General features: G+C 36.1%; 3 protein-coding genes, 1 long non-coding RNA gene and 1 pseudogene across 4 annotated transcripts; 4 read left to right on the top strand and 1 right to left on the bottom strand.

The window, feature by feature from the left end:
- Positions 1 to 13,663: 13,663 nt before the first annotated feature.
- Positions 13,664 to 14,611, bottom strand: LOC140006287 (uncharacterized). The gene is made up of 2 exons (XR_011813932.1): positions 14,536 to 14,611; positions 13,664 to 13,901 (listed from the first exon to the last, which is right to left on the bottom strand). It is a non-coding gene; the product is annotated as an uncharacterized lncRNA (long non-coding RNA).
- A 22,218-nt stretch (positions 14,612 to 36,829) lies between these two features.
- LOC140038933 (uncharacterized) lies at positions 36,830 to 37,408 on the top strand. Its single transcript, XM_072084600.1, has one exon. It carries the CDS (start codon positions 36,830 to 36,832, stop codon positions 37,406 to 37,408), a length of 579 nt encoding a protein of 192 aa, XP_071940701.1.
- A 2,065-nt stretch (positions 37,409 to 39,473) lies between these two features.
- On the top strand, positions 39,474 to 41,929 carry LOC140038932 (uncharacterized). The gene is made up of 6 exons (XM_072084597.1): positions 39,474 to 39,644; positions 39,720 to 40,544; positions 40,692 to 40,791; positions 41,146 to 41,246; positions 41,376 to 41,798; positions 41,840 to 41,929. Exons 1-6 carry the CDS (start codon positions 39,474 to 39,476, stop codon positions 41,927 to 41,929), a joined length of 1,710 nt encoding a protein of 569 aa, XP_071940698.1.
- Positions 41,930 to 44,605: 2,676 nt separating this feature from the next.
- On the top strand, positions 44,606 to 50,065 carry LOC140038930 (beta-glucosidase 12-like; annotated as a pseudogene).
- Positions 50,066 to 56,412: 6,347 nt separating this feature from the next.
- LOC113691697 (beta-glucosidase 12-like) lies at positions 56,413 to 63,486 on the top strand. Its single transcript, XM_072056763.1, has 12 exons — positions 56,413 to 57,076; positions 57,197 to 57,266; positions 57,549 to 57,607; positions 57,851 to 57,926; positions 58,116 to 58,193; positions 58,447 to 58,534; positions 59,035 to 59,290; positions 59,382 to 59,497; positions 59,851 to 60,071; positions 60,167 to 60,301; positions 62,476 to 62,581; positions 63,182 to 63,486. Exons 1-12 carry the CDS (start codon positions 56,909 to 56,911, stop codon positions 63,348 to 63,350), a joined length of 1,542 nt encoding a protein of 513 aa, XP_071912864.1. The 5' UTR covers positions 56,413 to 56,908; the 3' UTR covers positions 63,351 to 63,486.
- Positions 63,487 to 72,089: the final 8,603 nt, after the last annotated feature.

Genomic DNA, 72,089 nt, shown 5'->3' with positions numbered 1-72,089 from the left:
CAAGTTCTAGGTGCAAAATAAGTAAACTTAACCCAAGGTCAATAAACCCATGATTTAATTACCACAAACTCTACAACTACATACTTAACCCATAACTTAATTCTAGCAATTATAATAACATCAAAGTTCCAGGAGAAATGTCAACACATAAGAGATAAATTATTCCAACCAAATCAAGAATCAATGCAATCTATTATAACAATAATGCATAAAGAATCAAACCAAATAGTTCATCTATAACTAACTCAAGTCAACTTCCAACTCTTCACTCTAACCAAACCGTAAATAAAGCTCAAAGTATTAAAACTTACATTAATAAAATGGTTCAATAAGATCTCCATGCTCCTGCCAACTCAATTGACTTTGATTCCTCAAAGTTAAACTTAATCAGAAAGAAAGAAGAAAGGAGGTAGAGCTTCGGTTGAGAGAAGGAAAGAAACAATTGGGAAAGTACCTTAATAGTGAAAGTGTGAGGACCCGAATTTTTATTTATTTATATTTATTTATTTACTTCGATGGTTTATCTAATTAATTATTTATTCAATTGCCCCAATTAATTTATTTCATTCATTTTAATTACATTTGCATGGTATATTGTCTCAATTTATATTTTAGCACATTTGTCTTTAAAGTTAATTTTTCTACCGCTCGATTAATGAGAATTAGTGAAAACACATTTTTTGAGGTAATATTTGGTCCGAGAGTGTAGTAGTCTTGGAGAATTAAGAATGATTAATTGTAGACTAAGAAAAGTTAATTGAAAAATTAGAGGTGAGTGAGTTAATTAAGCTTAATTAGGAGCACTAATGGGCCACTATTCTTTTGTTGACTTTTTGCACCAAAAGTAACTTTATGTCACTTTTTCCTTTTCAATCAATCACTTCACCCAAAAGCTCAGCAAACCCTCTCTTTCTCCTTCTTCTTGGCCGGCCACTCTCTTCACCCTTTAGCCAAAATTTTCAGCTATCATCTTCTCCATTTTTGCTCCAAACACTTGCTCCAACCTTGCTCATCTTCTTGGATCATCACTCAAGCTTAGAAGGAGACTTGGAGGAGGAAGATTATTGGTGGTTTAGAGCTTGTTTCTTTGTATTTTTGCTCACTACTCTTGGAAGAAGGTAAACCCCCTCAAAGCTCTCTTTTTTCTTTCACCTTTTAGTTAGTTTAGTTAGTTATTAACTAGATAAGCTTGGCTTGTTGATGGGTTCCATGAACCTTGACTTTAGGTAGATGTCTTGAGGAAGCTTCTTAGGTAGTAGCTTTGAGGATTTCTTGCTTGTTTGGTTGTTTTTAGTGATTTGTAACTTGGTTTTGGGTGTAAAAGTTGAAGAGAAAACTTGAAGAGAAAGAAGAGCAAACTGTCCGAATTTTGCTGGTTTCTTTCCCTTATTTTAATTTCGAATTTTGTGCTTATATGGATGCCAAAATGCTTGTTATATGTTGGGTTATATGTGTGTAAATTATCTCCCAGAAATCAATTCATTTGGTTGAGTTAAAGTTGAGTTAAAGAGAGGAAAGGAAACCTGGAAATCTTTGATCAGTGTAGCCGTCCAGTGTACACTCAACAGGCCATAATTTTTTGTACAGGAGTCAAAATGAAGTGCCATTTGCATCATATAAAACTAGACTCCTGGGGCTTTCTAACCCTATAAAATAAACCTGCTAGTTCGTTTTCTATGAGCCGTAGTGAACCGGCAAAGTTGACTATTTTTCTTCACTGTTTTAACCGAGAAAAATCCACAGCTGCAGATTGTAGCTCGATTTCACTCATCTTACAAAACGAATTTGAAGACAGTTTCTTCTAGTGATTTTTAACATTTTGAATCTAGTTTTCAACTCCATAAACTATGCTAATTTTAGGCTTGTGTAGCCTTAGATATGACCTGATTTCCAAACTGTGTCAAGTGTTCCAAAACTGGAATTTTGTGAACCAAGTTTCAAAAATCAGCTTTCCTAAAGCTATTGTATCTTGGTGTATAAAAACCCAAATTGAGTTCCATTTATTGCGTTTGAAACTAAACTTGGATTTCTTTTAGTGGTATAAATTTCAAGGGCTGGTTAGATTCCTATCAATTTTACCAAATTTTCAAAATTCACTAAAATTCAAGACTGTTTTTGCTCTGTTCTTACTGAAGCAGTGAGTTGGAGCTAAGATTTGATTGATTTCAGATTTGAATCTGGAAAAAGTGTCTTCTAGAGAGTTTTAGTTCATTGAGTCTATTTTCCAATTGTATAAGATTTGCAAATTTAGGACTTATGAAACTCAAGTTATGATTTTTCGAAAAAGTTGCCAAAACTGAATTTTTCCTTGTAAAGTGACAACACTCCAAAGTCACTTGAAAACATTTTCTCGGTTACAAGCATAACTTTTTTGGTTATTTGCATCTCATTTCATGCTTGGGAAAGGGATTTCAACCCTAGTCTTATGCCCTTGATTTTCATGAAATTGAACCATAAAATGGAGCGTTTTAACTAGAGTAACTCTTGAGGAGTTACACTAGTTTTCTATTGGAAACTTTGAACTTTTGATTTTGGTATTTACTATGAAAATAAGTAGCGTTTTGTTGGGTTTTGATTCCATAAGTTTAGAAAACGTGAACGCTCCTTTATATTCTAAAACTTGGGTATAGGATTAGAAGTTTTGAGATATGAAAACCATCTTTCCTTTCCTCGAGTTTCGTGCCAAAAAAATTGAGTATGGTACTTTCTTTTGGGATTGAGATTCTTGTCACGACTCGACTCAAAAGCAACTTTTGAGTTTTACTTTTTTTTTTTTTCACAAACACATCTTTTTATTCAATCCAAAAAACAGTTACAAGCGATTTCGAGCCTCCTATCCCTTACTCAAGTACTAATCTAAAAGCCGGGACTTGGGCAGCATCCATAGCAATATGTCCCCGAACCTCCCGCGGTAACAGCTGAGGAGAGTTAAAAACCGTACTCGGACATCCCTGCAGAGCAGCTAACCCATCTGCAACCCCGTTTGCCTCTCGGAATATATGCCTAAACGACATCGCAAGCTGATCCAACAGACGACGAATCCGCCTTATGACATTGCAATGCAACCAACCCCCCAGTGCCGAGGATTTGACTAAAGACACAAGAACCGCCGAGTCCACCTCCACTAGAATCCCAGATAACCCCCTTGTCCCACAGAGTAAGAGCCCCTCTAAAACCGCCAAAGCCTCAGCCTGCAGAACGCCTTTTTCCCCAAACTCCTTATAGAATGCAAAGATAACTCTACCATGCGAATCCCGTAACACCCTTCCTCCACTAGCCTTACCGTTGACCACACTCGCATCCGTGTTCAGCTTGTAACACAGCGACGGGGGAAACTCCCATATTACCACCACTGGTCGCCGTTTTCGTGCCATACCCACTGCTAACCTTGCCCACTCGCAATCCCGGTCACCACGAAACTGTACCTTATCCAACATATTTGCTCTTCCCAGGTCGTGCAAGTAGTTACTAACCTCAATGATAACCCCGCGGGCCGAAAATGCCTGCCCTTCAAACCTTGCCTTGTTACGGCCCCGCCATAAGAACCATGAAACCACTAACGGCAGCAAACACCGAATATGATGCGGAGGGATGTGAGTCAGCGAAGTGGCCCACCTCCTCCACAGCAGCTGAATATCTTCAGGAGGCCCTTGAAGTATGCCGAACATACTGGCAAAATGCCCCCAAACTTCCCTCGCCACTGGACCAGTAACGAAAAGATGTGACAATGATTCCGCCTCCTCCAGACAGCAGGAGCACCTGGAAACCAAGGGCAGCCCTCTTCTCCGCATCACCGAGTCCAAAGGTACAAAATTACCCAGCAACCTCCAAGCAAATAATGAAATTTTCAACGGTGTACCCTTGTTCCAAACCATTTTAGTCAGTGGCCAGCTGCCCCGACGTTTTCGGCACAGCTCCCACGCAGCAGTTACAGAAAATTGCCTCGTCGCCGACTTTGCCCACAGGATCTGATCCTGACCCTCAAGGTCGAACGGCACCTCCACGATCCAATCCACCAGATTGGCTGGTAGCCAGTGGAGAAGCCGGCCCCGGTTCCATCCTCCCCTACCAAGGAATTCCGCCACCAAAAAGTGTGGTCTATCGCTCTCTGCCGGTACCAAAGCACTTAAGGGGCCCAGCTCGCACCAGGTGTCTAACCAGAAATCCACCATGCCCGGTCCCAGACTCCACGAAATCTGCGCCTCCGCCCCCTCCCTTATGCCAATCAAACGCTTCCATGTTCCAGACGGCCTTGATACCTCCACTTGCAACGGGTGCTGGTCCTTAATATACTTAGAGAACATAAAATCCGACCATAAGGACCCCCTTTGGCGTAACCTCCACCACAGTTTGAAAGATAAGGCTTTGACCATGTCACCCAGCAGCCGAACCCCTAACCCCCCTTCCTCTGTGGGAAAACACAACTTCTCCCAAGACGCCCAGTGCGTTCGTTTATCCTCCCTGGATTTATCCCATAAGAAAGCATTGAATAATCTGCCCAGGGCCACTAAAACTGCCTTGGGGGGCTTGAGCACCTGTAAGAGGTATATCGGCATCGAATTCAAGACATGCTTTATAAGAATTAATTTGCCCCCCATGGACAACAGCTTCCCACTCCAATGACAGATCCGTGCCCGCACTTTTGCAAGGATCCCATCAAAGGCCATAGATGAACAACGACCACGGGAAATGGGGACACCAAGATATACCATCGGCAAGAACTGCCTCTGAAAGCCCAGAATGCTAGACACCAGCTCCAACTGCGTCTCTGAAACCCCAGATGAGCAGACAAACCCGCTCTTCGCCACATTGATCTTTTGTCCTGAGTACCGTTGGTACTGTGAGAAGAAATCCCTAACCACCTCTAAAGTCTCCCTGTCAAGCCTGGTAAAAATGATGACATCATCCGCGAATGCCAGATATGGTATCGTAATTCCCCCAGCCTGAAAAAACCTGTGTCTATCTTGTTGAAACAAGGAATGAAGCCCTTTGCCAAAAAATTCGGCCACTAGAATAAAGAGCCCTGGAGAGATTGGATCTCCTTGCCTGACCCCTCTCGTTGACCTGAAGAAGCCAGCTGGCCACCAACCGGAAGATCAAATCTACCCATTGACTAATACTGAGAACCAATTATTGGCCACCAACCGGAAGATCAAATCTACCGCAGGTTCCTGGAAGCCAAACGATCGGAGCATGAACAAGAGGAAGGACCACTCCACCCGATCATATGCCTTTTCCATATCGAGCTTGAGCATGAGATTCGGAACCTCCAAGCGCCGGTCCAGCTCCTTTGCATGTTCTTGCGTCAGGAGAATGCTATCCATTATTTGACGACCCGGGACGAAGCCCGACTGGCAAGGAGAGATCAGTTGAGGGAGGAGCTGATTCAACCTGTTGGACACCAGCTTAGATATAATCTTGGAGCTAACATTACATAAACTGATGGGCCGGAATTCCTGCCACCGAGAAGCCCCCTCAATTTTGGGGATCAACACGATTAGAGTACTGGTTACACCTTTGGGGAGCCATCCCCCTTTAAAAAAATCCTGAATAGCAGCCACCAAACCATCCTTGATGATCTCCCAACAAACCTGGTAAAATCCTGACCCAAAGCCATCTGGTTCAGGGGCACTATCTGGGCTTATCGAGAAGACCACTTCGCGCACCTCCGACATTGTTGGCACTGCCAACAAATTGGCATTATCCCCCAGAGACACCTGTGGGAGATCGAAGGGCAGAACAGGTTGCCGATCAGTACCCCTATCCGAATTAAAAAGCGACTCAAAAAATGAAGCTGCCGAACCCTTAATGTCCGCATCCTCAGTCAGCCACTGCCCAGTTTCACTCCGAATACCAGAGATGTAGTTTGCTGCCCGCCTTTGCCGAACCACAGCCTGAAAGAAAGCCGTGTTCGCATCCCCCTCCTGAATCCATTTAATCCTTGATTTTTGACGCCAAAAACCACACTCAACAGCCAAGATTATACTTGTGGGGATGCCTCAACCCATTGGCTAATCTCGTAACTCGAGCTGGCAAGGGCTTGGTCTAGAAGCTTGGTGAACCTTGAAAAATTTTATAACTTGATCTTTTGAGATCTCGCTTGGCATACTCGAATAGTATCGCCATCTCACGAATGTTTGGTTCCGGATCCGAATGGGTGTTATGTTGAATAGAGGAAGTAAGTGGAGCGCTATAGTCATGTTACTACTTGAGTTGATAGACAGTCAATCTCAGATGTCTTGAATCGATCGAGACGTGGAAATAAATCCTCAGAGCTCCTGTATCTTTCCACTTGTATTATTTTCTACTTGTGTATTTAAATGAAATCTCATGTTAAAGTCACTTTCAAGTATGATATTTCATTTAATTGGTGCTACTTGATTGCTTGCTTGAACTTCTTGGCCTCACTGAGCGTTAACTCATCCCTTTAAGTTTATTTTCATTAACAGACTTTAGAGATAGAAGTTGGAGATTCTAGATTAGCGGCTTTTGGTTGAAGCTAGTATATATTTTGCATGATATTGGACACTTTTGAAGTGCAAATTTTGTTATACTTAGGTATTTTGGATTGTAATTGTAAATGGATTGTAATTGAAGTTTTGGACTGTATATTTGAAGTATTTTTCAATTATAATTCAATGGTTGACTTGTGGTTTTTTTTTTAAACTAGATTGAGTGCGTGAGTCCTGACGAAAGTTGGGCAGGCGTCCCGTTGATACCCTAGGGTTCGCCCTAAGGAGAGGTGGGGGCGTCACAGAAAGTCCATTTCACTAATATATTCTTTAATTTAATCCTTATTTACATAATGGTCCCTCAATTTTCTATGTCTTCAAGTTTCATCCTTAATTTCTTCGGTCTTCTCTTAAAACTCCCAACTCAGAACTTGGGTATCACACATGTCTTCCATTTAAGTTCTCTTTCTCCGTTTGGAGGTTATTGCCCAAATTTCTTCTATTGGATGGTAATCTTCAGCATAGAGGAGTGGCGTTGGTTTCTCGATACCGTTGCTATCATAATGAAAGAGAACTATTAAATCATCTATTCATTAATGGGGAGGTTGCATTGAAGTTTGGCACCATTAGCTTTTGGTATTCAATAGACCCCTCCTTCTTGTGTTTTGGATAGACACTAAACTTTTTTAATAGGCAAAATTTGGCCAATCAATTATTAATAATATGTTTTTACCTTGAACTATTAAAAGTATGAATTTTACACCATTCTATCTGATTCTACCATTAACTCTATCAAATCTAAGGGATTGCATGATTCATGAGACATACTATTAATAGTTAAATCTGACAGAGTTGACGGTAAAATCAGACGAAATAACCTAAAATTTACATTTTAATAGTTTAGTGAGGAAAAAATACTATTAATAGTTGAATGGCCAGAACTTGATTATTTAAAAGAGTTTTATGGCTACCTTGATAATTTGCTCTTGACAATATAAAGTTTATTAACAAAAGAAGATAACATCAATATATCCTTCAAAATAGAGGCTATAGTTGAAGGAGCACCAGATATATTAGCTAGATATTTCAAAAGCAGAAGATAGTCTGTGGCAATGGTGGATTTAGAGTCGAAACGGTAGTCAGGTCAACCATCCCTGACTAGTGTAACTCTCCCTATACAAACTAGAACTCTTTCTTAATTGCTTGTAGATATTTACAAAAGAGATATGATATTCTGTTACGGATTCTATGCATAATAATTATGTGTCTGTTAAGAGGTTTTACAAGTAGTTCACTCAAAGTTACAATTGCTTAAAGAGAGTTACACAGTTCAAGAATGGTTGATCTAACAACCGTCCCTGTCCCATGTCCGATAGTGGTAATGATTGACGAGGCAAATTGATGCATCCTCTAAATGCATTGAGACATGCCTAAGCTTCTGTCTGTAATGGCAAAAGAGCATTAGTTCTCTGAGTATGTTAGAGAAAAACATGACCTTTCATGTCATAAGCAATCCAGGCAAAAGCAGCTCGAGAATAAGATCAAAAGCACCATCTATAATCACCCGCAGTTGAGTATCAGAGGGAGCATTATTATTTAACTCAAATAGCAGATGTATATTTTTATTAGTTCCAATAACGCACGGCCCCATGGAGATGCTTCTTGCAGAGATATTTTCACTATCCAGAGAAGGATAGGAACACGCTATTTGATATGAAAAAAATAGACTGGTGTTACCATCCCACTGATGACCTTCCCAAATGAGATTGTTACTAGCCATCTAGATATTCCATAGAATATAGGCGATAAAATAAATGGTTGAATTGGTGCTACTTCTCCCCACTGAGCAAGCCGTTGCTTAAAAGGTGTAGGTTCCCCAAGGTCAAAATTAAACCCTAACATAGATGCCCGTTAAATGTGTTTAGATGAATCACATGGGAGAAACAAGTGATCAGCCATTTTCACATGAATACCACATTTAGGACAAAGAGGACCAACACAACTCCTGCATTTAAACAAGGAAAATTTGGTAGGACACGCATCACGTATGAGACGCAAAATAAAGAATTGGATTTTGGCCGGTAGAGGAGTGGCCCAAACTCTTTCCTAGATATTCTCCATTTCCATTCGTCCCACTGTCGGAGTTATAGCCTGAGGCTGATGAGATAGTTTCATGTTTACCATTGCATGATAACCAGATTTAACTGTATAGCAACTAGATGTCCCCAAATACCCTACATGGAAGCGGTCCAAGTTATTGGACCTCTTTTAGTACTGTATTAGCCCGATCTCGGCCTAACTGGCCTTATAATTAATGAGTTGGGCTAGTATTGTATAAGGGACAAGTATGGGCTGATATGCGCCCAGCCCATATTTCTATATGTTTAATGTAAAGAATTATATATAAATTTTTATTAACAAATATTAATATTTGTAAATAATTGATCATTATCTAAAAATTTACTACTATTTCAGAAATGTGTACTAGTAACTTTGATTAACCTTGTTCTTAATATATTAAACTTTGATTTTATTTAATTAATTTTTTATAAGTTTATGAAAAATATAATTTTTTAATGCAAAGTTTGTGAATTTCAGCCAGCTAGTTTAGAAGCCCAAGCCCAATGAAATACATCATGGGCCATAGGATTTGAATTCTTAAAAGACTAGGCCCAAAATCAAATTTTTATTTTTTTAACTAGGCATGAAATCGAGCATTGCATAATCTAGCCCGTTAGACCTAATTGACAAGCCTAACAAAGTGCATTTTTTTTTGTCAAGAGCCTAACAACATTCATACATTCGTTAAACATTGTTGGAAGATAAAAGATAGCAATGAAAATTATGCAAAGTAGAGAATGTGTGACGGGTATTTTAATATACGTACAAGTTGAAAAATCGAATTACACTCGTTCACTGCAAGTATACAGGTCAACTAATAGTTTAGGGTATATATCGGGTCGATCCCACAGGGAAGAGTTAACAATTACCGGTATTACTAAAACTTCTTTATTATTTAGACTATCAATGAATTATAACAAATTTAACCCACTGAAATTATATAAAATAACAAATAAAAGCTCCTTAGGTTGTGGTATCCCCAACTACTCATGCAATTGCCATTTTTTGATCATTGAGTACTACTATCTAGGCTAGTTATGGTATAATTTCCTTAAACATGTGAAACTTACTTTCGTAGTGAATCAACTATACTCATAACTAATCCATACCTATTTTCATGGTTATGAAATTAGCTACAAGTTCATTTCTTCAATGAAATTACATGAAATGAATCACTAAAAACCACATAGGTGCACCTCTTTTTTCGTAAGTGTGCTCCCTATGTTTAGCACTTCTTGAACTAATGTTAAATCTCAATTTTCATTCCAGAAACAACACCTTATATAATCACAATCAATGGTACCAGATTATCATGATTTAAATAGCCAAAGTGCTAAATAACTTGCTCAAATCATAGCAATCAAATAACCAAATAATAAACACTAACAATTATAGAAAGTTTAACCAAACCCAAGGCATAAACTTTAGAAACACATAAATAACATAAAATCCAGACTTATATATTAACCAACAATAGAATCAAGGTCAAAAGATAAAAAGTTTGGAAGGAATGTAACCCTTGTCACATGAGTTCATCTCCTTGCCTTCTTCATCCTTCATCTTCATCCTAATCTAACTAATATAAAAGAAGGATGAACTAACTAGCTAAAACTATCCTACACTAAGGAAATGGAAGAACTACATTTCTGCCAATTTCAAGCTTCTCTCGTATGTCTCTCCATTCCCCTTTTCAATATTTGCTAACTAGAGAGAATTTGCTATCAGAAAATCTGGCTACGTATGGATGTTCAAATCTCTCCCAATGTCTCTGCATAAAAACTGCTCAAGAGCTTCATTTTTCCAAGTCAAATTCCACCTTTTGATTTCCAAATCTCAACTTTGTTAGGATAGTCACTAACCAATGTTTTTTACTTGAAAATAAGCCACCTTTCTTGCCCTTTTGTCTTCTGAAGCATGTGCACCGAATTCCCTTGCAACTTATAGCTAGAAAGTAGTCTGAACACAAGAGAAATGGCTGAGTGAAATTGTAGAATTTCGGCTACAAAATGCGGCTACACAAAACGCAGCATCAACTCGCATTTTCAACTTGTCCTTGATTCAACTGCGATTTTCTCTATGATGAAGGCCGAACTAGCTTTTGTACAAACACAAAAGTTGTAGCTCTTTGTGTTAGCTTTCCAATGCTTCAAGAATCATCCAAATGGGAGCTTTGTAGCCTAAGATATGATCGAAATACTATCATCTGGTCAAACCTCTGTTTCGATTTTCGACCACATAATGCAGCTTCTGTATTCCGACTTTTTGTCCATGAAAACAGCAGAATTGGATTTCAATGTCTTCACAACAATTGTAGGTCTCTTTCTTGCTTTAAAATGGTATAAAAATCATCTCAATCAGATAAGTGTAGCTCTAGATATAGTCGAAATACCGAAGAGTGTCAAAACTGTCTTGAACCGCACTTCTTCACTTAAACGTTTTTCACTTCATTTCTCTTTTTTACCACTTGAATTCATCACTAATATCTACTTTTCACCTCATTTGATATCCTTTGGTGATTGGATCATTAACCTGCAAGAAAATGAAGTTTTTACCATTAAAATTAATAGAAATGCCATATTGGCCACTTTTACAAAAGTTGTATATTTTTACCAAAACCTAATTATTTTAGTTATAAAACTAAATAATCAAACCAAAATTAACTAATAAAATGTACTTAAAAATACGTAAAATAAACTCTTATCAAATACCCCCACACTTAAACCATTGCTTGTTCTCAAGCAATAAGAAATACAAACCAACAATGATCCAAAATTTGAAAATAAATATATGTGCACAATCAACTTCATATTCTCAAAACAAGGTAACTAACAATTATGCAATCTTTCATTAATCCTCAAGTACTCATAATATCAAGTAAAGAAGAGCCAGTTATACCACCATTATAACAAATTCAAGCCAATTTCTCATCCTTACCCAATTTCATACACAAGTAACTCATATGGTCAATAATATGCTTCCTAAACTCATGATCAACTTCTTATTTTTCTTAAAAAGGGCTTTATTTATTTATTTTTTTTTCTTTTTCCTCTTTTTCTCTTTTTTTTTTTGTTTTATATATTTTATGAGTTAAATACTACTTAAGTTGTGAAAAATGCCTTTTGACGCAAAGATCGATATTTTTAAATGAAGATCACCGGTTACTCAATATTTCACATACTCAAGTTGCTTTTCATACTCTTAATTCAAGTATCGTTTTACGCGAAAGTCGACATTTGTAGATGAAAACTCCTGGTTACTAAGTACAAGAACCATTGGAGTAGAATAATTCTTTCTTTTTTAAATATACATATATATAAATATCTGTATAGAGAAATAATAAAATTCCCTCTAAAGAATAATCATGAAAAAAGTATGGCACGTATTGACCATATTAATTTCTTAACTTATAAAATCAGATAAAAAGAAGAATTTTCATCAAAAATGCAAAATGTAGGCATAATTTTCTCTACTTTACTAGATATACTTTCCTATAGATGTAAAACAAAATTATAATCACATAATAGCCATTTCCAAATTAAATGAGAAAAGAAGTTTCAAAACCACATATATTAATTTCAAAAGGATAAGTGACAAAATTTTATTTATTTATTTATTTATTATTGTATATATATATATATGTATAAGGTTTTGGAAAAATTTTGACAGAGTCTACCCTTAAAAGTGGACTAAACTCCCTGCCAGCAACCCATAAGAAACAAAATCGAAGCACAAGAAATATTTCAAATAACATAACCAACCTTAAACACAACTAAAACCACAAGTACCACACATATTCCTACCAGACATATTTCTCCCCCACACTTAAAATACACATTGTCCTCAATGTGTAGGGAGGGGAAGAAACAAAAGAAGAAAAGAAAAGAAAAGAAATAAAAGTAGGAACAAGTTATTCCCCAATTGAGATGGATGCGGTCCAGTTTATCCTTGAGTCACGAACCAGTGACCGATCAACCATCTACAAGCAACTAGCTACAAGTAACTGCCACAAGTTCCAATATTCAAAATAGACACTTAAGTTAAACACCCTACAAATAAAAGATGAACAATAAAAAAAACAAACAAGGAACATTCAAAGGGGCGGTCTCAATCATCCTCGTCATTGTCATCTTCATCATCATCCACGGGAGGTGGGCGTGCGCCTAAATGATCTTCAATTCGGTCCAGGCGAGTATCCAGTTGGTTTGTGGCGGAGGAGGGGGAGGTGCCGCAGTGGAAGTTCTAGCTTCATCACGACCATGTCTAGCCTTCTGTCTCCACTATTGAATGGGTTGTGGAATATCTCCCGTGCCAATACCAAGCCGACGAAGAGTAGTGATAGATAATTCAGCTCTTGGTGGGACATTCTCCCGCCTTATGCCTTTCAACCAAACCTCAAAACGATGAAAGATTAAAGTCAGTAGACAAGGAAATGATAGTTTGAAGGAAGTTGTCTTACGCCTCGCCGTAGACCGAATGTGGCTAATGATGATGTTAGGCAATGAAATTCGAGCATACGGTGAAGTCCGGTTGTGGAACATGTAATCAAGGAAGTAGATATCGCTCTTACGAACCTCTGTGTGCCCTGTCTTTTTAAGAATAATATTGTGGGCCATCATACAAATGATAAGACGATGACGAGATTCGAAAGCATTCACCAATATGGTCTCCTTCCTAGTAGAGCGAAAATGTTGGTACTCAAGGCCAAATCTGGCCATGGCCAATGATGGATCCCACCTCCTATTTGGAGGAACAAACTCCTTCAAATCTACTAGACGTCCGTCATCCATACACCCCAATATAGCAGCCAAATCTTGATGTGACAAGACGATTCGTCTTACACGCACCCAGGACTCAACCATTTCTCCACTGTGGCACGCCTTACTCTCAATGTTGGCGTAAAACTCGTGCACCAAGTCGGGGTAGTAATGGTTTGGTAAGGTGAGATCGGAGCCCATCCAAGCTAAGCAAAAGCCTCCGAGATGTTGTATGTGACGACCCCACTTCTCCCAAGGGCGAACCCAAGGGTATCGGCGGGCCGCCTGCCTAGCTCGCGCCAGGACTCAAAACTTAAAGCAATAAAAGCCAGAAAATCCAAAAGAGTACTATACATACTATATACAATCCCAAAAGAGTTATAATTACATTCTCCAAAAGTACCTGCTCTTACTATTACATCCGTATAATTACAACCAAAACCAAAAGGGAGACCCTAAGAAGGGTCCTAATACAAACCACCAGAATAAAAACAGACATCCTAAAAGTTCAACTATTACAAGCCAATCTACTAAACTAGTGTATGAGCCCCAAACGTACCCGCGTCGGCCCCTGCTAAGGAAAACAAACGGAATGGGGTAAGCTAAAAGCTTAGTAAGTAAACAGGGGCAAAAGCGTAAATTTCACGTAGCAACATTTACACAGTAAGAGTAAAGCAAAAGCAGAAAAGTAACATCACATAATAAGGATACGGGTGGCTCCAAAGCCAATTCATTTGCCATGCTTGATCTCCTGTCGACACTCCGTCGACCATAAATAAGGTCCGTAGAACTTCACTTGTACACCCACCGACACCTTATCACCCTCACTGGCCAGTCACCTCACAAACTTGCCCAGGCGAACGAAATCACAAACTTGAGCTTTAATCATAAGCTCGGGTCACAAACTTGGTGACCTCAAACCAAGTTGGACTGACTTCGACCAAGCCCTAACCGGCTCGAATAGTCCATCTAGGTATTGAGTTCAACCGCAAACTCACAAAATTCACAAAATTATTCAAAAGTCACCCCGAGCCACAAGCTCAAGGGTTTTTGTTCCAAAATTTCTCACATACATATGTCATGTACAAATTGGTGCGTAAGTTAGGGTCTAGATCGAGTGCGATAAAGTACACCCTCGCCTAGGTACCCTTTTTACACATAACGAAACACATAAACAACTAACACATAAGAGCGGCCTGAATACTTACTCAAAATACCAAAAGTAGTATAAAGGCGGAATTCACTTTGTGTGTTGGCTAGTAGTGGGCCCCACCGGCACCGCCTAACTCACCACTGTCTGAAATCGAAGATTATGTCACAATATATCATAAACGGCAACTAACGTACTTAAAACAAGCAAAACGGCAAAATTGGCACGCGCAAGTGCGGAAACGGCAAAACGGCCGCACACGTCCGCGCGGAACGGCAAACGGAAATGGCCAAGTCGGCCATCTCAAACCGTTTTGGTCAAAAATTAGGCTAGGAGTGTCGGATCAAAGTGTGTGAGACACCGTTTCGAAGCTAAGAGAAAGGGCTACAATTTTCGTGAAGACATTTCAACCCAGATCTCACTAGGTATAGGTCGAAAATGCACGAAATAGTGCCAGCTGTTTCCTTGCGGGTTACCAAACAGGCCCTGTTTGCAAGGCCGTAACTTACGGCACAGAAATCGAAATTCAGAAATTCCAAAGGCATTAGAAAGCTGAAACATAAGGATAAAACTTTCATGTTTTGGCCAAGACCTGAATCTATTCAGAACAGAACAAAATTCGAGTGCCAAAGTACCCGTCAGAACTGTCCAAATACCGGGCAGTTCTGACGATCGATATTGTTTCGATCATAACCGGAGCTACGGAACTCGGTTTTCGACGTACTTTATACCATTTCGAAGCTGAGACCAAGATCTAAATTTCTTATGAAGGAGTCGACACCCAGATCGAATGGGATCAAAACCGAAAAATCACGGCAGAAGCTAAACTAGAAAAACGCGCAGAATCAAAGGGTCAAAACAGGCTTGAGCATTTCGTCGATAACTCAGGCTACGCTAATCTGATGGACCTGAAATTTTGCAGGCATACTCAGGACCTACAAGGCTACAACTTTCATGTTTTGAGGAATTCCTAAATCCATACATAGCATTAAGAAAAATGAAGCCGAAGTTCAGTTTCTGGGTTGCCCTGTTTACCCATTTTGCCGGTTTCAAATGTCGCAAACATATGGTTCGTTTTCATGGTTCTTATGCAGGTTTTTCAACCACTTTTGTACCAAATAAACACACATATACTAACATCTAAATGGCCTACAAATGGTCCGAAATTCCCCTCCCAAGTCAATACCAAAATACCAAATACTAACCATAACACCTAACCTAACTTCATATGCACCCATCAACTTACCCTAACATCCAACTAACCAAATCCTAACTCTAAAGCCATAAGTTCAACTAAACTAACCTCATGGAGTCTAGGGTTTCTTAACCCTAATCAGAATTTTGCTAGAAACCAACCAATCAAGTGAGGCAATTTATCAAACACAACCACTTCAAGGCAATTTCCCAATCAAACCAACTAAGGAAGCATTAAAACAAGAAACCCAAATTTTCTCTCTCTTGACCGAAATTTCCAGCAGCATAAATCACTAAAAGTTAACCATAAAACTTCCATAAAACATCAAATTCACCATATAAGTTCATAATCATAACATAATACATCATTTCCATGGCTTAAAGATCAAAACCCCAAAAGTTTAACTTTCAAGTAAGAGGCATACCTTCAATTAAGCTTTGTAGATGATTAACCTTCACTAATCAAGCACCCAAGTTGTTGCTCCAAGATCCAAACCCAAGATGGAAGCTAAAACTTGAAGATTTTTGAAGAAATTTTCTCACTTTCTCTCCCTCTCTCTCTCGGCTCTTCCTTTCTTTTTTCTTAGTTTTGTTTTGTTTTGTTTTCTCTTGTCTCTTATAAGTTGTAAGACAACATATAGTCAAAGCTTTGGGAGATATTTCTTATAGCTAACCAATCACAAAAATGCTTTATTTGTTGTTTAAACCCTTGCACTTTAACTTTCTCTTTCTTATACAATTTCCCTCACACATTTGATAATCTTTCAATTTACTCCATAAGTCATAACTTAATCTCATTTAAAACATGTAATCACACTTAATTACTTCACTAATCACTTTCTCATCTTAATCACTTACACTTAAACATACTTTATCCCACATAAAAGTAAGTAAACAATAACCTTTCTGTCAAGGGCAAATTTAGGGTTTAAACCCAACTTAAAGCTTCTAATAAATCATAACATTAGGGATTTTGCTCACTTAGGGTTTCTAACCTTCTTAAAATTAATTAACCTATACAAAATGGATTAAATCCTATACCTTCCCACACTAGTGGGTCCCACATCCGATATACGTTCTTAATTTCTCAAAAACTAACTAATACTAGAAAAATCATCTAAAAACTATATTTACTCATAAAACTTATCTGGGAAACTTTTCTAATAAAGAAAATGTAGAAAATGCGGGTTTCCAATCTTAACCCTAACCCTAATATCAACTTACGAACGGTCTGGGTCCTCACATTGTACATCATCTTAACTGGTGGACTCACGTGCATCTCAAACAAAAACTCCAAATTAGCATGCTCCTCATGCCACTCCTGATTCCTGCGATTGTTGAACCTAGTACTGCCATATACCGACTTTCCCACTCCATGAGAGGTGCCCTCACCAGGTTGCCGGCTAACTGGTGGAGGAGAAGGTGACATTTCCTCCTCAGTCACCTCCATCTCCTCATTAACCTCCCTCTCCTCACTGCTGGAGGATGAAGATATCACTCTTCTTCCCCTTGGCATGATACCTAAAAAAAATTTCAATTAACCACATGTACTAGGACACAACTCATTATTTGGCAACAAAAATTTAGAATTAATCCAAATAACCTAAAATACATTCTCTCAAGTTCTAATCATTCAATGATTGTACGAAAAGAGACATATTTTCTGCTTAAAGTTGCCCAAAATCACCAAATTAAACAAGATATGTATCAATTATAATTCAATTAGTGAAAATAGCCTCAATCAGGGTTATATCCATTTATAATTAACAATAATAATGTGCAATTAGTTATAACCATGGTTAGGCAAAAATAAAACTAATTAACTCACAAAATCAACCGACTTGTTCACTATACACAATGCACATGCTCAAACATCATCAACTAACCATTCTTAACCATAATTAATAATCACCAATGGCTCAAAAACATCCTGAATTCATTTTTCAATTTCCTCCAAATATACCAATTGTGAATTTTTAAAGCAATAATGACCAATAAATTGCTACATTTAAACATATAAACATGCTTAAACAATCTTAATAAGCATGAATAAATTCAAAAATAGTCATACACATCATCAAATTTTCAAAATTAAAAGACGTCAGAAAGCTCAGGATAAAAAATATGAACTTCTAAAATCAAAAGATTTGATAAAGAAACTTACCTCAATCTCATAGACGGATGTTTGGTGATGCTAAGAATGTGAAAAGCCCTATGAAACAACCTCCAATTGAACTCCAATTGAAGAAATTAGAATTCACAATCCCTAGCCTTCAATTCCTTAAAAATCGAATTTAAGGTGTTTTTCTTAGATTTTAATCGGTTAGAAAGGTTGTTTGATGCTCAAAAGGTGTTGGGTTGATGTTTTCTAGCAAAATTATGGAACAAAATTGAAGATTTGTGAGTTGGGTAGAAGAGAGGAGAGAAAACGCGACTGAAGTTGGGCAAAGAGGAAAAAATATGAAGCTGAAATCGCGTTTTTGAAGCTCTTATTTGCACACAGAAAACGCAAGTAGAAACGCGCCTTCAACTCGCATTCTGAAGTCACGTTTTCTTTCCAAATCGTGCATCACTGAAAATGCGGTTTAGTGAAGAAACGCGACTTGAAGTCGCGTTTTATGTATCGAGTTTTTGATCTTGATCCAGGCTTGAAAACGCGATTTCCTTCAAAGTCGCATTTTGAAGGCGCGTTTTTTGTTCTGTAGGAGCATAATTGAAAATGCAATTCTGCACAAACGCGACTCTGAAGCGCATTTTTGTGAAAAACGCGTTTTCTGCTACGAATTTTAGCAGAAATTCAACTTTTACAAAATTACAAATGGTACCCCAATTACTCAAAATTCATCCTATATCATTTGTTTGCCAAATTTACCAATGTATGCACATGTAAAACATTAAAAACGTGCATTTTACCCTTTTTTAGTGAATCAAAAACACTTTTAACGTAAATTAAGGGCTTGAGCTGTTTGATCAAAGTTTGCTTTTTTCACCTCAAATGGTCATCTTTTACTTGCATTTTCAATACCTACAAATGAAAAATAATAAAATAAATCAAACATATAATTTGAACATAAAATCACATCAAAATAACATAAGGTACTAAAACATTGGGTTGCCTCCCAACAAGCGCTTTTGTTTATAGTCGTTGGCTCAACTATTCAATCTCATTTTTCAAGGAGGTTTGGTTAAATAATAATCCACTACTTTTGGACGTGGTGGATCATTAAAAGGTGACTCTATGACGACCCCACTTCCCCCTAAGGCGAACCAAAGGGTTCGCGGGGCCGTCTGCCCAACTCTCGCCAGAACTCACGCAAGCATACTAACCCAAATCCTTTCGAAGAATAACCTCATCCCTTATTACAACAGTTCTCCCGAATAGACAGTTACTAAATCCACATTAACTTCAGAGATAGTAGTAATTTAACGTAGCCAATCGACGGCTTCTAAAAATCTCACGCGATACGAACTGCGAAATAGAATCGTACCGTCCCAACTAAGTACAAATTCATACAACAAAATACAACAATCAAGCCAAGCATCCAAATTAAGTTTTACACATTTTCCAGCTTCAAGTGGCAATCCAAAATAAAAAGTACATTATCCAAAATAACGCATTACAGCCCACAAAAGTAGTTATAGTATTCAAATACATTCCAAAAGGAAAACATGAGCAAGTTTCAAAGCTTTCAACTTCCAGAACCTGTTAAGGAAAACAAATAAACGTGGGGTGAGCTAAAGCTCAGTGGTGCCCCAAAACATGCATCTAAATAAACAAATAGCAAGAATCAATATTGACTAAGATAAACAAGTAGGAAAGCGGATAACAACACAAGGTAGGATACAGGGGCTCTCGGGAGCCATTTTCCTCGCTTGATTTCCATTCATCGTAGTTGACCCTCCGTCAACTCTCACTACTTATAGTCCATGTAGATCCTCTCATTTTTTCTCCTAACCCGTCACCGTTCTTACCCCTGTCCCGGGCCCGAACGCCAACTAAGGAAGCAGTATACTCGAGATATACCCTTAGAAAATTTAGTCGAGGGAATTCACCCAATGACGTTACTGTAGTTGGATTCAGAAGTCGAGAGATTCACCCAACGACGCAACTACATTTAGATTCGAGGACTTGCGAGTCGAGAGATTCACCCAACGACGTTACTGTAGTTGGATTCAGAAGTCGAGAGATTCACCCAACGACGCAACTACATTTAGATTCACGAAAAAAATTGTTTCACACAAGTCACCACTCGAACGGCTAGTGCGATAAAGTACACACTGCTCACTTCGATGGATCAAAAATCATTTTTGCTATTATCACATATCAAGTCAAGAAAGCACTTAAATCAGGTAGGAATAGAACAAGCAGGGACACTCACCAAGAGTGAAATTACTGATCAAGCTGGGAATCAAAATCTGCGTCCTCGCTAATCCCTAAAATACCAAATTTTAAAACTATAAGTTGGCTATAGTAGTTCTAGGATTACGTAGGAAAATTATTCGTAGTATAACTAGTTTATTTGCTTGGAATAAGTCAACAAACCATGTAGTATTAAAACTAGTAAAATACTTTATAAAATTTCTTTAATATTACTTTTCTTGCAAAAGTGTTACTAAAATTTATTTTACGTGAAATAATGTTTCTTGCTGAACAAGTTTTCTTAACGTTTAGTTAAAATCGCTAAAATCTCGTATTTTGGAAATTTCCTCTAGAAAACTAGCAAGGAACATGTCTTAAAGAAAGGAAAGGAAATGAAACAAGACTTAGGGTTTTAAAAGCTAGAAAAATTATTTTCTATAACTATCAAGGCTAGTTTAAGCTAAAGAAAAATTGTCGGTTGGCAAAATTTAAGACAAAATACTAATTACTGAATTTTATCGTTTGATACTAGCGGAAAAAAAATTATTTTTGATTAGCTTGATCAAAATTGCTCGAATTCACAGGGTCGAAACGACTTTCACAATTTCGATCCCATTATGGTTCAAATTTGCCAGCAAATCAAAATCACATTTTAATAGAAAATCCCTAGGGTTTCATCAATTATTAGCTCTGGGTTTTCAATAGATTCACTTCTGATCAAAATGGAATAAATGACCAAGGCTTCGTCAATCATTAGCTCTTGATTTTGGTAAGTTCATATCACCTCACAGTTGAAGCAAAATAAATATAAAGTCTTCAAGTAATTCTAGCAATTAATTTCATCACACTTTGACACTTGTATAAAATCATTCAAATGGCCAAGGGTTTCATCAATCATTAGCCCTGAGCATCCAGCAATCCAAGTGTTTCACACCCGTGTATCTTATAAAACTTTAAAACAACATATTCCAGGTATTTCCAACCATTATGTTTCAAAGAAAAATTTCAAAACCAAGCTGAAATTCCAACTCAACCTTCGGCTATCACAAAGAAAAATTCCAGCATTTATATTCCAACATTCTTGGTTCAGTCTTCCAATATATTGAATATTTCATCGTTAAGCAACTTACACAGCTTAAAATACACATCTCCCACGCATTTCTAAACCATTACATTCCAAGGAAAAATAAAATAAAATTCCAGAAGCCAATTAAAATTTTCCAAAAACAAACTAAGAATTCCTGCTCAACTTCTCGGCTATCCAGACTTTTCTAGCACTTAGAGGTTCATAAATCCAACTTTTCCTTGGCTAAAACATGGTTTTAGGTTCTCAAATTTGCCATGCATCAACTTATCTAACCAATTAACATTTCCAGTTCAGAATTGAGTTCAAACAACAGTCATAAACCTCAAAATTTCCAGGTTCAAACCTTGCGGCAGTTCACAAAGTTTTCCAGCAATTAGATGTTCTTAATCCAGCTTTTTCCTCGGCTAAATCAAAGTGTTAAGGCTCCAATTCAACATGCCATCACTTAACTAGTTAATTAACATATCTAGCTCAGTAATTAAATTCGATTAACGACAAAAGTCATCCAAAATTTCCAGAAATCTTCCAACAAGCCTCGGATGATCATATATGTAGCAAATTTCTATTTCATTTTATTTTTCTGATTTAAACCCATTAATTAACTACATGCAGAGCTTAATTATCTTGTAGTTAACTAGTTAATCACGGTTAGAGGCTCAAAACAGCAAAATTATACCAAATGAAGCTGCATTATTCAAGTCAAGCTCTCGGCAGTCTCAAATTCTTACGCATAACAGATTTTTCTTTCCTAAACTACTCATCTGGCTGTCTAAACTCAACATGCAAGGCTATATCTAGCTTAATCCTCTTGTTTTTGGTTGGTTAAACACATAATTAAGCTCAGATTGTCACAGGGAAACAAAAATAAAGCTGCATCTTCAACTCAGCTTCTCGGCAGAAACATTTACTTCCAAAACAGATTTTTCTAAACTTTGATTTCATCATCCGACTGCACAAACAACACATGCATGCCCCTAGATGGCTCAATCTACCTCTGATCAACCCAAATAGTCCAGAAAATTACCTCAGAACAACTCAGCTTACGCACAAGAAATCTGAAAAAATTTCTGTTCTCCCTCTCAGCTCTCGGCTCGCTCGTGACTGGAGATTGGTTTGGATTTCAGCGGCTGCGACTAGTGGAGATTGAAGTTGGATTGCAGCTGGTTGATAATGCAGAAATGGATGGAGCTCCCACGGTATCTCTCCCTCTCTTCCTCCTAGCCCGCGGGCAGAAATGGAAGATGTTGCAGCTCACTGTTTCCCCCCTTTACTCTCGGATGGAGCTGATCTCTCCCTCTCACTCTTTCGCGTCTAGTTTAACGAGATGAAGGTGGAGTGTGGTGGTGTCGCGGTATTGAGGAAGGAGAGAAAGTGGCTTGCGAATGGAGGAGGTTGAGTGCATGAGAGGGTTGAGTGTGGAATTGGAGAAGAGAGTGTATTGGCCGGTTAGGGTGGTGGATGATCATGCTGTCCGAAAATGTTTTTGGTTTGCATGGTAATTTGGAATATGAAATGGAGGGCATTTTAGTCTTTTCGCATCTCCTCCTAATCTCCACTCAAGTCCTTAATTCTAACTTAATTCCAAAAATTATCCCCAAGTGTGATTTGAACGCCTAATTATACACTAGTCATGCAAGACTTTAATTATCGTAATTTCATGCCTTAAGTATGTTTAGCATACTTGTATTATATTTATCTAAAATTCATTGATTTCGTCTTATCGTGAAAAATTTCCTTTTAACATATAACGCTAGCAACTAATTGGAATTAATCATCAAATTTCAAGTAATTTATTTTAAGGTAATAAGATTAATCGACTCGAGTATCATTAATTTAGCATGAAGGAATCTAAATATTCTAACGATTTAAATTAATCTAATTCTAAAAGTATTAATTTAATCTATTGAAACATAAAAAAAAAAATTCATAGTTTAGTAAAATTATATTATTTTTCACATAAAAGTGTTTTTACATACTTATCTGCAAACAAGTGAAAGTAATGCTAAAATTTATTAAAGAATTAACAGAAATGCAAATAAAATATGCACAGGCTTATATATATTTTTGGGGTGCTCACATCCTCCCCTCCTTAAAATGAATTTTGTCCTCAAAATTCTTACTTTCTCAAGAGATAGGTCGGGGTATATATATATATATATATTTTTTATATATTCAATTAGGCACTTATTTTAACCATTTATTTGTTATAATATTTCTAATAGCAAAGTAATTAAAATAAAGGATATTCGTAGCATGCATACAATTCGTAGCGTACATATAATTCATAGCGAAAGATCACAACCTCCAAAAGTGCTATTCTAGTTTAGGGTAACTATAATCTCTATTCCTCGAGTGAGGTCAAACCCTCTTGATTTGTGAAACATTCACTATTAGGACCCCGTTCATGGCCATAAGCACGAATTACTTCCATCTGGCACTTGGTCGCTCTGTAGCGGACTTAGTTAGCTGCTGAGTTCTTCCTCTTTTTAAATGCTCTAGGACAATCCGAAATCTTGTGCTTGGTACTACCGCATCCCAGACACTTTCTTTGCTTTAACCAACACTCGGCCTCAGTGTGGCTAACCTTACCACAATATCCACAATTTCCATGAAAAAGTGGCGGCCTGGCTCTTTCGAGGGTTTTCTTTATTTTCCTTCTCCAGTTCTACATTTTGGCGTAGTAGCTCAGTTTTTTCTGCATATTCTTGTTTCCATCGTCCATCCCAGTAGTCAGCCAATTTCCTTTGAAATTCTACCTCATTTCGGAGGATGTCCATTTCCTTACGCATGTCTTCCAAAGTTGTCATCTTACTAATTGGCTTAAATCAAATAGCTAGCCTGCCAGACAAATCATAGGATCAAAATAAGTAACTATTCATACTGGAAGTTTGAGCCGTAATACTCTTTCATCCTTTCACTAATGGTTACTCCAAAATATAAACTTTAACTACTTTCCACTTAACCCAGCGAGTTCTTAAATGTCACCGAGATTACCATCGTTAATCACTATCACGACAGAATAAGGAAGTCTTATCCTAAAGAAAAATTCCATGTCTTAGTGCACTGTTCAATACTTACCTTCAAAGTTGTTTAAAACAACAGTCATACTTCTTATTCTCACTAGGGCCTTATTGTATTCCTTCGATTCAATCTTACTATTTTGAGGTTAGATTCCCCATGAAACCTAGATAGACGAATTTCAAGAGTCATTCCATTTTCGCAACTCTTTTGGTTCCTAGGTTAGTTGATTGGTCTAGAGCTTTGGTATTCCACCAACCGTTCTAAGATATCAGTCATATGGTCAATAGGGGTAGCTACATGGGTGGGTTCCTTCTAAATTCCCATTGATAGCATCTTTGTCAAAGTCTGTCTACCATTGGCCCTTGCAACAATTATAACATCATTATAGGCTCAACTTTAAATATTTTTTTTTCGACTAAATCAAATGACTCAATTATGTAGTTCAAAACTCGAGTACAAAGATATATTTTCTATAAAATATTTCACTCACCAAATTGTCGTACTCAAATTGTCCAAAATTATTTACTAGTGTGTGATTTTCAAAATTAACAATTTTAGAAATGACCCAGTTCTTTTGTCCCAAACCGAAAATCTTATTCGTATGAGGAAAGCTTTTTCACGTACCTTTCGTAACCAAACTAATAACAGAATATCAAATACACATTTGGAAAAATTGTGGTCTATGTACATATAAATAAAATGGCTATTCGAATGGAAGACAAGAAGAAAAGAAATTGGTTCTGATCTTGATAGTCAAAATTTCTAAATGCATTCGACTTTTGATAAGAAGTTCAACATTTGTTATTTGGACGTTTGATCAAGAAAAATCATTTAACCCCACAAATCACTTTTGAGAATAAAATGCTTTTAAGAAAATAAGCAGACATGCAGGTTCGTATATACTTAAACTTTGGTCTAAAGCCTCTACTCTTCACACCTAATCTGAAAATTAGCTTTTATGCCACATAAAACTTAACTATTTACTCTCCCATTTCGCGACCAATATTCATTCTTATTTATAAGAGAAGTTCAAATATTCGTAAAAGTTTAAAACATGCCTATAGGGCCAATCACAAGATATATGTAAAATAATCATTAAGTTCACAAGGAAGAACCTCACTAGTTACTCAACCGGGTCAATTCATCATAATACCAGTAGATCTCATCTCCTCGTTCAGTTTCAACTTAGATCAAGTGCTAGGATCCCATTGGATTGTACAAGACTATCTATCAACCTTTCCTTCTATTATCTGTACAACTCTTCTAACGGTTTCAAACCATTAATATCCTTTGACGAGTTAATCTTAACTTTTTCTCGTGTCTCTTTTCAAGTTCACATCGGATCAATATTTTCAAATTTAAGGCCATAAAGTTTAAAAGGACTCTTTTATTTCAAACTAAACTTGTTTGTATTTTTAAGTTCCATAAATCCAAAAGCACCAGTCCTATACCACTCAAAAATTCTACATTTGTCCCAAAAGGCATTCTTTCAAGATGAAATTTGTAAATAAATGGATCTTGACCTTAAATTACAGCTTTAACAAATAGGAAAAACAAGAATGGATTTGACATTTCATTTATCTTAGGAAAATTTCCGATGCTCATAGAATTTAAGAAAATTTGGAAATTTTTACACGGTGAAAAGAGACATTGTCAACTCTTAAATCTAATAAACGAAACTAATTAATTTTTTTTTAAATGAACAAGGTCATACAAGAGGGAGAACAAACAACCAAAGTGAGAGCATGTCATTCCATGAGTCGGTAATGAAAATAAAACTTTGCATGTGTACTTCTAAACAAGTTAACAAGCCAACATGATCAGGTATAGAATTTATAGCATTCAAATATTTCAAAAGGAAACAAATATCATGCTTAACAAAATATGCAGGTCAAAGCACAAGCATCACCTCAACTATCATAGACAAAAGGTATAAAAGGTCGTGCTCCATAATCTAGCTTGCAACTGAGCGAGGGCTTAATTCCCTAAGGTAAGGCCAACCTCATTTTGAACATTAGAGCTACATCAACTATCTTTTCAATTAAAGATTCTGCATTCCATCGAAATATCTATCCTTTAACAAGCACGAGTCACCACATACTTAACTAGGTACTACAAAAGGTAGGCCTTCCGAATTTCAAGACATAAATGCATTCATGTTCCCAAGGCAAGAACAAGACATATCAACTCTATAGTATATCTAGTGGCAAAGATCAAGCACTAAAGGTTATCCCAAACAAATTAATCATTTATAAGCATGAAAGAAAACAATACAACAATACACAAATTATTATATCCACATAGCTAGTAGCTCAACCCTTAGTTTAGATTCAACTTAACCTTCATTAGTTTAGTTCTGGACAATCCCACTAGACCCCCTTAGTAACACTAATCAAATTTCCTTAGTAAATTGTAGATCTACTACGTCTAATATCAAATCAAATAATATGATCATTACTTAAGTACATCAGTGGCTCTTAAGTATTCTAAATGATCTCAAACATTTCATACATTGGCTTTTCTAGTAACCTAGCAACTAGTTATCTTTATCCTTTTTGAACATTAGCCCCAAATAATCCTCCAATAAAACTTAAGGAGCCACAATGTCATCGAGAACTCACCTCACATGACAAATTCATCTAAAAAAAAAACAGAATTGGCACTAATCTTCAAGGTCTCACTATTGGCTCTTCACCTTTAACTTTCAAAAGCTAGACTTGGTCTTTTCGATTCTATTCACTTTTCCGAATTTAATCATGCTTTCTAGTCACATCATAATGCAATATACTAAATTCTACCAAATTTGCAAATACACCATTGAATGAAATATCTGGTATTCGGGTACAAGAATCCGACAATAGGATAATTCACATCTCAGGCTGGCCAGTCCCAAGAGTAACTTACCTACATTTGAGATTTCTACCCAACATATATATCTAATATCCCCAAATATAGACTTTTGTTCCACACTTAACAAGCCAATCCCCACAGTCCGAGAACCTTTTCCCGGTTTGAGCTCGATAAGAGCTCTGATACCACCAGTGGCGACCCCACTTCCCCTTAAGGCGAACCAAAGGGTTGGCGGGCCGTCTGCCAAACTCTCGCCAGGACTCACGCAAGCATACTAACCCAAATCCTTTCGAAGAATAACCTCATCCCTTATTACAACAGTTCTCCCGAATAGACAGTTACTAAATCCACATTAATTTCAGAGATAGTAGTAATTTAACGTAGCCAATCGACGGCTTCTAAAAATCTCACGCGATACGAACTGTGAAATAGAATCGTACCGTCCCAACTAAGTAAAAATTCATACAACAAAATACAATAATCAAGCCAAGCATCCAAATTAAGTTTTACACATTTTCCAGCTTCAAGTGGCAATCCAAAATAAAAAGTACATTATCCAAAATAACGCATTACAGCCCACAAAAGTAGTCATAGTATTCAAATACATTCCAAAAGGAAAACATGAGCAAGTTTCAAAACTTTCAACTTCCAGAACCTGTTAAGGAAAACAAATAAACGTGGGGTGAGCTAAAGCTCAGTGGTGCCCCAAAACATGCATCTAAATAAACAAATAGCAAGAATCAATATTGACTAAGGTAAACAAGTAGGAAAGCGGATAACAACACAAGGTAGGATACAGGGGCTCTCGGAGCCATTTTCCTCGCTTGATCACCATTCATCGTAGTTGACCCTCCGTCAACTCTCACTACTTATAGTCCATGTAGATCCTCTCATTTTTTCTCCTAACCCGTCACCGTTCTTACCCCTGTCCCGGGCCCGAACGCCAACTAAGGAAGCAGTATACTCGAGATATACCCTTAGAAAATTTAGTTGAGGGAATTCACCCAACGACGTTACTGTAGTTAGATTCAGAAGTCGAGAGATTCACCCAACGACGCAACTACATTTAGATTCGAGGATTTACGAGTCGAGAGATTCACCCAACGACGTTACTGTAGTTGGATTCAGAAGCCGAGGGATTCACCCAACGACGCAACTACATTTAGATTCACGAAAAAAATTGTTTCACACAAGTCACCACTCGAACGGCTAGTGCGATAAAGTACACACTGCTCACTTCGATGGATCAAAAACCATTTTTGCTATTATCACATATCAAGTCAAGAAAGCACTTAAATCAGGTAGGAATAGAACAAGCAGGGACACTCACCAAGAGTGAAGTTACTGATCAAGCTGGGAATCAAAATCTGCGTCCTCGCTAATCCCTAAAATACCAAATTTTGAAACTATAAGTTGGCTATACTAGTTCTAGGATTACGTAGGAAAATTATTCGTAGTATAGCTAGTTTATTTGCTTGGAATAAGTCAACAAACCATGTAGTATTAAAACTAGTAAAATACTTTATAAAATTTCTTTAATATTACTTTTCTTGCAAAAGTGTTACTAAAACTAATTTTACGTGAAATAATGTTTCTTGCTGAACAAGTTTTCTTAACGTTTAGTTAAAATCGCTAAAATCTCGTATTTTGGAAATTTCCTCTAGAAAACTAGCAAGGAACATGTCTTAAAGAAAGGAAAGGAAATGAAACAAGACTTAGGGTTTTAAAAGCTAGAAAAATTATTTTCTATAACTATCAAGGCTAGTTTAAGCTAAAGAAAAATTGTCGGTTGGCAAAATTTAAGACAAAATACTAATTACTGAATTTTATCGTTTGATACTAGCGGAAAAAAAATTATTTTTGATTAGCTTGATCAAAATTGCTCGAGTTCACAGGGTCGAAACGACTTTCACAATTTCGATCCCATTTCGAAATCTCATTATGGTTCAGATATGCCAGCAAATCAAAATCACATTTTAATAGAAAATCCCTAGGGTTTCGTCAATCACTAGCCCTGGGTTTTCAATAGATTCACTTCTGATCAAAATGGAATAAATGACCAAGGCTTCGTCAATCATTAGCTCTTGGTTTTGGCAAGTTCATATCACCTCACAGTTGAAGCAAAATAAATATAAAGTCTTCAAGTAATTCTAGCAATTAATTTCATCACACTTTGACACTTGTAGAAAATCATTCAAATGGCCAAGGGCTTCATCAATCATTAGCCCTGAGCATCCAGCAATCCAAGTGTTTCACATCCGTGTATCTTATAAAACTTTAAAACAACATATTCCAGGTATTTCCAACCATTATGTTTCAAAGAAAAATTTCAAAACCAAGCTGAAATTCCAACTCAACCTTCGGCTATCACAAAGAAAAATTCCAGCATTTTTATTCCAACATTCTTGGTTCAGACTTCCAATATATTGAATATTTCATCGCTAAGCAACTTACACAGCTTAAAATACACATCTCCCACGCATTTCTAAACCATTACATTCCAAGGAAAAATAAAATAAAATTCCAAAAGCCAATTAAAATTTTCGAAAAACAAACTAAGAATTCCTGCTCAACTTCTCGGCTATCCAGACTTTTCTAGCACTTAGAGGTTCATAAATCCAACTTTTCCTTGGCTAAAACATGGTTTTAGGTTCTCAAATTTGCCATGCATCAACTTATCTAACCAATTAACATTTACAGTTCAGAATTGAGTTCAAACAACAGTCATAAACCTCAAAATTTCCAGGTTCAAACCTTGCGGCAGTTCACAAAGTTTTCCAGCAATTAGATGTTCTTAATCCAGCTTTTTCCTCGGCTAAATCAAAGTGTTAAAGCTCCAATTCAACATGCCATCACTTAACTAGTTAATTAACATATCTAGCTCAGTAATTAAATTCGATTAACGACAAAAGTCATCCAAAATTTCCAGAAATCTTCCAACAAGCCTCGGATGATCATATATGTAGCAGATTTCTATTTCATTTTATTTTTCTGATTTAAACCCATTAATTAACTACATGCAGAGCTTAAGTATCTTGTAGTTAACTAGTTAATCACGGTTAGAGGCTCAAAACAGCAAAATTATACCAAATGAAGCTGCATTATTCAAGTCAGGCTCTCGGCAGTCTCAAATTCTTACGCATAACAGATTTTTCTTTCCTAAACTACTCATCTAGCTGTCTAAACTCAACATGCAAGGCTATATCTAGCTTAATCCTCTTGTTTTTGGTTGGTTAAACACATAATTAAGCTCAGATTGTCACAGGGAAGCAAAAATAAAGCTGCATCTTCAACTCAGCTTCTCGGCAAAAACATTTACTTCCAAAATAGATTTTTCTAAACTTTGATTTCATCATCCGACTGCACAAACAACACATGCATGCCCCTAGATGGCTCAATCTACCTCTGATCAACCCAAATAGTCCAGAAAATTACCTCAGAACAACTCAGCTCACGCACAAGAAATCTGAAAAAATTTCTGTTCTCCCTCTCAGCTCTCGGCTCGCTCGTGACTGGAGATTGGTTTGGATTTCAGTGGCTGCGACTAGTGGAGATTGAAACTGGATTGCAGCTGGTTGTTGATGCAGAAATGGATGGAGCTCCCACGGTATCTCTCCCTCTCTTCCTCCTAGCCCGCGGGCAGAAATGGAAGATGTTGCAGCTCACTGTTTCCCCCCTTTACTCTCGGATGGAGCTGATCTCTCCCTCTCACTCTTTTGCGTCTAGTTTAACGAGATGAAGGTGGAGTGTGGTGGTGTCGCGGTATTGAGGAAGGAGTGAAAGTGGCTTGCGGATGGAGGAGGTTGAGTGCATGAGAGGGTTGAGTGTGGAATTGGAGAAGAGAGTGTATTGGCCGGTTAGGGTGGTGGATGATCATGCTGTCCGAAAATGTTTTTGGTTTGCATGGTAATTTGGAATATGAAATGGAGGGCATTTTAGTCTTTTCGCATCTCCTCCTAATCTCCACTCAAGTCCTTAATTCTAACTTAATTCCAAAAATTATCTCCAAGTGTGATTTGAACGCCTAATTATACACTAGTCATGCAAGACTTTAATTATCGTAACTTCATGCCTTAAGTATGTTTAGCATACTTGTATTATATTTATCTAAAATTCATTGATTTCATCTTATCGTGAAAAATTTCCTTTTAACATATAACGCTAGCAACTAATTGGAATTAATCATTAAATTTCAAGTAATTTATTTTAAGGTAATAAGATTAATCGACTCGAGTATCATTAATTTAGCATGAAGGAATCTAAATATTCTAACGATTTAAATTAATCTAATTCTAAAAGTATTAATTTAATCTATCGAAACATAAAAAAAAAAATTCATAGTTTAGTAAAATTATATTATTTTTCACATAAAATTGTTTTTACATACTTATCTGCAAACAAGTGAAAGTAATGCTAAAATTTATTAAAGAATTGAAAGAAATGCAAATGAAATATGCACAGGCTTATATATATTTTTGGGGTTCTCACAGACTCGATCACATGAGTCACGTGCTCTAATGATATAAGAGGTGGAAGTAGCTTACCTAACTCAAGTGAATCATAGATATTACCTTGAGTATGCACCACTTGAGAACTTACCAAAGGAAATGCCATGAAAATATCCTGGGCAGCAATACCCTTAGAACCTATACTTTCAATGTACTCCTCAAGAGGGGTGAAAAATGAGTCATTAAAATTCACCTCTTGAAGCTAAAAGTTAGTTCCAAAAATATTATCATGTGAAATGGATATTTACTCACTAAAACACACTTGAGATTCATCATTTTCATCAAAATGCAACTCATTTTCACATACAACCTTCCCACCATTCATGCTAGGATCATTTTGCAAATTATTAGAGGAAATAACTTCACACAATGCATTCAATTGCTCATGAATTCTACCAGAGTGAGAAGCTAATTCATCTATTCTTTTCTCAATCCTATCAAAACGGTCGAAAGTTGCATTTGTTAGCTTTTCTATTACTAAATCAAATTGATTAGAAAAATTTTCTACAGCTAGCTCCCGAGATGCATTAAAATCATTAGCTAATAATTCATTTTCTAACTCCCAAGGCAGAGGTGCATTAGCTAACTTCTCTATTGCCAACTTCCAAAATGGTTTTGATTCATATTGGACACTTTCAGGTTGGTAATCATAAAAATACGGATAATCACTATATGCACATTGATTTTCCTAACCATAAGCAGGAGAATTGCTCCAATTAGCACTGTATTGATCAAAACAAGGATTGTAATACTCTAATTCATCATAATAATCCACATTTTGTGCTTGCATACATGTAGTAGTAGCATGATGTCCTCCACACATGTCACAAATCACATGATAAGAATTAAAAGTATTGACATTCCTCCCTTGCTCAATTTCATGCATAATTATGTCCATTTGAACTTGTAACATCATAACATCAAATTTAGCCTTTAAGCACCTTAAACCATTTTCAAAAGACATATATTCAGTAAATTTTTGATTACCTCAGTTGAAGGAGCTTTGCACTTTGTAACCATCCATTGCCAATCTTCCACTTCTCAAGCATTGTCCTCCAAATTGACCTACCCTTCTCATCACCTAAAATTGCTTTTAAACAATCTCAAAAGCAAAATTAGTAAAAAAAAAATAGGTAATGAACACATACACACATAAAACACAAAAATAACAGAAAATAACATTCAAACTATAACTAATGAAATGTCTAAACTAATAAAGTTGCTTTTCACACCGATATTACGAAATCTTTCCCGGCAATGGCGCCAAAAACTTGACGGGTATTTTAATATACGTACAAGTTAAAAAATCGAATTACACTCGTTCACTGCAAGTATACAGGTCAACTAGTAGTTTAGTGTATATATCGGGTCGATCCCATAGGGAAGAGTTAACAATTACCGGTATTACTAAACCTTCTCTATTATTTAGACTATCAATGAATTATAATAAATTTAACCTACTGAAATTATACAAAATAACAAATAAAAGCTCCTTAGGTTGTGGTATCCCCAACTACTCATGTAATTGCCATTTTTGGATCATTGAGTACTACTATCTAGGCTAATTATGGTGTAATTTCCTTAAACATGTGAACCTATTTCGTAGTGAATCAACTATATCCATAACTAATCCATACCTATTTTCATGGTTATGAAATTAGCTACAAATTCATTTCTTCAATGAAATTACATGAAATGAATCACTAAAAATCACATAGGTGCACCTCTTTTTTCGTAAGTGTACTTCCTATGTTTAGTACTTCTTGAACTAGTGTTAAATCTCAATTTTCATTCCAGAAACAACACTTTATATAATCACAATCAATGATACCAGATTAATCATAATTTTAAGAGCCAAAGTGCTAAATAACTTGCTCAAATCATAGCAATCAAATAACCAAATAATAAACACTAACAATTATAGAAATTCAACCAAACCCAAGGCATAAACTTTAGAAACACATAAATAACATAAAATCCAGACTTATATATTAACCAACAATAGAATCAAGTACAAAAGATAAAGAGTTTGGAAGGAATGTAACCATTGTCACATGAGTTCATCTCCTTGCCTTCTTCATCCTTCATCTTCATCCTAATCTAGCTAATATAAAAGAATGATGAACTAACTAGCTAAAACTATCCTACACTAAGGAAATGGAAGAACTACATTTCTGCCAATTTCAAGCTTCTCTCGTATGTCTCTCCATTCCCCTTTTCAATATTTGCTAACTAGAGAGAATTTGCTATCAGAAAATCTGGCTACGTATGGATGTTCAGACCTCTCCCAATGTCTCTGCATAAAAACTGCTCAAGAGCTTCATTTTTCCAAGTCAAATTCCACCTTTTGATTTCCAAATCTCAACTTTGTTAGGATAGTCAATAACCAATGTTTTTGACTTGAAAATAAGCCATCTTTCTTGCCCTTTTGTCTTCTGCAGCATGTGCATCGAATTCCCTTGTAACTTATAGTTGGAAAGTAGTCTGAACACAAGAGAAATGGCTGAGCGAAATTCCAGAATTTCGGCTACAAAATGCGCCTACACAAAATGCGGCATCAACTCGCGTTTTCTCAACTCGCATTTTCAACTTGGCCTTGATTTAACTACAATTTTCTCTATGATGAAGGCCGAACTACCTTTTATGCAAATACAAAAATTGTAGCCCTTTGATTTAACTTTCCAATGCTTCAAGAATCATCCAAATGGAAGCTTTGTAGCCTAAGATATGATGGAAATACTATCATCTGGTCAAACCCCTGTTTCGATTTTCAACCACAGAATGCAGCTTCTGTATTCTGACTTTTTGTCCATGAAAACAGCAGAATTGGATTTCGATGTCTCACAAAAATTGTAGGTATCTTTCTTAGCTTTAAAATGGTATAAAGATCACCTCAATCCGATAAGTGTAGCTCCAGATATAGTCGAAATACCAAAGAGTGTCAAAACTGTCTTGAACCGCACTTCTTCACTTAAACGTTTTTCACTTCATTTCTTTTTTTTACCACTTGAATTCATCACCAATTATCTACTTTTCACCTCATTTGACATCCTTTAGTGATTGGATCGTTAACCTGCAAGAAAATGAAATTTTTACCATTAAAATCAATAGAAATGCCATATTAGCCACTTTTACAAAAGTTGTATATTTTTACCAAAACCTAATTATGTTAGTTATAAAACTAAATAATCAAACCAAAATTAACTAATAAAATGTACTTAAAAATACGTAAAATAAACTCTTATCTATGTGACAACAAGATAATATGCATTTCCAACCAAACTGATATTGGAACATATGTTGGTTCGTATCCGAATCAACATTGGTAATTTTAAACCTGAATCTAACATAATGAAAAGCTCTGGATCCGGGTTTAGATTCGGATCCAGACAGGTCTCAATGTAGAGGGTCGGATTCCGATCCTGGTTTGGTATATTCATTTTTAAAAATTAATTAAGTATGATAATTTTTTTTACATATAAACTTTATTAGTACAATAATAAAAATTAAATTAAATTAATTCTAACAATCATTTGTTTTATAAAAAATCTTTTTAATTTAAAAATAAGTAGATTAGTAACAAATTTTAATGGAATACATAATTTATTATTAAAATAATTATACTAATTGGATCTAGGTTCACCACGGGCCGAAACATGTAAATCCATATCTGGCTTGTTTTGTTTCTATTTAATTTGTATATATTTGATCCAAATTCCACCCTGATTAAATTTGAATAAGAGTGCAAAACCCAAATATTAAGAATAGTCTTGGGCATTATTGATTATTTTATAAGTTCTTATTGTTTCCTTCATATGTAATTATGCAATTGCTATGTCATTTTTATAGTTTTTTTTGTAGTAGTTGGAGGTATTATAAGATGGTATCGGTTTTTCGTTTGCATTTTTAAATGCCAATACTTGCAACCATTATGATCGATTTTTAGTTTTATATGCTTTTCATATTCTGAGAGGTAAAGTTAAATATATTGTAAAAATGTTAAATCAAATTGCAGGTTATGGTTTTCTTTTTTTTCTTTTGCTTCAATTTTACTTTTCAAATTTATTTTGAAACTACAAATATAAATATATTTTAAAAGTGTAAGCCAAATTGCAAGTTATGGAATTTTTTTTGCTTCAAATTTTAACTCTTCAATTTGAAGGTTGAATATATATTCAACAACAATATTTTTCCTTCAAAAATTTGAAATCATTCAATTCAAAATTAATATGAAAAATAACAAAATTTGGTCTTTTATACAATTCATTTTTATATTTTACTAGTAAAATGCACTTTATAATAGTGTAACATGGACATATGTTAAGTTATGTTTTGAATAAATAATAGAGAAATTAGAACTCTCTGACAACAGAGATGGGAAATACCAATTGCAATTACTACTATTTAAAAAAGAAAATCCCAATAGACACAGTATGTTATATGCACATGTATATATGTAATTCTTATAAGCATGTAAGTGAAAATTATAGATTTTTTTTATAGCATAACTTATCTCCAATGAAAAACTGTGATATTACTTTATTCTAATTGGCTGGATAGAAGAAAAAAGGAGGAGCAGGGGAAAGAGCAATGGAGGAGGTTGTGGGTGCTATTCCAAGAGTTTCGGAGAATGCACGTTGGGGGGAGGAGGAGGGGAGAAAGGATAGGAAAGTGGGTAGCAAGAATAGGAAGCTAGATGCTAGCCATGGGTGAGGGAAAGGGAACAGTGAGGAGTTAAAGAGTAGCAGAAAAAGTCAAAAAATGGAAGGTGAACAACTACAAGACTGGACGGAGAGTGGGGAGAAGAGAGAAGGAGATTGTGGGGATATAACAGGAAGGATAATACCGTGGTAAGAGATCTAAAAGTCATAGAAGTAACAGATAGCCACTTAGCAGGTAAGAAAGGATAAAAAGGGTGACAGTTTATAACAATTTTGTACTTTAAAAACACATCAAAGATTTTTTAAAATCTATATTAAAGTTTATGAAGAACACTATTCTATAAGCACTATTTTAAAGTTTTTGATCCTTTTTTTGGGCCTAGTTCTCTCTTTCTTGAGGGTCCTCTCTTAGGGTTTCTTTTCTTTTCGCCCAAGCTCCAACCCATGGCTGCCCTTCATCCCTCGGATGAAGGGCACCCCTCTCCCACCAAGCTTTCCTTCGTAGATGTCCTCCAATCCAACCCAGCAACCATCCTTCCACTGTCTCTCTCAAACCGCGCGACACTTACAGAGGGGAGCCGTCGGTTTCCTTCACAATCGACGAAATCCAAACATTGGCAGCCCCTCTCAGATTTGCTTTGGTGGGTAAATTTTCCAAGGGGCGGCCATCCATGGAGGCTTTGCGCAAAGACTTTGCTGCGGTAGGTTTCAAGGGTCCTGCCTCCCTAGGCCTACTGGACCCTTGCCACGTCCTCATCCGCTTTGATCTGGAAGCAGATTTCCATCGTTGCTGGCTCAGACGCTACTGGTCTTTCCAGGGTTTTGGCATGCGAGTCCTCAAATGGTCTCCTTCCTTCTTCGTGGATAGAGAATCCTCCATAGTCCCGGCGTGGTTGCACCTGCCGAACCTTCTAGTCCACCTTTTTAGTAAAGGACCTCTGTTCTCTATTGCAAAACTCATCGTTGAACCACTCAAACTGGACGCTTCCATTGCTTTGTTGTCTCGACCTAGTGTCGCACGCATTTGCGCCGATATCGATCTTCTCAATGACCTTCCTAGCCGCATCTGGATACAGAATGGTTCGACTGGTTTTTGGCAGCGAGTGGAATATGAAAATTTGCCGGATTATTGCTCCTGTTGCTACAAACTGGGTCACCCAACGGTAGCATGCAATGTCGATACATCCAAGGGAGGTTTGGAGCAACAGTCCGGACATCCAGTGACCTCCCAAGCACCTGGGCCACTCTAAATCTGGAATCCCAAGGCCCTCCACGGAGGTCGGCAACGAAGGTGAACAGCTCGCTGCTGCTGTCACTAAGGAAATGGTGCGCACGGCACCTGCCCTGGCAGTTCATCGTGCTCAGCTTGAGGCCCAACATCCTTCTCCAGTGCAGCTCGATCACCCAGCAACTCAGGAGGGGAAAGGAAAGCCGCCGGCCTGTGATGGCCAGGAAGGGCCAGATCCTTGTGGTCCTCCTACGGAGACCTGCGTCCCCCACAGGAGGTGGCTGTATCCTCAATGCGGCAGTGGGCCTCTGCTGGGACGTCGCTACAGTCGATGGAGGTAGCAGCTCAGGGCGTGGTTGCTGGCAGCTTGGCTGAGAGCTCGGCACCATTACATACGGCTCCTTTCCAACAAGTAGGACAGCTTGATGGGTGTCAATTGGTTAACCAGGAGGTGGAGGATTGGAGTGCTGGCGGGCAGTTCAACGTAGTGGCGGTGGAGCACAAAGCTACCTGTGAGAAAGAGGGAGGAGTGGTGGTAGGCCATCAGGGGAAGCTAGAGACGCTGGTTGGAGCTGCAATATAGAATGCGGCAACAGCAGAGTTGGAGCGAATTGCATACCTGGTTGTTTGTGAACAAGGTAGTGAGGAGGGGGACGATGGGCCTCGCATCGAAGTGGTTCTTGTGGAGAGAGATGCAGATGGTGCTGGCCTATGTGATACCCGAACTGCAGTTGGGAATTTGTCCCCGAGAGGGACAAGGTGGGCAGATGATACACATGCCATGGCGCACTCTTCGGAGCCTCTGTTGCGAGTGAGGGATGACACGTTCATGAAGGTTAAGCCCAAAGCCAAAGGAGTCCGGGCAATTTTACCCTCAGATAGGGAGCTCCGGTCTAAGGTACGAACTTCGCAGAATCCCTTCACTCCTATTTCTGATGATTAATGCGTTATTTTGGAATGTAAGGGGTATCTCTAAGGCCTTTCATTTTTGTAGACTGAAAAATTTAGTGTTTCATATAAGCTCCAGCTTTTAGTAGTATGTGGAACTCATGTGCATGTGTCGCGTGCTGAGGAGTATCGTATTAGATTGGGGTTTGATTGTATGAAACTTCACTCAGCGGATTTTTTATGGGTTTTTTTTTTATCAAGTTTCTATTAATTGTTCCGTGATGGGTGAGGGAGATCAGTTCTTGTCCCTGAAGTTTTGTCACCCTCATTTACCGGTTCCGTTTGATGTTGCTGCCGTGCATGCTGCTTCCACAGGGGAGGCACGAAGGGGCCTTTGGGACGGGTTACTCCACTGTAATCTAGGGCAACAGCCTTGGATTGTTGTAGGGGACTTCAATGTGATCTTGGAGCCTGAGGAAAAGCGAGGGGGTCGTCTCTTTAGGGTGGCTGAAGCAAGGGACTTTGTCGAGTTCATGAGTTCTGCGGGGTTGTTGGATGGGGGTTACTCAGGGTCAACCTTTACTTGGTGTAATAATCGCCATGTTCGAGCGAAAATTTGGAAGAGGTTAGATCGGCTTTTGTTGAACACGGCGTGCTCAGATATTCATCTTTCGGTTGCGGTGTCACATTTGGCACGACACCCATCAAATCATGCCCCACTTCTTATGGCGGTGTCAACCCGTTTGGATGGTAAACCCCGGCTCTTCCGATTCATAAATGCTTGGGCTGAACATGAGGAATTCTTGGGGGTGGTAAGGAAGTCCTAGGAGCAAGAGTGCACGAGGCCGCCATTGCATGTCCTATGCTTGAAGTTACAACGGTTAAAGAAGTGTATTCAACCATGGAATAGGGAAAGAGTAAGGAATTTTTCTGCCAATGTTCGGGAGGCTGAGGCAGAGGTGGCTCGACTGGAGCAAGCTATGGAGGACGGGGGCACGGATGAAGCTCAGATGTGTCTAAAACAGGCCCAGGCTCGTCTCAGTCGAGCTCTAAGTATGGAGGAATCCTTGTGGAAGTAGCGGTCTAGGGTCAAATGGTTGCAATTAGGTGACAGGAATACAAAATTTTTTCACACGGTGATAAAACAACACCGCATGCAGGCAGTAATTCATGGGATACAAGACTGTAATTAGGAGTGGATGACTGAGGATGAGCTTGTAGGAGTGGAAGCAGTCAGGTATTTCTCCACACTCTTCTCGAGAGAGGAGGATTCCTCCTCATCTGCAACGCTTGGGGTCATCCCGCGCTTACTCTCGGAGGTAGACAATGTGGTCTTACAAGAAGTTCCATCCATAGAAGAAGTTGGGCAGGTGATTTTTGAGATGGACGGGCATAATGCTGCTGGGCTCAATGATTTTACTGGAAAATTTTTCACCTCCTCCTAGGACATAATTGGGGAGGATGTATATCGAGTTGTACAAAGTTTTTTCTGTGGGGAGGAATTGCCCAGCCGAGTGTCTGCTACTTCTCTAGTTTTGCTGGCCAAGGTTGCACGTCCTAAGGATTTTTCTGAGTTCCGTTCGATCAGCTTGTGTAATTTTGTCAACAAGATTATCTCTAAACTTCTGGCGAATCATCTTGCTTCTGTCCTCCTCAAGATAATTTCGGAGAACCAAAGTGGCTTCGTCCGGGGACGGTTAATCTCCGACAATTACTTGTTAGCCCAGGAATTGATCTCTTCGATTGGATGGGCTGCAAGGGGAGGTAACGTTGCTTTGAAGCTAGATATGATGAAAGCTTATGATCGGGTTGTGTGGCCTTTTTTGATCAATGTACTCAGGGCGTTTGGATTTGGAGAGCGGTGGATTGATATGGTTTGGAGGTTAATATCAAATGTCTGGTTTTCAGTCATTGTAAATGAGTCGTCATATGGCTTCTTTAAATCAACCTGGGGGCTTCGTCAAGGGGACCCCCTTTCTCCTGCACTATTTATCATTGGGGCTGAGGTGTTATCGAGGTCGCTGAATAAGTTGCAGAGTCATCGAGGGTTTCAGGGGTTTCGTGTCCCCAGGGAATGTCCTCTAGTGTCTCACTTGGGGTACGCCGATGATGTGTTGGTCTTCTCCAGTGCCGTGATGAAATCTTTGAAGCTAGTGAAGTGGGTACTAACTGATTATGAGGCGGTTTTCGGGCAAAGGATCAATGCGAGGAAGAGCTATTTCTTGGTGCACCTGACGGCCTCTCCGTCCAAGCGATTGGGAATTCAAAGGGTAACGGGGTTCTCGTATAAGCCGTTCCCGATTAAGTACCTCGGTTTTCCTCTTTATTGTGGGCCGCGAAAGAAGGTTTTTTTTGGGGGGTTGTGTCAAGCCATCATACTACGAGTGTTGTCCTGGTAGAATAGGTTGTTGTCGCAGGGTGGGAGGATTGTGTTGTTGAAACATGTCCTCTCTGCTATGCCGACGTACCTGTTGATGGCAGTTTCGCCCCCCAAAGCTATTTTCAAGGAGCTGGAAGGTATATTCTCCAATTTCCTGTGGGGGTCGACTGATGAAGGTCCCAAACACCATTTGATTCGGTGGAAAGATTTGTGTGTTTCGTGCGAAGAAGAGGGGGTTGGCGTCCATCTACTAGAGGATATTCACAGGGCCTTCTCCATCAAATTATGGTGAAATTTTCGTTCCAAGTCGTCCTTGTGGGCCTCATTTATGCATGCAAAGTTTTGCCGGGTGGCGCACGCCAACCTGGTATTTTCTGATAAGGGCTCAGAGGGGTGGAGAAGGATGATGAAAGTCCGAGCCTTGGTGGAGAGGCACATTGGATGGATCATCCGGTCCGAGAGCTCTAATTTTTGGTTTGACAATTGGCTAGGTATTGGGGCACTGGCGGATCAGTTGGATAGCGTGTTGAACCACAAAGTGGCGGAATTTGTGCAAGGCGGTTCCTGGGACGTCCGCAGGATTTCACAATGGGTACCTCTGGATATAGTTACAAAGATTGGCCGAATGCATCCACTTATTGGGTCGCTTCCTAACCTAATGGTTTGGCGACCGGAGCCATCAGGCCGTTTTACGCTCTAGACGGTTTTCTCCTTGGTCCAGCATCATTCTGGGCCTTCGCCGCTATTCAATCGCATTTGGCATCCAGGGGTGCCGCTGAGGGTTTCGTTTTTCCTCTTGTGCCTGCTGCGGGATCGCCTCCCCTTGGATTGTTCAGTATGGAAGTTGGGGATTCAGGGACCTTCTCGATGTTTGTGCTGCCCATCTCCTGAGATTGAGACTACAGAGCATTTGTTTGGTGATGGGGTTTTGGCACAGTATGTGTGGAGGTTCTTTGGGGCTCCGGTTGGTGTAGGTTGGTCAGGGTCTTCGTTTCTTGTATGTATGGCAGCCTGGTGGGAGGGACGGCAACGGAATAAGTTTTTGAGGTTTGTCCATCAGGTTGTCCCTTTGATGATCTGCTGGCATCTCTGGAAGGCTCGCAACGGTATGAAGTACGAGGGCAAGAGGATTGTAGGGGCACAGGTATGTCAATTAATCTTCTCAGAGATGCTACAATTGTTCAGGATCCAGTTTCCGGACTGCCGGGTTCCGTCGTGGTTGTGGATCCAGTTCCATTTGGCCATATCAGCATGGAAACCGGAGGTCTCACATAGGTTGGTGAAATGGGTGCGACCTTTCCACGGAGTTCTAAAGCTTAACACGGACGGTTGTTCGAAGGGCAACCCTGGCTTGAATGGAGGAGGGGGGTGCTGCGTGATGGGGGGGAGATGGTGCTGGCATTTTCATGTAGTTTCGGTTTGTCTTCGAGCATGCAGGCTGAGGCCCGCACCCTGTTGTTTGGGGTCAAGTTGTGTCTCTAGAGGGGCATCGATACCTTGGACATTGAACTGGACTCGTTGGTTTTAGTCCGCATCTTGAATCGATTAGTACATTGCCCATGGGGCATTCACATGGAGGTGCAGCAGTTGATGGGGGTGGCGTCTCATTTTCTTTGGATTCTTCACTGTTACCGTCAGGCGAACCAGGTCACGGATACATTGGCGAATACTGGTTGCCAACAAGCCCGTGACAATATATATTTGGCAGCTTCAGATTTGCCCCGTTTAGCACGAGGAGCTTTATTTTTAGATAGGCTAGGAGTGCCATCCCTCTGCTAGGTTGTTGTGAGGGAGGGATAGTTTTTGAGCATTGGCGCTTGTAACTTTGGTTTTTCCGTTGAATAAGATAATCTATTGAGATAAAAAAAAAGCACTAAATAATTTTAGGATTACTAGATGGGGGAAATATGCACGGGTTAGTATATATATTAATATAGTTTTGAATTGAAATATGCACAGGTTAGAATACTAGTAGATATATAGTTTAGGGTCAAAAGTTTTATATCTTTTCTTTAAATTGCATTGTTATATTTTTTTAAAGTTTTGGTAGAATTGGTGTTGTTTTTATTATTATTTTTAATCAAAAATAGAGATTTCAAATAAAAATTTTCATGTTAAAAAGTTAGTAGCATTTTGTTTTTTATTTAGTAATTTCATAATATAGGGTTCACGAATGGTACCATTCCTGATTTTTTTAATCCATGATCAATGATTATTGTGTTCTTTTCATTTTCTATATAATTGGTCATTTTAGTTAGGATTACTAAGTTGAAGGGTAAAATTTTTTTTTTTTTTTTTACTTTTAGTAGGTTTGGTGATGTTTCCTCTTTATTTATTTTCACATTAATAGATTTCAAATTAAATTCCTAAGTAACTGGAGACACTTCTTAATTTTTAAATTCAAAAAAAATGAAAGGGTATATAACAATTTAAAAAATTCAAAATTCTATAAACACAAGTATAAGGTGCTAGATGCGTTCTGATTTAACCATCCTAAAAACCCTCCCTGCAATATATATATATATATATATATATATATATATATATATATATATATATATATATATATATATATATATATATATATGTTGTTCCTTTGTCACCAATAGGAAATCCAGAAATTTTTAAAGGAAACCGAAGGGAACAAGCAAAAAAAGAAATAGTAAACCAAAAGCAGCAGCAGCAGTAACCCTTCAAAGGAGGTCAAATTAACTAAGGAAAGACCAAGTTAACTAAGAAAAGAATCAAAACAGCCACAAGACTCAATCCTCAAAAATCGCACGATTTATGTACATGCCATGTCTTCAAGAATTTTCTAGCCAACTTTTCTCTTCCAAATATTAAAAGATACGAGGAAGGAAAATTTCATTAAAAATCTGAGCTGAGAAATTCCCAAAAACTTAGCAAAAGTACGAGATGTGAAGACAAAGGAACTTTTCATGCATTTTGAATATGAAACTTTTTTAAAGCTTTAATGGTTGGTTTTTATTCTTATCTTGTGGTCTTCTCACAATTTTTGAGCCACGAAAAAAGTTAGTTATGTGTTCAAACTAAAATCCATACATTAAAGAACACTTCAGACCGTGTCTACACAAAATTTTTAATCAATTTTGCGCATGAAAAACTTAAACCTCGTTTCAAGAAAGCATATACTGTGATCATATCATCATTCATTATAATTAAACTAACTGACTTTGATACTACTACTACAATGAAACAAACATATGAGCACAAATTTACAACTCGAAAAAGAAAAAAAAATCTCCTTCCTTCCAATTCCCTGCAATCTTTTCCTCCTTCCAACTACTCCTTGTACCCAAATAAAAAACAATTAGTAGTTCAAAGAAAGCAAGGGAAACTGGAACAGCGTACATAATGCACTTTCGTATCAATAGACTATCATCTATTGTCAGCATCTTTCTGTCTTTTGCGCATTCTGATATATACACATACATATACATACAAATATATACATATATACGTACACACACATACATATACATATATATATATATATATATTTTTTAACGATTGCATTGGGCTTTTTAGGGGCATAACAATTTTATAACCCAAGTTTCTGTAATGACTTGTAGATTGTCTTCCAAAAAAAAAGAGAAAAAAAAAAGGCAGATTTTCTCCGTCTTGACTGTTTCCTAGCACCGTCCGCACTCAAATACAAAAGGAACAACTGGAACTAAAATAGAAAGTAACAGAGACTGGATCCTTCCCTACCAAGTCATCAACATTTCTTTATGCTCCATGTGGCTCTCTACTAGAACTTGCCAATTACTACTGCCCATTAGGGAATCAGAGACAAAATCTTTAGGAAGCAGACAAGGAGAAAAAACTACATTCCTCCAATATGCACAGAATGCCAACTACATAACATATGCTATATTTTCAGTAGATAAATTCAATGATCAAGCTATTGGGAGGTAAATTTATGTGAACATGGAATTCCTGACTCGCCTTATTCTTCTATGCCTCTTGTTTCTTGCAAAGGTAAATGCAACCGATTACAGTTCTGAACCTTTTTCTCCTATATATCAGATAGATAAGTTCAATAGAAGTAGCTTTCCTACCGGGTTTTCATTTGGGGCGTCATCTTCAGCTTATCAGGTAAATTATTTGCTCCTGATTTCTTGCATTTGGTATTGATTATTTTTATTTTTTGGTGAGCGGATTATTCTTCATCTTTGGTTTGACCTTTTTTTTTTGGGCTTTACTGTTTCTAATAGATTGAAGGTGCATGGAATCTTGACGGCAAAGGACCTAGCATTTGGGATACCTTCACACATAAATTTCCAGGTTTACATTAAATCATTTAAATCTACTTGTCACAAAATGAATAAATGTTTTGATATCCCGGCAAACTTTCGATATTGATAGCATAACTACATCAACTTAAATACTCAAAAAATGGGTACATTCTGAACATTATCGTCCAATTTCATCCTGGTTAGTACCCTCAGTTTATGGTATACGATCTAAATCATTGGAAGGCAGAGTACAGTTGTTCTTGATCGAATATTCATAAATAGCTTCATGCAAGTCAGTATAGTGGAAAGAGGCCTTATATTGACATTATTTTGCAAACTTATGTGCAATGTCATAAAGATTGAAGTTCTCATGTTAATAATGGTATTTTCTGAAACCACAGAGAAGATAAAGGACCATAACAATGGAGATGTGGCAACAGATTCTTACCATCTCTATAAGGTAATTGGATTTGTTTAAAAATTATGCTTCACGCTCTTTTCGATCTCTGTTCCCTAAAAAGTATTTCACAGACTAACCTTCCATAAAAGATAAAATGAGACCCTTAAGAGTATGTTTTCTATACATTATCAGTGTACAAATTTTTTTTTTTTTTTACATTAATAAGTTTAAATCATGCTATATAACATGAATTCAAATTTGAAATTTAAATCATGTCCATGTGGCGTATATTCATAATTGTTAATGTAAAAAAATCACTATACTGTTAGTGCATGAAAAGTTAATCTAAACTTCAAATTTTTTATTAACAATTTGATCAGCTTTTGTTTCATGCTACAGGAAGATGTTAGGGTTTTGAAGGAAATGAGCATGGACTCTTATCGCTTTTCAATTGCTTGGTCAAGAATCTTACCACGTAAGATGTTACTTTGCATTATTTCTTAAAGGAGTCCAAACTTATTATTTTCCACCGATCTATGTGCCTGGAATAGGATATACTGAAGTAATTGTCGTACTCAAATTTGAGTATAAAATTTCTAGAAATAGAGGTCAAAAGTCTTCTGACAAATTCTTGCATAGACTCTAAAAAAAACTAATATTTGTTATTTAATTTTTCTGCATTGTGGAGGTGGAAGATTAAGTGGAGGTGTGAACGTGAAAGGAATTCAATACTACAACAACCTCATAGATTACCTTCTTATGAATGGCATGTTCCCTTCTACGTTCTAAAAATATTTATTAATGATAAATTTGATTTATTGAATTAAATCAATTCTCAAATTTTTCTGTCACGCTTGCAGGTATGTTGCCAACCGTGACTCTTTTTCACTGGGATCTTCCTCAAGCCTTAGAAGATGAGTATAGCGGATTTTTAAGTCCTTTGATTGTGTAAGTACAGTTGAATATTGTTAACTACTTCTTTATGTCTCTTTTTATCCTATTCTATTTCTACGATTGGGTTATCTGACAAACAAATGAGACAGAAGAAGTAGACATAAAAATGCAAAAGAAGAAATATCTATGAGCATTCCGTCAAATACTTCTGTACAAAAGTGGAGGACTGCAGAAAATTTTAATTTTCAACTTCTTTAAGAATCTAAATGAGATACTTGACTTTAAATTAAAGTATCAACTTGAGAAATTGGGGGTTCGTCTACACTTTTTTTTCCAGCAAGCAAAAAGTGAGATTTAAAAAGTGGGGACGGAAAAAGGGGATTTGAACCCACAAAATCAAAATTCTAGGGAGAAAGCCGTCTACATCTAATTTCATCGTTCCGATGATTTGTGTATGTCAGACAATAGAATAAGACAAATTTGCCATTTTGAAAAACACTGAACTTTTACACCTACACCCACACAAAAGCACTTATTTCGTGTTCATGTTATGTGTTGCACATTATAGTGGAAAAAAGATTGGCAATACTGATGCATAAGCAATCTAACATACTTGTAGGAATGATTTTCATGACTTCGCATATCTTTGCTTTGAGAGATTTGGTGATCGAGTAAAACAATGGATTACCTTCAATGAGCCAGCTTACTTCAGTCAATTTGGTTATGATATGGGGATACATGCACCAGGTCGTTGTTCTTCTTGGATGAACAACAATTGCACTGGTGGAGACTCCAGCACTGAACCATATATCGTTTCGCATCATCAACTTCTGGCTCATGCAGCTGCCGTAAAATTGTACAAGACAAAGTATCAGGTTGCTTACTATTTATTCGTGCTAGAAACAAACACATGATTAATGTGGACTTTTCATCAGCGTAGCACTTATAATTTGAATAAACACAGGAGTATCAAAAGGGAAAAATCGGGATAACGCATGTTGCTTTATGGACGGTGCCGCACTCCCATTCTCTTGATGATCGTCGTGCTTCAATTCGATCTCTCGATTTTTCGCTCGGATGGTGTGTATTCTTTCATGTTATTAAAATCGTGAATAATATTTGATCTTGATGGTCTTTAGAAAATTCTGATATAGACCTGTTCTGTAAATCCAATTCACATGAACTATCTCAGTCGACATAAACTGACCAATTTATGTCGCACTTTCTTAAGAATTGAAAATATGTTATTATAAGCTAGTAATCAGGTATCCATATTACTTCGTTTAAGAACAAAGTCCTGATTCTTGCCCGTATAATTCACACTTCGTCCTTCTCTTTATTATTATTTTTTTTTTGTTTGTTTGCTTTAAAAATTTTCTTCCTATTGAAAATGCAGGTTTATGGACCCTTTGGTTTTTGGAGATTATCCTTCTTCAATGAGAACTCTGGTTGGTGATCGCCTTCCACAATTCACAAAGGAACAATCTGAGCTCGTGAAGGGATCTTACGACTTCATTGGCTTAAACTACTATACTTCTTTTTATGTGGTTGATGCTGGTGTCTCCATTAACATCAGAAACAAAAGTTATTCGACAGATTCTAGAAGTAGTATCTCAGGTATATACTTTAATCATGTTGAGCTAGCTGTTCTGCCAAAAAAAAAAAAGAGCTTATGGTTTATAGAATTTTTTTGTTAACCAAATCTATTGGAATCTTCTTTAATCATTGTAGTGGACCGCAGTGGCAAACTGATTGGTGAACATATTGGTTCAAACTGGATTTATTAATATCCACGAGGACTTTGGAAGATGTTACTTTACGTAAAGAAAAAGTATCAGAATCCCATCATTTATATTACAGAAAATGGTAATTCATTTATTTGCCAAAAATTTCTACACCTTAATTTCTTATCAATGGTCGTTTATGACAGCCATATATTTGTTTCCCTATATATTTATCAAAAAAGTTTTATAAGTTTGTAATTTTTATTTTTAGGATATGTTTCTAATTTTTATTTCTGACCTTCCATTTATACCCATGGACACTTAGTTCATAAAACTACGTCATTAAACAGTACTCAAAATTTCTGCATTATAGATTTAGCAACAAGATATATGCCAATGAAATACTCTATTTCTCATAAATATATATTTAATGAACTACAAGGGATATAGGTTGGCTAGCAACCTTTTGAGTTTAATATCTATATTTTAGAGAACTCAACTTGGTAAGACATTTGAATCTCAAGTATTGTTGAGTCTCGATTTGAACTTATCAGAGATCGCAAGCACCGAAGGAGCAGTCGAGATGTTGAGCTAAAGCCATTGCCAAAGGCTTAGTTGGTTTAGTGGTAGCTAAAAAGGACACCCGTCCCACACACACCACCCCCCCACCCCCCACACAAAACACAACCAAACACCCTTTCTACAGCCAACCCCAGCCCCAGGACAGCTCAAGATAGCACTACTCTCTTTTTAGTCCCAAATTTTCATCTGCTTCTTATTCTGTGGTCATTTAAATATGTAATTTGGCATTGAGTTCTCCATGACGAATTTAATCGCCTTTTTCATACTTTTACATTGTCCACTGAGACAGAATTCATTAATTTTTCCAAGGAAGTTGATCTACTTAAACATGTATCGTACACTGATCTTGTTAGATGTTGATGATTCAAACAATTCTACAATGCTACTCAAGGCACTCAATGACCATTTCAGGATCAAGTACTACCATGGCCATCTTTCTTTCCTGCATAAAGCAATCCGGTAAGTATATATCTCTAACTGAAATGAAATAACTGTAAAACTCTTCTAAATTTAAATTCACGCGAAGGAAGAGCACTATTTTCTAGGGAAAGTGGATAAAAATGGGACAAAGTTTCTGCACAGGGCACTTTTGGACGTTAATTTCATAACGAATGCACCATCTCAGTTAATTGTTACAAAGCGTATTGCATTTTTGTACAAAATCCACTCCTTTTGCGTACATTTACTAGTACATTCAACGAAAGAATTAAAAAATATAGCCTACGCAATACCTAGACCTGAATTGTGCAGCCTTCCTATCAATAAAAAGGACAAGTTTTTTTTTTTTCTTTTTTGTTGCCCCCTGCTTCAAGAAAGCCCTTTTCACAATCTCTTGTATTGAAAAATTAGCCCTTGTCTTCCATGTAAATTCTTCATGTACATATAGGAATTGAAACAAGAATTGCTTTAACTCAATGAGTCAATCAAAATTAATCAACTTTAACATTACACGTAAATAACCAACTTGTCTTAAGCAAGTTAGCCACAAAAAAAAATTTAAAATTCCTTTTTTAACTGTAGGTCGAGAGTCCAAATCTCATATCTTTTATTTAAAAAAATTCAAAAAGTATGCCAAACTGTTATACAACCTAACATCGCTTTGATCTAGGGATAGACCATCTATGTTGTAGAATAGGATAACAGACATGTATGTTGTTGATTGACCAAAAAAAAAATATCACACATAAATGCTTTTTTCTCTTACAGAGATGGCGTCCAAGTCAAAGGACTTTATGGATGGTCAATAGTGGATAATTTTGAATGGGCTTCTGGTTTTACGGTTCGTTTTGGACTCAACTATGTGGACTTCGAGAATGGGTTGAAAAGAATTCCCAAGCTCTCGGCAAAGTGGTTCAAACGATTCCTCAAAAAATATTAGTTTGGTATAGTTGATTACATTCAACACGATGCAGCACTGCAGTCTTGATCATTCGGCAAAATGTGCAATAAGATTTATGAAATTCTTGATCATTCGGCAAATTATGCAATAAGTTGTTTTTTTTAAAAAAAATTTTATTTGCGATAAGTTGTTTGTTGCATTGAATTTGGAAGATACTGGCATTTGGTAATTATATTGTTTGTCTGTCGTTGCAAAGATTGATATTTATCCTTAGCCTTTCTTTTAAGAAGGAAAAAAAAAATAAGAACGACTATACATGAAATAGCAAATTCAGATTGTGAGGTGCCTTCACAAATCTCCCCTGAGGTTTATGTTAATTACAACTTAATCCCTTCACATTTCAAAAATTATACATTGCTCCCGTGAATAGTAGTTGTGGGTGTCATTTGGCTGATGTATGCTAAAAAAACCATACTAATATCCCCAATTGCCCTTAAGGAGTTTTTTTCAAGTCAATTTATTGAATGAATATAATCATTGTTTTCTCCTTATCTCAATTTTTTTTGTGAGCCTCCTTGTCTCAAATTCTACCTTGCCTAAGGCCTAAAATTTTTTCCCTCATGTTCCTCCGCCCAATTTATTATTGTGTACTTGTGTTTTTAATTATCTGTTAAACTTTAGTGGGAGACATTAATGAGAATAAATGAGAAAAATGAAATATAGGCCGATTGAGAGGCATGATCAACACTAAAATTTGTAACATATGAAAATTGAAATTTGGATGAAAAGTATGGATAGGCGGCATAAATGTGTCCAAATTGTGAGAAATAAATAGCAGTAGGGTCAATAGAGTTATTTACTGAGGGAAAATTCTAGGTGGCCACTTTTTAAGTCTTTATATTATTTTGACAATTTTACTACATTTTCTTTAACATTTTGTCCTCCTTAAAAATTTTGGTTTCGATTTGTTTTGCATAACATGAGTGTCCATTCTTTTGGAAAGATTATTGTAGTCATTTTGAGCTATGAAATGAGGTAAGTGTATTACTTGAAATTAGAGAGGTGCTAGGTGAAACTGTCACAAATCTCAGAGGGTGGTTTCTAAAGTATCCCTTTTGTAAATGGTTCAAAAGATTCGTCCAAAAATAATAGTTTGAAATAGCCGCAAACATTGGATACAACGAAAGCTACACTCTTTGATGATTCGGCAATCCATTCGGGATACAATTTATCAAATTCTTGTAACTCTAGTAATGTCTCATTTGAAACCTGTTTCCAGACTAGAAAAGTCTTTTATGAAGAACAAGAAGGACAATTCATTTGTACAATCTCTAAGTCGTCTCTCTTTTTTTTTTTTTTTTTAATTTGTAAGGTACTGCATTTCGTACTTATTGATGGTATACAAAAACTAAAAAAAAAAAAAAAGTATACAAAACTGGATCTTGGATGGGAGCAAGAAGAAAGAGTCGTTTGGCTCAAGATTGCCATATTTCAGGCTCCATTTTTTTTTTCTTATTGTTGATTATTTTCATAATTAGTTAATGCAAGACATTAACTATGAAATAAAGCGTTAGAAAAAATTAGGTTCGCCTTCAATGACTCATGTTAAGAAAGATTTTTTTTTTTGAATTCTGTTCTTCGCAAGTATGAAAGATGAATAGCACCATAGCGTCACAACGTGACAACAATAATTTTGCAATCCTATCTTGTTTCGCTTTGTACCTTAATTAGCTATTAAAACAGATGGTTTAGTAAAATATGAAATTAATCCAGAAGTGGATCATTAGGTTTTTTTTTAAAGAAAAAGTAATACCCTATTTTTCCTTATAAAAAGTAAATTTCATTAATCAAGTTGTTAGAGATCATCATGTACGATTTGTTTTACACAGTAAAATCCTATGGTAGAATAACATACACTAGAAATGATAGATCCATAGCTTAACAAATACAAAGATTTGAAAATTTGTGGATAGTTGTGAAAACTACAATGTTTGGAGAAAAAAAAAAGTAATAGCCTAATGGCGGCTGGTAATTGTGCAAGTCTGTGAGTCTTGCAATTCCTCTCCCCACAATTTTTCCTCCTTCCAATTCTCCCTTTTTCGATCACAACCCCGTCCCTCACGAAAAGGGAAAGTACAAAAAGGGAAAAGAAAGTGTGAAAGCTAACTTGAAAAGTGCGAACATCATAGATTACCATCCACTGCCAGCAGGTTCTTTTTCTCTTTGTTTCGTTCACTTGGAACGATAAAGAAAGACAATGGGTGGAACGGATCGAAATCTTCTAAATTTGGAATTTCATGAGAAATCAATATGGGACATTCTGTCTCTTAATATTTTTTTGCACACATGACGTGACTCCTTGACTCAATAATAAAGAGAGACCAGAACTAATTTGTGAACTTATTGGGAAAAACTTGAAATAAGAGTGAATGCATCTCCCAAGCGATTTGTGAACTTGAGGTATGGGTGAACAGAGTCCTGAAACTCTTGAAACCGGTGAACGAAGGAATAAGACATGGGGTAAATGGTTGATTAATAAATACAAGACTTACCTCTGATATCATGGTAAAGAAGCAGATATTCTATTTCAAAACCAATTGAATTCATGGAGTGGCCCTGTTGACAAAAAAAATAATAATAATAAACCAAGCTCATTTTAGTTGATTTAGAATTAGATTTAACATTTATTTGGTAATTAGATTAGAACCCGTGTCAAAGTTAATTTAGAAAATATAATTGAGTTGCGTTTTGATAGGCATGGGGTGTATATATAAAAATAATCTCTATCTCAAGTTTTAAATTTATAAATTTCTAAATATCCTACACACAACTACAAGTATACAGATCCTGTTTGAATATAGGGTATTAAGGGTCGATCTCATAGGGAAGAGTGATCAATTACTGATACTATTCAAACTTCTTTATTATTTAGATGCTCACTAATGCGAGAAAGTAATTGTAAACTACAAAACACAAAATAAAAAGGAAGTAAATCAACAATACAAAACTCCTAGGGAATGGAATTCCTAATCACTCTTTGCTCACAATATTACTTGGGTAATTGAATAGTACTACCATGGTTAGTTATCGCATAAATTCCTTATGTATGTGAAACCTACTTTCATAGTAAATTAACTATACCTATAACTAATCCATACCTGTTCTCGTCATTATAAAATTAGTTACAATTTTATGAACTTCTATGAAATTACTATAAAACAAGTCATAAAAGTGCACCTCCACTTTCATGAGTATGTTCCTTACGTTTAGCACATTTTTGAGCTAACATTGAATTATAACTTTGATTAATGATCCAATATCTTCAAATAATCACAACTAATGGCTAGTTAATCATGATTGTAGGAACAAAAGGGCTAAATAACTAACTCAAAGTAATAGCATCAACCTCCCAAGCAAATCTCACAAACAAATCATACCAAGTTCATCCAACCCCAAGGCATGAAACTTTAGCTAAATATAAAGCAAATGAAAATACAACCCAATGTTGTATTATAACTAATAAAGAAATCAAATACAAGAGTTAAAATGTTAGGATAGATCAAACCCTTATCACTAGAGCTCAACTTCTCCATCTTCAACCTCAATGCTCATTCAAGCTACCTAATACAAAGATAGGATGATTAATCTACTCTGACACTAACCTAGTCCAATCTAAGATCTAAGATCTAGTTAAGATCTACATTTTTATGTTGATTATTCTCCTTGTTTTCCTCTCTTTTTCTCCAGAAATTTCGTCCATATGGTCCCTTATTTATAGGAAAGAGGAAAGACTTCAATTATTGCGCAAGTTGTAGCTTTTCTCATACTCGAATCTCGCTGACAATCCATAATCCATGCATGGATTGTTAGCCAAATTGCTTCCATGTTTTTGCCTTGAAAAATGCTCAAGCATAGCCTTCAAATGGGATCTGCGAGGGGATCCGTGGACTTGAGGTCTGCGAATCTATCCACGGATTCCCCATTTTGCTTTGTTCTTCATTAGTCTTTTGCTCTCTGCCAGCAATCTATCTAGGAATTCAGACCCAAATTGATATGAACATTTCTCTGTAAAGAAGGCTAAATTAACTCTTATACAAAATATATAAATCTTTCAGATAGCTTTCTAATGGCTCAAGAATCATGTCATTTTAAGATTTGAGGACTGAATTATGGCAAAAAAAAAAAAAACTAATGAGTGGTCAGAAAACATTGTGGAGAAAAGTATTTCAGTAATTTGGACTTGTGGCTAAGAAAATGTGAGAATTGGATCTTGGTGTCTCAAAGAATTGTAGCCCTTCCTCTTTGCTTTAAAATAGTTTAAAAATCATCTCAATCCAAGTTTTGTAACTCAAGTTATAGCCGATGTACCAAAATATCATTGATGTCAATGCTTTTCTTCTTGTTTCTTAATTATTTCATCCCTTGGTCCTTCATGTCACATGATTTTCACTTCAAATCATCAGCAATCATGCAAGTATTTTCTCACTTCCCTTCAATTGATGATTTTATTATCAAAACCTATAAAAACATGAAATTTTTGCACTTAAGTCCATAGAAATGCAAGTTTTCTCACTTAACCACAAAATGCAAAACTTAACTAAAAATCTAGTTATTCAACTCAAACTTAAATGAAAAACCACAAAAATACACATAAATAACCACACACAAATATGCAAAACAAGCACTTATCATGTTTAAATACTAGTATTGAAGTAGGTTTCACCATATATTTTTCTACATATGGACTTGAAGTCCTTTAGTTGTAGTTGAGGAAAATTAGTGAATTGATTGAAAAAAATTTTCTTTCCTCCCGTACCTTCCTTCTAGTTTCAACGTGTGATTTATCAGATCATCGGAAGTCTCGCAACTTTGAGAGTTTATCATATATATTTTGAGTTCCTTCTTGTTTCTTAATTTGGCAAATTTTGATATGATATTAATACTTCAACTACGTGATTTTTTATTCTAACAAGTAGTATTAAAACCATACGTTTAAGAAATTGACTTGGGGCATCAAGAGTGCCGTGTTTGTGGTAGAGCATTTAAATATTGAAGAATTAGACCACAAGAATTGGTCTCGGGTACTCATTCATTGGTTGACAATTAGGGAAAAAATTGGATCTAATTGGACAGAGGCCTAAGAGAGGGACCTTGTCAAAATTGTGGGTGTTGATAGTGATAAGATAATCCTATCAAATAATTATGTTGGTGTTGTGCAATCACTAGAGAAAAAGATCTAGCCAAATTATTGATTGTAGTGGTCTTTTCTGTAGTGGAGAGGCTGAAGCCAGGAAGGCCAAGAAATTAAAGTAGGGAAGAAAAAAATATTTGTGAAGGTATGTAAATTATTTTCAAGTTGCAACAATGAATAGAAAATTTGTCAATGGTAAAAAATTTTAAATTTTGCAACATTGACTACTAATGAAGAAAGATTAGATTGGGTTGCAATAATGGAGAAATATTTCAAAAGGTGTAAATTGGTTGATATTGTCAAAATAAATTTTAATAATGGTTTGTTAAAAGCAAATGAGAAAAAGAAAGCAAAATTGTTCTTCAAGATTATGCAGAAATCTATATGACTGGAGAATATTATATGAGATTTTTTTTATTAATTCTCAACCACCCTAGTGATTTGGGTTAGATCTTTTTTATATTTCTGTTGGGTTTGCATATGAGTCTGATTATGAGTCAAAATTTGATTTGATATGGGAATTTGATTTGTAGGAAGATGTATTTGTTGATGATGGAGAAATTTGTAAAATTTTTGATATGGTTGAAGATTTTAATTGCATCTTTTATTTAAGTGATTGATGACGAAGTATATGTTGGTGAAAGTTTTGATTTGAATGGAAATGTGTATGAAAATATCAGTGGAGTGGATAAATCTATTGAAAATTTTTATAGTAAAAATTATTTTTAAAAAGAAAATATGATGCCAAGATTTTTGTAACTTGTGTGGATAATTATCATGACTATAGTGGCCCTAATAGTGAATGGGTGAACATTGAGGAATTTTTATCAAGTAGAATTAGATGCCGAATTGTGTGCAAAATACAAGCATGTCCCGCTCCTGCTAGCGAAGATAAAAATAAATATTAAATTGGTGTTGCAAGTAAGTTGTACTACTATAGGGGCTGTAATGGCAATTGAAACTCATGATAGCATTAGAGATGATGACATTCGAAAACTTGTTTTAAGGGAGGTAATGTTGAAAAAAATTTAAACAAAGGTCATTTTAGTTGATTTAGAATTAGATTTAATATTTGGTGACTAGATTATAATTGATTGATGCCACAGTTAGTTTGAGAGATATAATTGAGTTGTATATAATTAGATATTAGTATTGGAGTAGGTTTCACGATTATATTTTTCTATATAAGGACTTGGAGTCCTAACATTAGGACTTCAAGTGCTTTAGTTGTACTTGAGCAAAAATAGTAAAATGATTGAAAATTGTTTTCTTTCGTCCTCTCGCTAAAAGGATGTAAGAGGAGTTGCATCCTCTCGCTATATTACTCTGTAAATGGCCTGTTGGCCTCCATTGCACCAAAAAATATATCTATATATATATATACACACACACACATATATATATATATATTTTTTGAGTGCTTTCTTATTTCTTAGTTTGACAAATTTTGATATGGTATTATTACTTTCACTGCATGATTTTTTTATGCTAATAGGCCCAATATCTTAACAATTTGGGTGGAATTCTTCACGAAATCAACGAAGCTGGATATTTATTTGTTTTAACACGGAAAACATATACAAAAACTCTTTTAAGTTTCTGCAAAGAAATCTAGATTGGCCCCTCTTGACTTCTTCCAGGCCATCCGGCCCTGCACGGAATTTATAATATTAGAACAACTAAAAGTGACAGAATTTGACTTCTTCAAAGTCATCACCAATTCCTTTCATGCTGCTCCACGTGGCTGTCTACAAGAATTTGCCGAAATCCGGCACAAAAACCATAGGGATCAGACAATGCCAGCTTCATATGCTGTGTGTATAAACCCATGATCAAGCAGTGCAAAGGTAGATTCGCTGTTGATCATGGAATTTCTGATATGGCTTATTCTCCTATGCCTCCTGTTTCTTGCAGAGGTGCATGCCATCGATCGCAATGCTGAACCTTTTTCTCCAACATATCGGATACATCAGTTCAATAGGAGTAGTTTTCCTACAGGGTTCTTATTTGGGGCCTCGTCTTCTGCTTATCAGGTGCATAATACGCACCTAATTCTTTTGCTTTGTTACTGAACTATTCATTTTTGTGACTGGACCATTCTTCATCTTTAGTTTGGTATTTTTTCCCCTTTACTGAATTGTCTTCTCCAACAGATTGAAGGCGCATGGAATGTTGATGGCAAAGGACCGAGTATATGGGATAGCTTCACACATAAATATCCAGGTTTATATTAATCTTTTTTTTTTGGGTGTCAAAAAGTTTACAGTAATCATTCAACTCAATTTGTCTCAAAATGAAATAAGAGTTTTGATGTGTATCCAGAAATGGCCAGAGTCTTTTCTGAAAAATGGAGAGGAATATACACATTTAGGCATGTGGATTTTTTCTTTTTTATTTTATTTGACAAGAATGATTACTTAGGCATTTTCATTCATTTCCACAATTTGCAATGGCATAAAATTTGAAGTTCTACAGTTATTAACGCATTCTTTTCTAGAACAACAGAGAAGATACAGGACCATAGTAATGGAGATGTGGCCACGGACTCTTACCATCTTTATAAGGTAATTGGAATTGCTTAAACAACAATTGCTTTAATCTTTCATTAGTCTGTATTTCCTCAATGGCAATTCAAAAACTATCCCTCGCCAAAACAAAAAATAAAACACACACACACACACATACATACATATATATACATACACACACATATATATACATATATATATACACACATATATGTGTGTACACACACTCAAATCCACCAAGACATTAACAATTTGATCAGATTATGTTTAATGTTACAGGAAGATGTTAGACTCTTGAAGGAAATGAACATGGACACTTATCGGTTCTCAATTTCTTGGCCAAGAGTCTTGCCACGTAAGATGTCACTTCCAATCTTCTCTAATCTCTACTGACCAAAATTTATCTTTAGGGGTGCCTAAAAATTATTTTTCCGTCAAATCAATGCACCAAAAAGAATTCTAGATATGGAAAAGAAGAGTTGCAGAGACTTGTAAACAAGTTAACAGCCTAATTTTTGTTATCCAATTTTTCTTCATTGTGCAGGTGGAAAATTAAGTGGAGGTGTAAATGAGAAAGGAATTCAATATTACAACAATCTCATAGATTACCTTCTTATTAACGGCAAGTTTCCTTGTTTTAAAAATATATATTGAAGATAAATTTGTGAAGAATTTTTTTCTCTCTGCTGATTTTTCATTTGAATGCACACATTCACATTTATTGTACTCTTGCATTTAGATATTTTCTCAATTTAATTATACTGAAACAAAAAAATAAACACTCTTAACTAGTTCCCACTAACACTCATTAGCAGAACATATTTGTTAATTAATTGAATTGAATTGAATATCAAAATTTTACAACATGCCCGCAGATATATTGCCGACTGTGACTCTTTTCCATTGGGATCTTCCTCAAGCCTTAGAGGATGAGTATGGCGGTTTTTTAAATCCTCGAATTGTGTAAGTATAATTTAAATAATCAACTTCTATTATCTATATGTCTCATTTGTTTAACCGTCTTTAACATTTTGTGGACTTCCCCAAATCAATTCCACAATTTCAAACAGCAAGTGCTTATCATGCTGTCTTTCAAACTCTACCTGTATACTCGAACTAGCAAACTTTTTGTCATATCCCAAAAAAAAAAAAAACCGTTTGTCAAATTCATTTGGATGACAAATATATCTAAGATTTGAATTACTAGCCGTGCCCAATCCTACGGTGACAGATTATTATTTCATGAAATTTTCTGCTAACACCTCCGTCTTAGCCTGTGAAAGTTTGTACCCTGGAACAAGAAAATAACATGAATTTGTGATTTAAACAGTCAACCTACTATAACTTTTACTTAAAAAGAAAAGAAAGAAAAAAAAAAGTTAGTTTGTGCTGGATGTTACGACTTGAATTGTTGCCAAAAAATTCGCCATCATTGATGCATATGTGATCTTGCGTACTCGTAGGAACGATTTTCATGACTTCGCCAATCTTTGCTTCGAGAGATTTGGCGATCGAGTAAAACATTGGATTACCTTCAATGAGCCATCCATGTACAGTATATATGGTTATGATTATGGGCAGAGTGCACCAGGTCGCTGCTCTTCTTGGAGGAACAGCAATTGTACAAGTGGCGACTCAAGCACTGAACCATATATTGTTTCACATCATCAGCTTCTAGCTCATGCATATGCCGTAAAGTTGTACCAGACCAAGTATCAGGTTACATGTTTACCATTTCTTCGTACCAAAAATAAATAATTACAAGATTGTTCAGTTTCCATCGTAACTCCTTCAATTTGAATGGACTTAGGGATATCAAAAGGGAAAAATCGGGATCACGCATGCTGTTATATGGTTGGTTCCATACTCCCATTCGCTTGATGATCATCGTGCTACTGTTCGAGGCCTCGATTTTTCATTTGGATGGTAGGTGTTCGATCTTCTTGTATTGACTAGGAAAAATATGGGACCTTGATTATGTTTGGAAAATTCAGATAAAAACTTGTTCTATGAGCAACATGTCTCGTTCCACGTAGACTGGGCTTATATTTAAACCTCATTGTGTTTCAGATAGAGGACATGATATTTTAGTTGGCAAAATCATGGATAAAATAGTCAGTAGTAATCTCCTCTTATTAACTGCGAATGTGCTACTATAATCCTGGAATCAAGCATCTAAGTTCATGAGCAAGGTTTTGATTCATGCCCATCTAGTTTTATGCTTCGTATTTTCCTTCTATTTGAAAAAAAAAAAAAAAATCTACCTATTGTCTCTACAGGTTTATGGACCCTTTGGTTTTTGGAGATTATCCTTCGTCAATGAGAACTCTGGTTGGTGATCGTCTTCCAAAATTCACAAAGGAACAGTCTGAGCTCGTGAAAGGATCTTATGATTTCATTGGCTTAAACTACTATAGTTCTCTATATGTTGTCGATGCTAGTTTCCCCATTCACATCAAAAACAAAAGTTATACAACAGATTCTAAAACTAATACCTCAGGTATATTCTATTCTCATTTTGAACTGCTTTCTTGAAGGAACAAAAAAAGTATAGTATTGACCAAATGCATCCGAATCTTTTTTTAATCATTGTAGTGGAACGCAATGGCAAGCTGCCTGGTGAACAAATTGGATCAGGCAGGGTTGTTTATTATCCCAGAGGACTTTGGAAGATGTTGCTATATGTAAAGAGAAAGTATCAGAATCCCATTATTTACATTACAGAAAATGGTAATCCACTTACAAAATATGTGCCAACCATTTCTACACCATAATTTCTTATCAACAATAGTTTACAGTAGTCATAGGTTCGTCACCTAATTTTCAACTTTTTTGGGGTTTTGGGTTTGATATTTATTATAGCCTCTATCATATTTTGTTGAACATTGGGTGTTCTTGTGAGTAGAACTGTCTTGAATCCAACCCGTAGGTCTGTTTTTCCTTTTCTTTTTTTTTTTTTTTTTTTTAGGCAAACCCTAGGTCTGTTAAGTACAGTTTAACATTTAAGCTCAAGCTTGAACATATAAACTCAAAACTTAGCTAAAGTAAATAATCATTAGACATGACTTCGTCACTTCGGCTCGAAAATTGAGCGTCCTTACCTTTTTTTATTATATATATATATATATATATATATATATATATATATATATATATATATAGGTTGCTAGTTGTTTATATGTGTGTGTGTCATAAGCTACAAAGGAATAAAAGGTTATTGACCTGTTGAGCTTAAATTAAAGAGATACTTTCACAAACCTTCCCTGAGATTTATGAAAACTACAACTAGCTCCCTCCATATTTCAAAAATTACACATAGCTCCCCTGAATAGTAGCTTTGAGTTTCATTTGGATGATGTGTACACAAAAAATCATACTAATGTCCCAAAATTTTCTTAAGGAGTTCATTTTAAATTACACCATTCAATAAATATAATCATTTTTTCCCTCCTAGTCTCAAACATCTTGCTTTGCCTAAGGTTTAAATCACTTCATATTCCTTTAACCGAATTTAACATTGTACAATTGTTTTATAATTGTTTATTAAACTTTGGTAGGAGGAAAGAATGAGAATGAATATGAATGAGAAAAATGAAACATGGGTGTATTAAGGGCGTGATCAACACCAAAATGTGTGGTATATGAAAATTGGTATTTTGAAGAAGAATGAAAAACTTGAATGGACGAAATAGATGAGTCAAAATTGTTGAAAATAAATGTCAGTGCTGATGATAAGGCTATTTAGTGAAGAGAAATACATGTCAGTGTTGTCATAGCCATTTTTAATTTGTTTTAGGATATTTTAATTTTTTTCCACTTAAAAAATTGGCCTATTTTTTTACTTAGGAGGAATATCATTCTTTTATGAAGGCTATTATAGTCTTTTTGAGTTATGAAGGGAGGTAAGTGTTATTTTTAAAATTAGAAGGGTGCTAAATGGAATGTTAGAAACCATGGGGGAGGATTCTGAAATTATCCCTAAATTAAATAGCTATAATCACAATCTGATTTGACAAGACATTGAATCTTAAGTGTCGTTTGATCTTTGATTTGATGTTATCGAATTAAAAGCCCAAAACAAGCCCATAGGAATTTTTGCTGAAGTTATTTGCTGAAGGTTCACTTGGATCTGGGCCCTGCTAAAGAATTTTAACTAGGGCAGATTACGCGTTATCCCTACGTAGTTTAGCGATTTTCACATAATTCCCTATGATTTCAAAAGTCATACATAACTCTTTCATGGTTTGGATTAAAATGTCAAAATGATAGAAATGATCATTCGTAACGGAACACTTAAAAATGTCGAAATTATCCGTATAAATACATGGCAAACTAACTACGTATGATTTTATATTTTACCATATAACCCCTTATGATTTAATACTTTATTATATAACTCCTTTATGGTTTTCAAAATATACATATAACCCCCCTTACTTAATTAATAATTTTCAACTTTACATAAGAGTATTTTTGACATTTTAAGTGACTCCATTACGAATGATCATTTCCGTCACTTTGATATTTTAATCTAAATCATGAGAGGATTATGTATAGTTTTTGAAACTATAGAAGGGTTATGTAAAAAAATGCTAAACCCCAGGAGGGTAAAGTGTAATTTGCCCTTTTAACTATTTGTAGTCTCTCATCTGAACTATTTTCTATTGTACATCTTATTGACATATATTTAGGCAAATAGAGCCAGAAATCACTAAACTTTTTCAGAAAGTTGATCGTCTTAAACATGTTGTCTTCATTGAACTGAAGGCAACTGTAGTTTGGGTCGGCATCCTACAACCATTTTTTAAACTTTTTGATTGGTGAAATAAAACAATTAAGTGTACTAACTTCAAGCATGTATGAGCACTAATGTTGTATGCATCCACTACTAATCTTGTTCTTAGGTATTGATCAGAGAAACAATTCTACAATGCCATCGGAGGCAATCAATGACAATTTCAGGATCAAATACTACCATGGCCATCTTTCTTTCCTACACAAGGCAATCCGGTAAAGTATACATTTCAAACTGAAATGCCTGAGAAATTCTTCCCAATTTGATATTGACCCAAAGGAAGAGCACTATTTTCTATGGAAAGTAGATAAAAAAATAAAGGTTTGGGAAAAAAATTATCTGCAAAGGACCGTTTGGACGATAATTTATAAAGAATGCCCAATTTAAGTTAATTGTTGTAAAGCATATTTGATTTTTGTACAAAATTCACGTTTTTTGTGTACATTTACTAGTACATTCAATGAAAGAATCAACCAAATAATCTAAGAATAGCTAGAGCTGAATTGTGCAGTTTCTCCTTTCAATAAAAAATAGTATTCGTTTTTTTCCCTTTTTTGGTATTACTCCAGATGTCTGGTAGTACCTTTGAGCCATGACAAATTCGGAGTCAAGCCGGATTGGATCCACGAGGGCAGTATATATATATATATATATATATATATATATATATATATATTTCATGAAAGCCATTTTCACCACCTCTCTTATTAACCCTTTTCTTGAAAGTAAACTCTTCATTTATGAATGTACACTCATGAGTCGGTCGATATTCAATCAATTTTAACATCATCATGTGGATGCTCTTTTCTTTACAGTGATGGAGTCCAAGTGAAAGGATTTTATGGATGGTCAATATTGGATAATTTTGAATGGGGTTTTGGTTTTACGGTTCGTTTTGGACTCAACTATGTGGATTTCGAAAATGGGTTGAAAAGAACTCCAAAGCTCTCCTCAAAGTGGTTCGAAAGGTTCCTCCAAAAATAATAATTTGATTTGGCAAAATATTCGATATGATCTATGTAATTCTTGTACTGTAATAATGTTTCATCTCTTACTTGTTCCGAGAGAAGGAAATAATTTTTGTTTTAATGAAGATCAAGAAGGAAATTTTATGTTTACAGTCTCTAAGTTGTTTGTTTGAATTTGGAAGATACTAGCATTTGGAGTTTATTGGTCGTCTTTTGTTGCAAGATTGATATTTATCCTCCCTATTTTCTTTACAGAGGAAACAGAAAATCGGGATTATACACGGGATTGTTATATGCCAACTTTTGTAATAACAATTTTTGGTGAAAGATTATAAGTAGAGGTGGCAAAATGGGGGTATGAGCGGGATTTACTTGGATTTGAGATGCGACTGAATAATATAGGTTTAGGACCAACCTTACCCATATGTGTTTTGGAACTAATTTGGGCGGGATTACTTTGGTATAGGTTTAAATTGATCCTGCCCAATATCCAAATCTATTTGCTGTATTTTTTTTTCATTAATTCTTTTTTTTTATTTTTTATTTATTAAATTTCTTTCATCTTATTGTGAATTTATATTTTCTTGAATTCTTTTTTCCCTCAAATTTTCTTTTACTTATTTTTTATGCATATATATATATATATATATTAATCTTTGATTTCCAATGTTGTTAAATGTTAGTTGAGGAAAAAAACAGTCCTATCAAAACTTAAAAGTACTGATACAAGAAATGGCGTTTGGAACTACGAGCCATCACAAAACTACCAAGACTTGACAAAAGCATTTCTAATATGATTATATATTAATTACTTTCATATTACTCCCAATATTCATTTTGATCAGTATTCTACTAGAAAAGGAGTTCAAAACCATTTACAAGCCTAAAAGAGCCTCCAGCCTTGTTTAGGCCTTTTTCAGCCTGACTGCGCAACCATTGAGTTCCTATCTTAAAACAAGATATTGTTTTTTTCGACATTTTTCAAAAAGCATTTTGAATTGAGACTAGCGATAGAATTTTTACGAAAAAAGAGAAAAAAATTAAAAAAAAAAACTGATTTCTATGGAACAAAAGAGTTCAAGAAACTAGATGGGGATTTTAATCATAATTACAAGGAAAAAAACTGAAGGACCTATCTGAAAGAATAAAAATGATTCACTTGAATCATTAAAAGATATATAACAATTGATGGGATAAATTTTTGGTGAGATCTTCGGGCCCCAATGGTACCCAAGTATTTCCCAAAACTTCCCATCAATTGATGGGTACAAAAGGGATTAGTCCTATTTAAAACCCAATTTTAAAATTAGAATACACATCCTACCCAAAGTCCCTTTGGACATAGGTAACTCATTGAGATTTGGGACAAATTGCCATCTCTAACAATTAGTGATGAGATTTTTACTTCACACCAAATTTTAAAAAGGTAAATAACCCATTTTCTACAGATTGTTTGTCGAGTATAACGGATATTAGGTGTCGATCTAAATGGAAAGATTGTCAACTACCAATAGTATTCGAACTTCTTTATTATTTAAACTATCACAAGTAGAGTACATAAATCTATATTACTAAAAAGCAAAGAGATTCCTAGAGTCAATGAATTCTTAAATACTCGTGTAAGTGAATATTACTGGTTCATTGAGTTTATTATTTTGGCTAAGTCATGACTAATTCCCTAATGTACGTGATACTCACTTTCATTAGTGCCCCAACTATACCTATAACTATCCCTCACCTATATTTAGTGGTGAAAAAACTAGCTATAGATTTATTCAATTCTTTGAAATTACATGGTCAAATCCACAAAGTTGTTTCTCTACTTTCATGACAATACTCCTAGATTCAACACTTCCATAAACTAGTGTTAAATCACAACTTTCATTGATGATACAACACCTTTAGATATTCGTAATTAATGATAAGTTAATCATGATTGAAACAACAAAAGTGCTAAATATGTGAGGACCCAAAAATTTGTGTAAATTTCATACTGTTATTTTAATTTTATATATATACCTTATTATTAACGAATTTAAGTGTTTAATTGTTTTACCACTTGAGAGGTGAATAATAGAAGTTTGTAATGTGAGAACCCAAAATTTATATAAATACTCTTCACCTGTTACTTACAAATTCGAACGTGTTATGTTACTTATCTATCGATTTAATTACGTGTTGAATTGCTTTTGTGTAACTTATGTGTTCAAGTGTGTTTTAATCCATTGCAAGATTAAACCCTAGGGATATAATACTAATTTGAACAAATTAATGGGGCAATAGTGTGACCATTAAAAATTATTTGGCCATAGTTGAATAATGTCTTGACACAAAATACATGCATTTGACAATTGTCAAGATTCTTGCCAAGTGCTAAAATTATTGCCAAATGACCAAATTTGTGAGAACCTGAAAATTTTCTTATTTATTAAATATTACTAGTTTACTTAAATATTTATTTACTTATTTTCTCCGAATTATTTATTTCGACTATTTAAAATCTATTTATATGGAACGACGTCTCTTTTATATTTTTAAAGCGTTCTGTTGAAAAAAATTTACTTTTCCAAAATTCGTTTAGTTCGGAACAACGAGTACACGTTTTTCGAGGCTACTACTTGAATCGAGAGTGTATTAATATTGGAGAGTTAAGAATGATCAATGGTAGATTAAGAAAGGTTAATTGAGGAATTAATACTCGACTCATGTGAGGATTCACAAATTTTCTTATTTTAAATTCCTATTTCTAGCTCATTTAAATATTTTTTTGGCTATTTACTCCGAATATTTTATTTCAACCTTTTATACTCAATTACATGGAATTATGTCTCAAGTGTATTTTTAAAATGACTTGATTTGAAAATTATTTTTTCGAAAGCTTGTTAAATGAGAATAGTGAATACGCGTTTGGAGACTATAGCCGATTTGAGAGAACAATAAACTTGGAAAATTGGAGACTTGTACATTAGTATTAAAATAGGTATTTTTTTATGTTTAAGTACTCAAGTGATAGTTAGTTATACCATCGTTATAAAAAATCCTTGGAGATTTCACTTTATCGCGCTTAAATCGGAAGTACGCGTTTTACGCGCGCGATTAATTGAGGGACTATAGACAATTATTTTTAGACTATTAAGAGTGAATAATAATAGTATGAATGGAAGTGCATTAGAGGGTTAGTGCACTAGTGAAACAAATTCGAGAGGAATCGAGCACGAAACGCGAGCGTACGCGCGCGATGGAGAGTTGACTTTTGAAGCAATTCTTGTCCACAAACTTATAAGCTTCGCAAGGAAGCTTCTTCATCAGCAACGTCACTTTCTTCTTCCTCATTCCAGCCGTGCAACTCCAAGGAAGAACAAGACCAAATTCTCCATTTTCCTTCACCAATTCTTGCTTCAAATCTCCACCAAATCACCTCAAATTTTAACTACACCTAGCTAATCACTTGGTGAACAACTCAAACTAGGAAAAGGGGTTGCTTTCCATGGTTTTTCTTGAGCATATAGGACTGAAAATTTCTGCTTATCAACCTTGAAATTTTTGGTTTATGGAAGTAATATAGCATTTATAAGTTTATATCTTCATGTGGGTAGCTTTGTTTATGTTGGAAAGTTGTTGTGTGGGCTCTATGAACTCCCACTATGGTTGGATGGACTGATTTGTTATGTTTTGAAGAAATTAATGTTGGTTTAGTGCTTAAATTAGTGGAAATGAGTGATATTATGGATGAAAGTTCAAAGGGGAGTGAAGGTGAAAATTTTTCATTTCTGCCCCTGTGTTGTCCGTGACCTTTAGAGTGATTTTTCGTGGTTCTAATGACTTGGTTATGATGTATATATGTTGTGTGGGTTGTGTAGAAAGTTTCATAAAAAAATAACATGATTTGTTTGGCCAAATGATGTATTTTCGGAAACCAGCAAAACTGGAAATTTTTCCCGCAACTGCTCTCGCAGTGCTATTATTTTGGCTATAACTTTTTTCTCTGATGTCGAAATCAAGTGTCATTTGTGGAAATGGAAACTAGACATTCTCAGCTTTCCAACAGTATAAAATGTACATTCTGATTCCATCTAAGTAGTCCATACCAATCGTTTAAACATGACTATCCTGTTTCACATCTACACTGGGAGCTCTGTTTTGAGCAGTGATTTGATGCTCAAATGTGAGCTAGTTGTGGATAGATTTTGAAAATGATTTCTTCTAATAAATTGTAGCTTTGTGAATCTAGTTTTCAACGCCACTAACCACACTCAATTCCAAGTTGAATTGAGTGAGTTGTGGCCGAAATCCCAAACTGACTCGGTGAATTCAAACCCTCTTTTGGCTAGTTGAAAGCTTTAATCTTTATTCAGACTTGTTGTTTCGAACTTCTTGGTGTTAATCTCCTACCAAACAGATCTTGGATGTTTATTAGACCTTGTCTACACCAATGAACCATGTTTGAGGAAATTTCCTTGGCCAAATGCTTGAAAACGGAAGTCCAAGGCAGATTTGCCTTGGAACTTCTTGGGCCTTTAGTAGTTTTGTTAACTGACTTCCCATGCGTATCTTTCTATAAAATTTCACAGAGAAATAGATCTTATATGGTAGTGTAATACTGCTCATTTTGGTGCCATTCTGAGTCCATTTCGATACTCAAACAAAATCCCAAATTTGGTACTTTAAACCCGGAAATTTCCTAATTGTCTCAAATTTTCAGCAACTTTGAGCTACTATATCTTGGTGCTCAGAACTCCAATTCTTGTTCTGCTTATTTTATTTTAAACTTTGATTGTAACTCTAATTGAGTTCCAAATTTTAGAGGCTAATTCGTGTTGTGTGAATTTTGCCGAATTTCCAAATTTTGCCGAAAATCAACCCAAATCTGCCTTGACTTTCAAGACAGCAACTTTAGGCCAATTTTCGAATACCTTTCAATTGGAATCATGGAAAGGTGTCTTCTAGAAACTTTTAGTACTTTGGAAGTAGTTTTTGACGGTACCAAATTTCCAATTTTGGACTTTCAAAGAATGAGTTATGATTTTTCCAAAAATGCCCCTAAATCCGATAATTCTTAGCCTTTTGAAAATATTTGCGCGGGAAACATTTTCACAGGATCCGGCCAGTTCTTGGCCAGATAGTTGGCCGGATTGATGCTAAAATTTGAAAAAAAAATTCAGTTGCTCTCTGCCTTGAATCCGGCCGGATTGTGACGTGTCACTTCTTCGTCCGACTTCGGTCGATCGTTTGGAAAATGATTTTCATGATTTTATACCTACTTACTTCCATTCAATGATTTTAAGGATAAAAATTAGATTTTTCTTGTGTTCTTGGACCCTACTTTAAACCCTCGACTTACAAGAAGAGTTATGGCTCGTCTTCACGATATTTCTAGGTTGTACATGCGTACGATCTTCCATGATAATGGAGACTTATAAATGATAATTTATTATCAATTATTCAAGCATCCAAGAGGACCTTCAAGAGGATCCTACGGTGAACGTCTGAACCTGCGAGTGGGAACTTCCTTGTTTCTTGTATCGGTGAGTGTCAAGTGTAGGATTACTTGATCTCCTGTGAATTTGATACATGCTTACCTATTACCAATGACTTGAGATTTTGAAAAATAGAGGTGAGGGTGTACTTTATCGCACTCGTTCTCATTTGAAATAAATGATTCATGCTTGACCTGATTTGACTTGCTTGACCTGCCTTGGCTTGCTTGACCTGACATGTCTTGACCTGGAAAATATGCTATGACTGCATATGTCGCTGGAGTGAATCTCCTCGACTCACACATGTTACATGGGGAACGCCCAAACTCATAGGCCGACCTTGGGATTGGAGCTGGCATGGGCTTGGTCGGGAATCTCGATGAGCCATGAGATTACATGATAAGTTTGATCTATTAGAGAGATCTCGCTTGGCATACTCATGGAGTATCGCCCTATAAATGTCGTGCAGGCCCGGTATGGTATGTATGGTGGACGAACATGAGAAGTAAATGGAGATCTACAGATTGGAAATACCAACCTGGTTGACGGAGAGTCATCGCGGGAAGGTATACGAATGACCTTGGCAAAGCATGTGGAACTTAGCTCCTGAGAGCTACCATATCCTTGAGTTATTTCTATTTACATTTCATTGGAATTGCCAATTACTTGTACTTTATCCTTTGACCTGTTATTTGGGCTTGTTACTTGGACTATGTGCTTGCATGTGTATTCTTGGTCTCACGAGCGTTTTGCTCATCCTGCAGATTTGTTTTCCTTAACAGGATTGGGCATAGAATGAGACTTGGAGGAACCTTTTTGATGCACTTTTGGCTTAGGGTTTCTAATGTATTTTGGGCTAGACTTCTTATTGGTTGTACTTTTGGAAACCTAATGTATGATTTGGATATTTGATATACCTGGATGTTGTATATTTTGGGTATTGATGTAACTTTTGGGAATTTGATGTAAGGATTGGATAATCGTTATATATATTGTTAAGTTTGGATGTTTTCCGCACTTTCTTACTTATCTAGTATTGTTGAATAGTATCGTGCTAAGCTTGAACGGATATTGCCGTGAGTCCTGGTGAGAGTTAGGCAGGCATCCCGCAGATACTCTCTGGTTCGCCTTAGGGAGACGTGGGGGCGTCACAAAATTGCCATGTGAATATACCTAAACTACCTGCAAGATATGTCAAGACAAAACCTCCCAAACACCAATTTTAGTTCATTCTTGTCTTGACCACTTCTAAAACTGAGAGAGAAAGAGAGAGTTGAGAGACCAAGAGAAAACTTGAAGCTTCCATCCTTCTTCAACCGTGGAACACCAGCCAAGAAACAAGAAAAACTTCAACTCATTTAGCTAAGGGAATCAAGAGAGAGAAACCAGAAATTTTTCCAGCCCAAAACCTTGAAGAAATAAGAGGTAATTTACTAAGTTCTTCGTATTTTTCCTTCTACTTTTAGTTAGTTGTGTCTTAGATTGAATTAGAACCAAGAAAAAGAGGTTTAGTTGGAGAAATTTCATCCAAAAGCTAGAAATTTTTGGACAACTTGCTGCTTGAAAACTGAGAGGGAAGGGGGTGAAGCTGATTCTGCATTTCCAGCTTTTATTGGCAAGGAAAAAGAGTTAAAATTTGTTAACCACGCCCTCCATTCTCTCCATATACCTAGGTACTTGTTGCATGTTGAATTTGAGTGAAGAAAAGAGGAGTTTTGCTAGAGAAAACCTTACTTGAAGACTGATTTCTTGCTGGAAATTTCCAGCTTTGGCAGAGGGGAAAAGAGAGTTTAGTTTCACAGCTTTTCATTCTAAATTTTGGAGGAATTTTACCAGGAGTTCATGATATATGTCTTATCTATTTCTTTATATGATATATAGAATATTTTACTATTGAATCTAGTGGAAAGTTGGTGACTTTGGATGAAAACTTGAAGAAACTTGCTGGAATTTTCTGTTGGAACCCGTGGGAGAGAAGTTGGGATTTTTCTAACTTTATATCTAAAACTTTGGTTGTAAATTGACATATCTTGACTCCATATACCTTCTAACACTTCAATCTTAGCAAGCATGTGAGTTTTTATGGTGAAAATCTTGACTTTTGTGGCTGGAATTCTTGTTTGGAGGGCTGCATGGCTGCTGGAAAATTTCTAGCTTAGCCGATGATGAATCTTCTGGTTTTGAATGGATATTATGGAGGAAATTGGTTGGAAAATCATATTATGTGCTCTGTATATGCTGTATTTGTGGTTGCATGCAAGTTTCTTGGTAAAAATTGGCTTTGCAGGGGCTGAAATGATCATACAAAGACTGCAAGGTAAGACTGCAAGGCTGTGAGTTAGTTTGATAGTTTGTCCAGTTAAGCTAGCTGAACTTTTGGTTTTAAAAACTGAAATTTATTGGAGAGTTTTGTTGAATTTCAAAATTTCATGACCTCATTTTAGTATGTAAGTGAATGCATGTCGAATTTGGTTGATGTTTGATACATTGAATGAAAATTTGGTGAAGATATATGGCTGGAAATCCCAACTTTGAACCCGAGAATGCTGTTGTGTTTTCTCAAGGTTAGATTTCATCTTGTAACCTGAAATTTATGCATATATTGATAAAAAAAAAAAACAACCCTAATCCTCTGTTTTACACTTTATATTGTGGTTGTCCTGATTTAGGAGGAAATAACTGAATCTTAGAGAAAGAAATGGGAGCCGGTCTAGCATGCGAAACTGTTTTGACAGATTTGAGTCGATTGGATGATTTGGTTGAATTACTGAGTTTTTCTGGAAATTTTAGTTAAGTCTTAACAAAAAATAATCTATAACAGAATGATAGTGAAATGTACCTTGAATTTGAGGAAGTTTAAGCAAGAATATAGCAAATTAAAGGAAGAAACTTGACTACCCATTGTTGCAAAATTGTTTCGAACCATTCTAAAACAAGTGTATAGATCCTAACTTTGAGTTCTAAAATGGAACTTGAACCAAAATTGACCAAAACCTCTTCAAACAATCTTATAATAGATTTACTGTGAAAAATTCATCCAAAATATAGGATCAAATAAAGAAAGTTCATAGGAATACTAAGCTGCCAATCTCTAGGAAATTTATCAACTTTGAATTTTGATTTCTAAAATGACCCTTAAGACCTAGATTCCAACTTTTATAAGAAAGTGTAAGTTGTAACTACCACTTAATCACCTTAACTTACTATATTTCGATAAAACATAAAATTTTAAGATTTAAGTGGGTTAAGTTACCTAAACTTTGGAAATATAAGGTTAC

This window comes from Coffea arabica, chromosome 1c, assembly GCF_036785885.1.
Source record: "Coffea arabica cultivar ET-39 chromosome 1c, Coffea Arabica ET-39 HiFi, whole genome shotgun sequence".
Taxonomy (NCBI): domain Eukaryota; kingdom Viridiplantae; phylum Streptophyta; class Magnoliopsida; order Gentianales; family Rubiaceae; genus Coffea; species Coffea arabica.
The sequence above is the reverse complement of the archived record's forward strand: the minus strand, read 5'-3'. Positions and strand labels throughout refer to the sequence as shown.

Coding starts and splice junctions, on each gene's coding strand:
- LOC140038932 (XM_072084597.1), top strand. CDS start 39,474: ATGACTGAGGATGAGCTTGTAGGAGTGGAAGCAGTCAGGTATTTCTCC. Junction 40,545..40,691: donor AGCGATTGGGAATTCAAAGG/GTAACGGGGTTC, acceptor TTGTTGTCGCAG/GGTGGGAGGATTGTGTTGTT. Junction 41,247..41,375: donor TCCGCAGGATTTCACAATGG/GTACCTCTGGAT, acceptor TCCTTGGTCCAG/CATCATTCTGGGCCTTCGCC.
- LOC113691697 (XM_072056763.1), top strand. CDS start 56,909: ATGGAATTTCTGATATGGCTTATTCTCCTATGCCTCCTGTTTCTTGCA. Junction 57,927..58,115: donor TTGGCCAAGAGTCTTGCCAC/GTAAGATGTCAC, acceptor TTCATTGTGCAG/GTGGAAAATTAAGTGGAGGT. Junction 59,498..59,850: donor CTCGATTTTTCATTTGGATG/GTAGGTGTTCGA, acceptor TTGTCTCTACAG/GTTTATGGACCCTTTGGTTT.
- LOC140038933 (XM_072084600.1), top strand. CDS start 36,830: ATGGAGGCTTTGCGCAAAGACTTTGCTGCGGTAGGTTTCAAGGGTCCT.